The sequence below is a fragment of the Lactuca sativa genome, chromosome 8 (genome assembly GCF_002870075.4).
Source record: "Lactuca sativa cultivar Salinas chromosome 8, Lsat_Salinas_v11, whole genome shotgun sequence".
Lineage (NCBI taxonomy): Eukaryota > Viridiplantae > Streptophyta > Magnoliopsida > Asterales > Asteraceae > Lactuca > Lactuca sativa.
The window spans coordinates 159,425,114-159,497,202 of NC_056630.2; the positions used below are offsets into that span (position 1 = coordinate 159,425,114).

The 72,089-nt window shown below is 37.4% G+C and overlaps 2 protein-coding genes across 6 annotated transcripts; both read left to right on the top strand.

Moving 5' to 3' along the window:
* Window positions 1–1,097: 1,097 nt before the first annotated feature.
* LOC111908637 (uncharacterized) lies at window positions 1,098–8,046 on the top strand. 4 transcript variants are annotated; one of them, XM_023904450.2, is made up of 25 exons: window positions 1,098–1,307; window positions 1,422–1,583; window positions 1,913–2,022; window positions 2,252–2,324; window positions 2,497–2,558; window positions 2,653–2,794; window positions 2,877–3,095; window positions 3,181–3,247; window positions 3,346–3,745; window positions 3,999–4,146; window positions 4,213–4,373; window positions 4,498–4,597; window positions 4,873–4,947; window positions 5,038–5,172; window positions 5,273–5,362; window positions 5,458–5,634; window positions 5,727–5,831; window positions 5,919–6,077; window positions 6,194–6,238; window positions 6,309–6,527; window positions 6,655–6,761; window positions 6,844–6,900; window positions 6,991–7,051; window positions 7,156–7,481; window positions 7,654–8,046. In XM_023904450.2, the coding sequence occupies exons 2-24, from the start codon at window positions 1,443–1,445 to the stop codon at window positions 7,318–7,320; spliced, it is 3,018 nt and encodes a 1,005-aa protein (XP_023760218.1). In that variant the 5' UTR covers window positions 1,098–1,307; window positions 1,422–1,442; the 3' UTR covers window positions 7,321–7,481; window positions 7,654–8,046. The 4 variants fall into 4 exon arrangements, with proteins under 4 accessions (XP_023760218.1, XP_023760220.1, XP_023760222.1 ...); XM_023904452.2 differs by having other exon boundaries at window positions 6,994–7,051; XM_023904454.2 differs by having other exon boundaries at window positions 6,994–7,051; window positions 7,159–7,481.
* A 14,977-nt stretch (window positions 8,047–23,023) lies between these two features.
* LOC122195670 (uncharacterized) lies at window positions 23,024–28,572 on the top strand. 2 transcript variants are annotated; one of them, XM_042897716.2, is made up of 2 exons: window positions 23,024–23,239; window positions 26,589–28,572. In XM_042897716.2, the coding sequence occupies exon 2, from the start codon at window positions 26,642–26,644 to the stop codon at window positions 27,998–28,000; it is 1,359 nt and encodes a 452-aa protein (XP_042753650.1). In that variant the 5' UTR covers window positions 23,024–23,239; window positions 26,589–26,641; the 3' UTR covers window positions 28,001–28,572. The 2 variants fall into 2 exon arrangements, with proteins under 2 accessions (XP_042753650.1, XP_042753651.1); XM_042897717.2 differs by having other exon boundaries at window positions 26,600–28,572.
* Window positions 28,573–72,089: the final 43,517 nt, after the last annotated feature.

Sequence of the window (72,089 nt, forward strand, 5' to 3'; positions counted from 1 at the left end):
AAACAAAATCGAATCAAGATCAACAATAAATTCAATCTTTATATTAAACACACAGAGTAATGACAAGAGGGGTAGGCAGAGCACCAACAAATCAACAATCGATATCAACTAGGGAACGACATACCCATGTGTTATTGTATTCAAACAAAATTGAATCATGATCATTATAAATGACCAATAATTCGAAGGATGCTAAGAATCACATTGCAAATATTAGACACTTAACTAAATATATAAGCTCCAAACCCATATATAGACAAAGATAGGCCCCTTACGACTCTTTAATGATAATAATTTATGACGACACGTTTGCATGATTAAATGGTATTTTAGAAATGACCAAAATAGTCATAACCATGAGGAAAAAAGATATCTTACGAATCCTTGTTGAGTTCTATTAAATGACGACCAATAATCTATCTAAATAAAGTTCTCGAAGAGTAAATTGAGCTTACTAGTGTTTATCATCATGCTTTATGTCAAATTAAGGTTTCTTGTGACTTGTAAGTCCGCATTTATATTTTTGAAACACGTGTAGTTTACCGGTTAAAAGTCTTGAAAAATATGATTTGACTAATATACTACCTCATGATATTCTAATGAATGATTTTTTTATATATTTTTTACCATTAAAATAACTATATAAGATACTTATATACATTATCTAGCATATTAAGTCTTTAATAATCTTATCATAGCATAAATGGAAGAATAAGAACAATGCACAAAATAAACAAACTTAAAATTATAACATACAACTTTTTCTTGCCTTCCAATTTCATACAAAACTTTACATGGATATATAGTTTAATAGAAACATTTAATTGATAATTAATAGTTTTAAGTATCATATAACATTACAAAACTACGAAAAAACTACGAACCTAGATTAATAATCCTAAAATATTTTTCACTAATCGTGATTATGTAATTGGTAATTGGTAATTGGTAATTGGTAAATATGAATGAAAATACTTCCACAAGTAAAACATGTCATATCTTGATTGTTATATATTTTTAGATAGAAACAACATAATTATTGATGTTTTGTTTTTCGTAATTAATATTTCCTTTTAAATAAATGATATGTCATTAGATTCAAAGAAGAAGAGAAAATCAAAAACCTCTACAAATGGTGAGAAGGGCCAGAAACACAAAGATATCATCACATTATTCATATGCCCTCTCACACTCAAACCCCAAATTTTGCTGCTCGTAGTTGTCAGCAACAATTCACTCAAAATTATTCCCAATTGTTCCAACAAAATCGATTCTGTGTTTGTTAAAATCCAACATAAACCCTAGAGGTAATCATTTCTGTCCCTCAAAATCACCAGTGGTTTTTCTCCAATGAGCATCTTGTTCATTGATCTTTGTCGCGTCTAATGGATTCATCTTCTGTCTGTTTACTTTTTATCTAGAAATCTCTAAAATCTGCTGGGATGGCACTCTCAGTCTCCGACTTACCTGCGATGTATTCACTGCTTTCCAATTCACTTAGCGGCGATGTAGCCTTGCGGAAGCCTGCTGAATCGACGCTTGCGCAGTCCGAGAACATGCCGGGGTTCTGTTCTTGTCTAATGGTATGGTAAACGAATGTTTTATTTATTTATTTTTTAATTTCTAGGGTTTGAGATATCATTGATGGTTTACATTCTGTAAGTTTAATCAGCATTCTCTATTCTCGAAACTTTCTTATCAGAAATGTTATCAGGAAATGCGAGCATTACAGATTCTGTGGTCTAGAATAGCAGTTGTACTTGTACATATCAAAATCCAAATGCTAACTAGATTTAAGAACAATCATATGTTACAAATTAATTTATGCATTCCATACATGTCTGCTGAATATATCTTAACAATATCCAAATGCTCAAACATATGCCACTTCATGATATAATTTATGGTGCAGGAAGTGATAACTGCAAAGGACTTGGCATCTCAGACTGATGTTCGTTTAATGGCATCATTGTATTTCAAGAACAGTATCAACCGCTACTGGAGAAACAAGCGTGACTCATCGTAAGTTTATCTAGCTGTAGCTAAATTGTTTTGTGATTGATATTGATGATATGAAATTGTATGTAGTAGGCATTGATAGTTTGATACTTTGATAGTAATACATTGCTTGCATATGTCACTTTCTTGATTTACCAACATGATTTTCTCTTTTCCATTATTTACCAACATTCTTGGTTTTCTCTGAGGATTACTTCTGCTGTAAATCTTAATGTAGAACAAATAATTTCAGGGGTATTACCAATGAGGAGAAGTCACATTTGAGGCAAAAGTTGTTGTCTCACTTGAGAGAGGAGAACTATCAGGTGGGACCTACATTTGTCATTGACCAGTTTGCATCTTATTTTCAGCAACTTATCTAGTTGAATCACCTTTGATCACCTTTATGGATATTTTCAACTAATCTTACAAACCCTTTATTTTATTCTGACTTCTAAAATCTCTTCTCTGCATTCTCATTTAATCTCCAAAATACAGATTTCTCTTACCTTGGCTGTTCTAATCTCCAAAATAGCTCGCATTGACTATCCTAAAGAATGGTATGCTTTCTATATGATCCACAGTCACTTTTCCAACTATATTAAATTGATTTTATAGCCATAAATATTTGACTTCATATTTACTTGCTTTCAGGCCTGAGCTCTTTTCTGTTTTAGCCCAACAACTTCAATCATCAGATGTTCTTACTTCACACAGAATCTTTATGATTCTTTTCCGAACATTGAAGGAGTTATCCACCAAACGTCTTGCATCAGATCAAAAGAACTTTGCTGAGGTAAATTAATTGTGGAAAAGAAAAGTTAACAACTTTATATAACCTTTTAATGTGTAATCTTACATTAATTTTGTTTTGGCAGATAACATCCCAGTTTTTTGAGTACAGCTGGCATCTTTGGCAAACTGATATGAAGACCATACTAAATGGCTTCTCTTCCCTTACTCAAATCACAAACTCAAATGCTTCTGAAATCCATCAAGATGAACTTTATTTAACATGTGAAAGATGGTTTCTGTGCTCAAAGATAATCCGTCAGTTGATAGTTTCAGGGTTTCCAAGCGATGAAAAATCTTTACAGGTACAAAGGGTATTATCGTCTTTTCACATATTCCCTCTAGGAATTTATTTAACTTAACAATAACAATAACTTGTGTTTCTTGTAGGAGGTTCGGCCAGTCAAGGAGGTCTGTCCTTTGCTGTTAAAAGCAATCCAATCTCTCCTTCCATACTGTGAGTATCAATATCATTATTGACCAAAATGCCCTCCCACTAGTTCCATTTGGGAAACATAATTCCATAAGTTCTGATCCTATAATCTTATTTCACAGATTCATCTTTTGGGGAACACCATTTGAAACTTTTTGAATTTATAAAAAGGGCTTGCACGAAAGTGATGAAGATTTTAATTGCAATCCAGACAAGGCATCCGTATTCTTTTGGTGACCAAAATGTCCTCCCATTAGTCATGGATTTCTGTTTAAATAAAATAACAGATCCTGAACCAGAGATAATGTCATTTGATCAGTTTCTTATTCAATGCATGTCAATGGCAAAAATTGTTCTTGAATGCAAAGAATACAAACCAATCATGACTGGACGTGTGGTAGATGATACTGTAGTAACCCTTGAGCAAAGAAAGAAAAACATTTCTGGAGCTGTTGCAGGGGTACTTTCGTCTCTTTTGCCCAATGAAAGAGTTGTACTCTTGTGTAATGTATTGATAAGAAGGTAGTTGAAAATTTATCCTATTTACTGTTTTGTAGGATGGAATTGGAGAAGGAATGGAATGGTTCATTCATTCATTGACTTAATTCCATTGGAATGAAAGAGAAAGCTGTTTGTTTTGCATGATGGAATGGAATATCTCATTCCATTCCTTTTTCCTTCATCATTCCATTCTATCCAATTAAACATATCTTTATTGTCATCCATTTACTTCTATCAATGAAAATACATTGCTATTTCATGTTTTCTTTATCAGGTACTTTGTATTAACATCAAATGATTTGGAGGAGTGGCATCAAAACCCTGAGTCTTTCCACCATGAACAGGATGCAGTTCTTTGGTCTGAGAAACTAAGGCCATGTGCTGAAGCTTTATACATTGTTTTGTTTCACAATCATAGCCAAGTAGGTTTAAATTTTTAAATATTTACTTTTCTTTTTTCAATTTTTGATTTCTTTTTCTGTTTCCAGCTGTTAGGACCTGTTGTTGTTTCAATTCTTCAAGAGGCAATGAGTGGTTGTCCTCCTTCAGTAACTGATATGACTTCAGGCTTGCTTTTAAAAGATGCTGCTTATGGTGCAGCTGCATATATTTATTATGAGCTGTCTAATTATCTCAGCTTTAAGGATTGGTGTGACTTTTTTACCCTTCTAGACTTTCTATATCTGTTATCTATATGATACTAAGATCTTGTTTCCTTTTTTCCCATTAAATACTTTGTTTTTTCTTCACTTATTATCTAGAATTTTTCGTAGGTTTGACAATGCTTTATCATTGGAACTCACAAATGATCATCCCAACATGCGGATTATACATAGGAAAGTTGCACTTATTCTTGGTCAATGGGTTTCTGAGGTAATGCTATTGTGATCTTGATTTTTTTTTTTTATTATTATTTTTTTAAAATAATACAATTCCAGTTTTATTGATTTAAGTTATTCCTTACACATAACTTAAAACTAATGAAAGCTTATATTCTTTTTTCATGCAAACGACTACGTTTCTATAGACATAACTAAGTACAAACTCGCTTTAATGTCCACAAAAAAATACAAAGTTCTTTTTTGTTTGGTAATTCTTTGTCATATTATTTATTTTATTATTTTCTTTTTTGTATTTTGTTTTTGCAGATTAAAGATGACACCAAACGACCAGTCTATTGTGCTCTCATCAGGTTGCTACAGGACAGAGACTTGTGTGTCAGGGTATAAAATATAAATTATAGTTCAGTCTATAAAGCCCATTGCTATTTTTTTTTAATCATAAAAAGATTCCATTTTTTTTTAATATTTCAGCTGGCAGCATCTCGTTCATTATATTTCCATATTGAAGATGCTGCTTTTTCACAGCAAGAATTTTCTGATCTCCTCCCAGTTTGTTGGAAACTGTCTTTTAAATTGATTGAGGATGTTCAGGAGTTTGATTCCAAGGTAAACATTCCTTATAACTTTATAACTTTCTATATAATCTTTTATCATATACAAATTACATTTCTAACTTTTTGGTGTTATTTGTTGTTTCTCATTTCAGGTTCAAGTGTTGAACACAATCTCTGTGTTGATTGCTTATGTTGGTGACATCATCCCATACGCCCTTGAATTGGTTCAATTTTTTCAAAAGGTATTTAATCCAATTACTACATAACATTTCATTTAAATTGTAAAATTGTTGAATCAATTTGTCTAACTGGAAAACAATTCCTTTTTAATTTAAAGTCTTGGGAGGAATCTTCTGGTGAAAGCCTTCTACAGATTCAGCTTCTAAATGCTTTGAAGAACTTTGTAGTTGCACTTGGGTACAAATCTCCTATGTGCTACAATGTTCTACTCCCTGTTTTAGTTAGTGGACTTAATCTTAATAGCCCAGATGAACTTCTTGAAGACAGTATGCAGGTATTTCACTTTTCTCTTTAATTTAAAAAAAAAAATTCATTTTTTTTGTTAACTAATTTGTGACACATTACATTACTGATTACTCATGCAAGCTATGGGAAGCTACAATTTCCAATGCCCCTTCAATGGTCCCACAACTCCTGGCATACTTCCCATCTCTAGTGGATATACTGGAAAGAAGTTTTGATCACTTAAAGGTAACACTTTAAATAAAAAGATAAAAGACGTAAATGCCCCTGGAAAGGTTGTGATTAGTTACAATATTGGAATAATTTTTGTTTTAGGTTGCTGCATCTATCATCGAAGGCTACATAATTTTAGGTGGGACAGAATTTCTGAGTTTGCATGCTTCAAGTGTTGCTAAGCTTTTTGATCTTGTTGTTGGAAATGTGAATGATAAAGGCTTACTTTCTATACTACCTGTCATTGATGTTTTAATTCAGGTATATATATTTTAATTCAACAGTTTTTGTTTTTATATTTCATAACAAATATAAAAATTATAAAAAAAAAGAAGATTGGACATTGGATTGATGGTTAGAGGTGTTGGTATTGACAGTGTTCTCCTTCTGATGGGCCACAGCTGATCAGTAGTACCCTTCAGGTATTTGTTTTGTTTTGTGTAATATTATAAAAATTTATAAAAAATAAAATTTGTTTGGATGATTTGTTAGAAAATGATGGTGATATGCTTAACTGGAGATGATCGAGTGCCTACAAGTACAGCTGTAAAGGCATCTTCAGCTGCAATTCTTGCAAGAATTTTGGTGACAAATACAAATTTTGTAGGGCAATTAGGATCAGAGCCTTCACTTTTGATGTTGCTTCAGAATGCTGGTTTCCCTGTTGGGGAGAATATTCTTTTATGTCTTGTTGATGTATGGCTTGACAAGGTTAGTTCTGCTGCTGTATTTCAATTGATGGATGTAAAATTACCATTTTGCCCTTAACTTTTATACCATTACAATCGAGGGGAAAGCATCTTCCACTGAATCTGTTGTTTGTTTTGCATTATTACAGGTTGACAATGTAAATTATATTCAGAAAAAGACATTTGGATTTGCGCTTTCTATAATTCTAACATTAAGGTTGCCTCAAGTACTTGATAAATTAGATCAAATACTAAGGTACTTATATTATCACATAACTCATAACTTGTGGATTTTTTTTAAAAAAAAAAAAAAAAACTGAATACATTTTCACTGGCAGTGTATGTACAAGTGTCATATTGGGTGGAAGTGAAGACACAGCTGAAGATGAATCCAGGTTACAACCTTACAACTTACAACTCTTGTTTCTGCAAAAGACACAAATGCCCTTCTGATCATCATTTTCAATTTGTTTGTAAAATTGCAGCAGTGATAGTATGAGCTCTAGCAGACCTCAATTCCCAAGTAAAGAATTCAGGAGGAGACAAGTAAATACATCTATATTCTCTTTTCTTTTCATATATGTATTTATGAATTTAATTGAAGTACAAAAATGAAGCATGTTTTTTTTGTTTGTTTGTTGTTATGTTAGCAGATGAAAATTGCAGACCCTATAAATCAGTTGTCACTTGAGAATTCAGTGAGGGAGAATCTCCAAACATGTGCCAGTCTACATGGGGATGCCTTCAACACTGCCATGGCTAGAATGCATCCTGCAGCATTAGCCCAACTGAAACAAGCTCTTAAAATGACATAAAGGACATTTTCGTCTTTTTCTTCCTTTCTCTTGTGCGATATCCATTTTTTTTTTCCTTTCTTTCTTTCTTTTATTTTTTTACCAAGTAGGGCGGCGTTCCTACAATACCATGATGGAGATATATGCCCACACCTTTCTTCTCTACAAAAAAAAAGAATAGGGTAAGGTGTTGTTTCTTAATATTTTTTAAAATACTATTTTATTAATTTATTCTATAAATTGATATTGGTGGGACCCATAACTAAGCTTTACTATATCGGATTCCAAAACTTTGTATAAGCAAAGAGTTTGTTGCTGTGTTTTTAAAATTAATTATTTTTTATTGTTTGACAGGTGGTGATGGGTGTTGTTTGGACAATAGAGATTCTTGTGGGGTTTGATTTTTGGGGGTGGATTTGTTTGGGGTTTTTGTTTTTGAGTTAAAATTGAAGAGTGCTGCTCATGGGACACATGACATGACATGGCAATAGTGTAAATAGTGTGGTCTTTTATGTCTGTTTTTTTAAAAGGCATGAGGGTCTCTCACCATATTTACTTTTCGGGTTGGTGGGGTTACGTTTCACTAAAAAATTACTACTAATGAGTTGGTTGTGTAAGGATAGAGATCATGTTTGAGACATCATCATTGAATATTTGTAAAACTTTGTTTTGCTGTATTTTATATCGGAGAAATTTGGGATTGATGTGATTTTTTAAGGAAAATGTCACTAACACAATTAACTTTTATCATTTGTTCGATTTGGTCATTATTTTTTTTGCGTGTAATATACCATTTAAGTTGTTAGTTGCATGTCAATTAAGCCATTTTGGTCGATTTGAAACGATTACTAGGCGACCAAACCTATGTGAAAGTGTGACATGTTGAGGAAAGTTATGTGACAATGTTCCATATCATTGTTGCTCCACCCGCAATAATAATGAAGCCCTTATTTGGACCACTTCCCACTTCATTGTTACCTTCCTCAAGCAAAAGCAAATCTTGAAGCTTCTTTGGTTATTTCAAGACAATCTCTTCTGGCTTGTTAACTACACAATAAACTACCACTTGCTTGCTTCTGTGTGTATGTCATGGTGTGAGACTTTGTGATTGTGAGAGACTAGCTATGGAGTGAACATCTTGGCGCTTTGCAAATCCTAGGAGACATTTTTGGAATTGTCGAAAAAGTTTGGTGAGCTTTGATCTAGCTCTATTTACCATTTATTTGAAGATCATGCAAGAAAGTTATTGTTTCAATCTCTTATTTTGGTTTGAAAAACCCTTTTTTGTTCCAATAAAACCCTAACTTATTTGATCATGTTGGCGTGCTTCTGCTTCGTACATATATACATATGGTAGATGTTCGATCTTGATGATAACCTTTGCTGATTACATTTTTTGATAACATACATTTTTGATTTTCTTAGACTTTAGTGGTATACATTTTCTAGTTACATATCTTGTTATTGAATACTATTATGATTACATATTCTGATAAATCTATCTTGTTGGTAAATATGGTGGAAATGTGGATTGATTAATGTTATGTTGTTGATCTGATTACTTGACTAGCAAACTAGATGAAGGAATATGAAAACATTGGATGAAAAGATGATGACCAGGAGAAAGTGTAACGACCCGAATTTTCTAAACATATATGTAAGGAACTATCAGAGTTTTTCTTACAAAATGTAAAGTTCTACTAACTTGAAACAAGTTACATCCTTAGGTTAGTTTTAGGTTTACATTAATCTCAACCAAAAATGAACAACAATGAAATAAAAGCTACTTCTGGTCCAAGTCCTCGTGCTACTATCTTTTCACATAGAATGACTACTACCCGAACCTGCAAAACATGATAAATATCTATTACATCAGACCACATTTTTGGTGACTTATTCTATCTATTTTCACATTAATCTACTCTTTTTTTCCCTTACATACTCTATCCTTTTGTTCTATTCTTCTTGTACTCTGCTCTATTCTCGTTCTTTCTCATCATTTTTTTCTACTCTTGCTCTATCTCATCTTATGTCTTCTCATCTTTTCTCGTACTTATCTCATACTCTATTTTTGCCTATTCTCAAACTCATTTCTCTTTCTATCTTTACCTTTTTCATGCTCTTCTCAAATCTCATACTATTGACATGCTTTTCTCATACTATACTTACTTTTTACCTCTCTACCCTCAACCTTTCGTGCCTTAGCATTCTATTCTCATCTAGTCCTAACCAGTCCAATCACATATGATAGGTTCATTTATCATAAAGGGGGACAACATACCTCTAGTTCTACCGGGAACAACCATCCGGACATAACCTTGCATCTTAATCCCTCACAGATTCCTTACTTATAATCCCTCATGAATTATCTCTAAGTTCTTAAAGAGCTATCTTACCTTGTTCTACTCATGGAACCCTTTCTCCATCTTCTCTAACCACACACAATCTCATTCCTCCAGAAACTATCTGTCACATCCCCATTTTTACGACAAATTTAAAACTTTTTTATTTATTCTTATTTAATACAGAGTTTATTCATTAACGCAAATTTGGTCCCGTAAAATTATTTCTGAAGAAATGTTTCCGTTGATTTATTAAGGCTGGGGATGCCATAACTGATACAAGAAACATAAGCATATATGGAGACTTACCATGTCTCAATATACTAACGATCTATATCTCCTTGAATCTCTTAGCAGATACATACATCATTATCCAAGAATCTTTATTTAATTACCTACGATTCAAATAAACCGAGTGAGTTAGGTTAGGAAACCTGGTGAGCGCATAAGGTTTTCAACCCACAATATTATATTCTTTTAATCGTATAATCTTTAACATTTAAATATCCCAATTACCCCATTCCCGTTATCCTTACTTTCTAATCCTATTATTATGATCTAAAGGGATCATTTATAGGGACCTTTGTCCGCAACCATCTATATTTCCTAGATGGTTAGTCACGACGATATGATGGTATTTTGGGTATGCATGAAAGTGCAATAGTACTTTAGACAAACACGACATGCATGACAATACAATAGTACTTCGGACAAACATGACAAGGCACGACTTATTAATTCACACAGCTCTTACTAACCTATCACAACTATTATCCTACACAACCCTATCACATCCTCTCATTTTTATTTTTACACAACCTATTACTACCCAATTAAGTATGACATACGATTAGATCAAGTAGCAATCATATCATATAATATGAATATATTAAACACAACAAAAACAACGCACATAGCATTTAAGTATTTAAAATACTTGCATCTATGTGTAAGTTGAAAGTAACTATGTACTCACCTGACAGAAGTAGGCGACTCAAAGTTAGAGGCAGCGCTTCGCCTCAATACTTCTCAAAGACCTAAATGTATAAAGTACTAAGTCTTAGGCTAGTTTCATAATTCTGGCGACTACATATTAATAGTCTAGATTCCTTAACAATCTCAATTTCTACATCAAGATCTATCAAGTAAGGAATAACCATGTAGGATCATATTGGAGGTAAGGTTCGTTTGGTATACCGAGTGTACTGTTTGGAAAGCCCACTTTAAACACCTCACTAAATCTAGCCTATATATCATCCCCGTAAGTAGATCAATTAGTATAATGACTTGGAATCATTGATAAATCTTAATTATAGATTCATAATAACGAATATGACTATAATTATAAGTTACTATTGAATAAAATAAGTGTAACTCAACTTACAGAGTATTTTGATGAAAACCGGGGATTATGCGAGAAGAACTCTGATCTGGGGGCTTCTATTCACTGGCTATCTGAAACCGCATGGCTTCGCCGATGGGGTCGAGAAGTGAGGAGTAAAAACTAGAAAGAGATTCAGAAAGAATATGAAGGAGAGGTGTGAAGAAAATGAAAGAAATCGCAGCTATATATATATATATATATATATATATATATATATATATATATATATATATATATATATATATATATATATATATATATGTCACACCCCCGAACCAGATGGCGGAAACGTCCGAGGGCTCACGTGACTAAATTTGAATATCATCACAATGAATATACATGAATCATAACATAAACATCACTATGCATCAATATATTACAACTGACATTGTTCACATCAAGTACATTGTTTTAACATTACAAATCCATAACATAAATTGTTTGATAGTTTTCAAAAGCACAACACCCTAACATAATTGGTACTACTCCTCAGCTTACCTGTTACCTGAGAATACAAGTTATTTTGAAAACGGTCAACATATGGAATGTTGGTGAGTTCATAAGCAGTTTTGATATGAAAATGTGTTGTGTAGTTTGTAAGAAAACAACCCAGAAAATCCCTTATTTTCTGAAAAGACCATTGTTATTATATAAAAGTGTGAAGATCCGTAAATATATGCATGATGATTTCAAAACATGTATAGTTGAAAAACTTCATATTAAAAGTACCAGTGAAAAATGTTGAACTTCCCGGGAAAACCCAATGTTTTCCGAAAATAAAAGAATATCATATAACTGTTCGAATTGTTACCCATCCCGTGGATGATTTTGATTTACCTTGATTACTTGATTAATATTGGATTTATTTATGTGAGTCGTTATAACCATGCATGATAATGACTAGTTCGTCTGTCTTGGCACTCTGGTGAACGCCGGAATTAATCTTAAGATTTTGTCACCCTAGACTGGTCGAGTCTAACTGTAGCGAACAGCTGAGGTGTGGGGGAGTTACCCCCGTATAGATCTATACACAAACTCTCGCTCTCCCTCCAGGAGACTTTGATTATAACTACAGACTACGACCGACACACGTTGGTGTCACCCGTTATTACTCACTAAATCCCAATTGACTTTGATTACTATTGATTATCAACCCGTATTTGTTTACTTGGATTGACGATAGGCCTAATAAACGAGGAGAAGAGGATTACAAGATCCTACTATTCCCGCGTATTATTTATGACTACTGATTATACGAAGGACACGCTGGCCCATTTCGTATTTGATTTACTTGGACCTTACTAGCAATGCTAATGGGCCACTAAGGCCCAATAGCACTTAAAATCCATTGACGGTCCCTTAAATATGAAATTGGGTCATAGAAGGCCTAATAACATTTATAATCATCCCTTGGGCCCAAAAATCATGTTAATGGGTCACAAAGGCCCAATAAGCATGTTTGGAACTTTCAAGCCCAAATGATTTAATGTTTACTTGTTTTAGGTATAGTATAGATGTCGGAAATGTTTAATTGAACCATTGTTAAATTTGTATCGGTACGAGATCGGTCGGTCGTTTATAACGATATTTGGAAATTTATGTATATTCATCTTTTCATTTTTCATAAGTTGTGGTTTGGTAATTTTGACCCAAATATCTTAATAAAATAATTGACTCAAAATATTGGTTTGACCCTTTTCATCCCTTCTTTAATGAAAATGACAATTTTAGTCCCTTAAATATAAAAAAAGACATTTTAGGCCCTAAAAACCATTTTCTTGTCATTTTTGACCCATAGACTTTGTTTAGGTGATGATTTTAGCTCAAAATTTACTTTTATCAGTTTCAGCCCTTCCAGAAAGTGTTTCTCGGTTAAAGCCCAAACTTTTTGCAACTTTTACAATTTTGGCCCAAAATCCAAAAAGTTTACATTTTTTATCCTTGTTTGGAAAATACATCATTTTAACCCCTGAAATAGTTTTGATTACCCTTTTTACCCCCTGTTTTGAGAAGTTTATCATTTCACTCCCTTAAAAGTTGAATTTTTCGCAAGTTATGGCTTAATGGACCGAAAAGCCCAAAATTTGGCCCATTAAGCTACAATTTACACTTCTAGCTCTTAAAAGAGTATGATATCCATAAAAAACATTTATTTTTTCTGATTTGACTCTTTTATTCCTTAAGAAACCGTGAATGACAATCTTTCCCCAAAATTTTGCTTAGTTGACAAAAATAACCCAATAATGAGTCTTATGTTGTAACATGTTTATTTTAACCCTTATATGGTAGATTTTTATTAACTAGTTATGTGTAATACACCCTAGATCACATATTTTTCCCTTATGAACTATAGATCTCGAAATATCTTTCATTTTTGGCACATATTTATCACATATACACATGAAATCATACATAGCACACACATACACATAGATCTACACATTTTACTTGTATTCTCCCCCATAAAACATATGAAAACCGAAAATAAAGGGGTATGAACTCACCTTTTTTTGTTGATTTCGATTTGAAGAAGAAAGGGAAGAAGTTTGATGCTATTTTCGGCCCTAGCAACACCTTGTTGTAAATTTCGAGCTTAAGGAGTTTTCTAGGAGTATGATCACCAAAAGATTGTTTAGAAGAAGTGATATTACAAGAGAGAAGAGTTATGTGACTTAGACATGTAAAAACTTACCAAAGAATGTTGATTTTTGTGGAAGAACTTCCTTGAAATGCCCTAGATATCGAAAATTTTGATGTAGTATCAAGAGTGTTCCTTGAGAGTGTTTAGAGAGAATTTGTGAGGTGTGTGTGTGTTTTCCTCTTGCTCTCGGCCGAAGAAGAATAAGAGAGGAGAGAAGAGAAAGATAAGGATATGATGGATGCATGGGAACATGAGATGGTTGCATGGAAGACCAAAATACAATAAGGAGGTGGCTAACCCTCCTTATTTCATTAATTTCCATTTTTTTTGTTTTCCCACTTGGGCCGAGAATTAGAGAAAAGAAAAGAGAGTTTTGGGCCGTTTTGCTTAAATTCATATTGTAGGACCAATTTGATGATTTTTTTCGGCTCATTGGGCTCCTATGATGGTTTACGGCCCAATTTGTCAAAAATAATGGGCTTCATAGTCCATTAAAGTTAATTAGGTTAGTTATGGCCCAATAAGATCCATTAGGGTATTTTATTTCATTCTAGGCCCAATATGGCCCAAAATGTTAAAATAAATGGAAGTGGGTCCAATTAGAGCCCACTTAAGAGTTCTAAGCCCAAAATAGTCAAATTGGAAGCTTATTGGCCTATTAGGCCCAATAAGGAAATCCTAGTCCATAATGGACTTAAACCGGGATTTTTAGGGTTTCCAATTCTTTGTTGACTATTTGAAGTGCCTGCATAAAGCGTTGATGGAAAATTTGTTGTTATCGAATAAGCATCATACGTGCTTTCACATTTTTGGTTCACAAATGTTATCATTCTTGTTGTTACATGGTATAGAATTCCAAGTTGTGACAATATATATATATATATATATATATATATATATATGCACACACACACATACATACACACACAAGTAGGTTCATGCGAAAACATAAATAATTTGCCAAAATGTGAAAACATATTTTATCTTATAAAAATCAAACATATGTACTTTAGAAATTAAATTTATTAGCAATACGTTAAAGATAATAAGTTTACATGAGAGGGTGTTATGGTAATATAAATTTAAATGTGATTTTAACAACCATTTTTTTTTTCACGTCGTTAACCACTTTTAAATTCAAGCTTTCATAATAAAAAAGTCAAAAAACATGCTTTGCTAATATGAAACAGTTTCTCATGTATCATCGATTATTATCATGTAGTTCAAAAATCGGATGAATTTTTGTCCAAAATATAAGGTTGAGATGACACAATCTTATAGGTTTTCCTTGTTTTCATGTTTCGACAAATTCTTTGCATTTTTCGCATGAGCCCTCTTATATATATATATATATATATATATATATATATATATATATATATATATATATATATATATATATATATAGTCAGTTTGTGAATGCATGCCACACATACATCCCTTGCGCACCGTGCATGCTGTCGGCTAGGGTGACATGTCAATCATTTACTGGTGCCACGTGTGACATTATGTATGGTATGTCAGTACGCACCGCACCCTCTATCTGGGCGCGCGACTGCGGGCGGATTTTCCTGTTTTCTTGAAAAATTCGTAACTCTTTCTTTGAGCTTTGTTTTCGATGGGTTTTATACCTACCCATAGCTATTGACGAGATCTACAATTTCATTTAGACTCTGTCGGATAATTTTGACTTTATATTTAAAGTTATATTTTTACAGGCTTAGATTGTTAAATTCTGTGTAAAATTCATAAGTCTCTCATATGATATCCATTCTTGACTGACTTTATATTAACAGATAGGTATGGACGATATCTTCAACTCTCGTTTAAATTATTTTTCCTAACAACCGACCTAATTTAGATATAGTTTCTAATCCGTATACTGATGTGCTGAAACTTCGAAAAATCATAACTTCCTCTCACGATGTCAGATTTAGGTGTTCTCTATATGTTCAGAATCCTTGTCACATATACTACAAATTTGGTTAAGGTCATTTATCCTAAATATCCTTTTATCAAAATATCATTTTTATTGCTTATAGTACCTTAAGCATCTAACCCGAATCTGCAGGTGTTACAATTATCCCCCCTTAGTATGATTACGTCCTGAAATCATCAGTAAAAAAGGCTTGTATAATGACTCCACACGTTACCTTTCCATCCTAAGTAATAATCGTAACTCTTGGACGTATTGACTGTCGACGATGCTTGATCCCGCACTTGCTGTTCCTTCTAAATTCGATCTCTATTGGTGGCTCCTGTTCCTTCTAGAATAGACTTAATCTAAGATGAGATATTTACTTCGACTACCACAACAGACCGAACGGTGATGATTTAATGATCTTCCATCACATGATGTAATGTCTATACTCATGTCTCTTTGCGCCAGATTCAACCATAGATGATACATTCCTTTATGTTCTAATGTGATATAATCACATTCTAGCATGTAGCACTTCTAGCTACATGCTACTTAATTTTGATGGTGATCACGATACTTTTATTTATTGATTCAATTATCCTTTCCTTCAATCCAAAGTCGGACGCTACGTTGAACTTACTTCATAGATTAGTTGGACTTGATTCGATATGACCATTAAGGTCGGATAACATTCATCTTCTTAGTCATCACCAAAATGATGGTAACGATGGACACAAACAAAACGAATTTGACTACTAATGCCTTAATAACATTGTGCCACATCCTGATTCAAGTACTAATCCTGTGCTTCCGGTAGTACGGGCCCATACTACATTCCACACGTTCTCATACTTATACTAGGAATTTGTCTAGCAGTTCTTAATTTTCTATTCCTAAAAAGCACAACAACAATTTAACACATATAACTCCATTTGGATCTTCCTTTCCATTGAAAGATGATGGCTTGCAAGTCATGAAGTCCTTATACTTGCAGTGGCCTATGGGTTCAATATTCATTTGGACCGGTTCAATATTCATTTGGACCTTTGGTTGCTCTGGTCCTTGATAACTTTCCAAGTCATCATTATTTCCTTCTTGAACCATTGTTGAATGCGTAGGAACCGACCCATGGTTAATTTGCTCAACGACTATCGGTTCGTTGATCACTGGTATGCCACCCCTAGCGTTATCTATCCCTTGGGTTAGGAGTTCCATAAACCCACGCCTTTGTTGGTCTAGCATATTTTGCATCATTAATCAAACTTCATCCATCGGGAGCTGAGCAACTCCTGCTCCGACGTTCTGAGGTGCTAGACCTCCTTCGTTATTGACGACTTTCCCGCTCCTTGTGATCGTCATGTTTTATATTTACCGAAGCAGGCGTTTAAGGTACCGAGAGGCGAGTTTATTATGATAGGGAGGTTTTAGTTATGTTTTGACGTATACGTCCTCCCTATCACTCCCAAAATTATATGCCAGTTCTTAATATATTATATATACAATTAGAAATTTGAACACATAAAATTTCTAGATTTGGTCGGCAACATACAATAAATCCATTCATGTAATAGCATCCTAGGAAGGTATCCTAAATTATGCTATAACATAAGTCATTTAGCACATAATAGCAACTTAGGCATTTTTCCTAAAGTATTATAGTACTTGTGTCATTTCAGGTAAACTAGCTAAAATAAAAGAGACACTTACCTAACAATCACTGCTTAGCATTCTAAGTTTATGTCTAGAAATTCCCTAAAATTCTTAGTTTGCTTAAACTAATGCTCTGATACCAACAGTGACATCCCCATTTTTACAGTCATTTTAAAACTCTTTAGTTATGCTTATTTCATACATAGTTTATTCATTAACGCGGAATTTGGTTTTGTAAAAGTATTTCCTAAGAAATGTTTCCATTGATTTGTTAAGGCTAGGGATGCCATAATTGATACAAGAAACATAAGCATTAATGGAGACTTACCATGTCTCAATATACGAACGATCTACATCTCCTAAAATCTCTCAGCAGATACATACATCATTATCTAAGAATATTTAATTACCTGCAATTCAAATAAAATGAGTGGGTCAGGTTGGAAAACCTAGTAAGCACATAGGGTTTTTCAATCCATAATATTATATTCTTTTAATCATATAATCTTCAACATTTAAATATCCCAATTACCCTATTCCCGTTATCCTTACTTTCTAATCCTATTATGATGATCTCAAGGGATCATTCATAGGGATCTTCGTCCACAACCATCTATATTTCCTAGATAGTTAGACACGACGATATGTTGGTATATTGGGTAAGCACGGAAGTACAATAGTACATTCGACAAACATGACAATACAAATAGTACTTCAGACAAACACGGTCAAGCCACTGCTTATTAATTTACATAGCTCTTACTAACCATCACACCTGTTATCCTACACAACCCTATCACAACCTCTCATTTATTATTTTTACACAATCTATTACTACCCAATCATATTTTTAAGTATGACATACGATTAGATCAAATAACAATCATATCATATAGTATGAACATATAAAACATAGCAAAAACATAGCACAAAGCATTTAAACATTTAAAATAATTGCATCTATATGTTAGTTGAAAGTAACTATGTTGTAACGTCCCAAAATTCAAGACTAAAAATTTCTTTTAATAAGACATTACGTTAAGCAAATTCATCATTTCAAAACATAAACAAAGTATTAGTTTCCAAAATACATATTCTTGATCAGAGTAAACATTCCCAGGCTGTCCAAACTATGGTGTGTGCCATGCGATCACCCCGAGCTCTTTCCTCCGCTACTGGAAGTACCTGAAAACAAAACTGAAAACCGTAAGCACGAAGCTTAGTGAGTTCCCCACCCTACCACATACCACGCATAACCACATACTGCACATACTGGGCCACGCCCGCTATCCTGGGCCTCACCCCCTACCTCGTGCCTCGCCCGCTACAATGGCCCCGCCTGGCTTCGAGCCCCGCTCGGATACATATCTGTTTCACTTAGGCCTCGCCTGTCACAGGGCCCCGCCCACTAACATATAATAGCACGTAAGCATATCACATCACATCACATAATCTAAACACATACTAACGGATCCTGTTCTAAGGCCTCGCCTATCTCTGGGCCCCGCCCTTGTCCTGCTACTGATGAGTCATGGAACCCCGTCCATACTCTTGCTGATAGTGAGGTACGGGCCCAGCCCACCCTCACTCCTTCCCTAACCTGGGCCTCGCCCCTGCTCTGCTGCTACTGAGATGTGGAAATCCATCCACACCTTACTATTGGTGAGATACGGGACCTCGCCCACACCCACCTCCCTACCAGGAACATACAAGTATCACACAGACAACGAGTATAAACTATCACATAAACCATTCCTTGGGCACCCGCCCTCTATCATTGGACCTCGTCCCGAATATCATACTAGCATACTGTGCCTAGGGCTAACCCCCGGGTCTTCTACTCATAACTACATGGGCCGACATTGTGGCCGTAGACCCATTCATACAAAGGGAAACTCACCTGCACTGGCTGAAGTGGCTGATGAACCCACTAGCTGCTGCTCGGCAACTCTCTGAACTCCTGCTCCACTCGCTCCCCGAGCTACCAATGACAAGCAACACTGAGTCTAACTGACCCCCAAAAGACAACCAAGTCAATTATGGTCTAAGTCAAAGTCCTGGTCAAAGTCAACCTTTCCAGGTCAACCCTACTCGCCGAGTCCACTTACTGACTCGCCGAGTTCACATACTCAGGGTCCTTCCATTCGCGACATGACTCGCCGAGTCAGTCCATGACTCGCCGAGTCCAACGATTTCCGAGTCCTGACCTGACCAACTCGTTGAGTCTCCACCCGACTCACTGATTCGAGTCTCAACTCGAAGGGTTTGGGGGCTTCACGACCTGACTCACCGAGTCCAAGAACAGACTCGCCGGGTGCCAGGCAATCTTCATCCAACTCGCCGAGTTGTTCCTCTAACTCGCCGAGTTCATGCCCATCATCAACCGACTCGACGAGCTGTTCATCCCAGTCGTCGAGTTCCTTCTCATCTTCATGCTACTCGCCGAGTCCACTCGAAGGACTCGCCGAGTTCATTCAGATCTACATACATGCAGAGGACTTTTGAGTCATGCATGGACTCCAAACTGTAGATCTACCCTTCCCAAGCATATTCCCTACGTAAAGTTGCAAACTTTACGTGTAGAGATGGAGATCTAGGCAAAATGCACCATAAACTAGGGTTTAAGGCCAAGGGGCTTCAAAATCGACTCAAGGGCTGATACTTTATGCTTCTCCAGTCCATAACACACTTGGATCTGAAGTAGCAACTCCAGATCCGGCCTCTAACTCAAAATAATAACATTATGGCTAAAAGCCCCAACAACCACTCATAGATCTAGGTGCAAAAAGGGTCCAGGAACTAGTTTATACCTCCAAAAGCTCAGAAATGTCTTCCCAACCCCGGATCTACAGCCCCTTTCTTGCACTCTCAAGATTCTTCTTCTTTCTCCAAGCTTAATGCACCTTCCAAGGCAACAAATGGCTCAAAAAGAGGATATGACGGCTAGGGTTTGGTATCCAGGGCTAAAGAGGCAGTAAGGAACCCTAGGAAGAAGATTAAGACGTTTATATAGGCTCCAAGTCCCGAATTTAGGGATTTCCACGCACAGACCAGACTCGCCGAGTCACATTGGCCGACTTGCCGAGTCGGTCACTTACTCCTCGAACCGGATCCCGCTCTGACTCGCCGAGTCGCCCCTTAACATTAAGGTTTTCTTTCCTTTCTTGGCCTTCAAAACTTTGGGTGTTACATATGCACTCGACAGAAGATTTCCATTTCTTTTATTTTACATAAAGGGTCCTTAGGTTTTATTGAATCTGACTTTTTGGTCTATTTTTGTTTTTTTGATACATATTAAAGAATTTTTGTAGTGTTTCTTGTGAGAGAATTGACTTATTTTACATAAATGGTCTTTAGGTTTTGTTGAATTTGACATTTTTGGTCCATTTTTGTTTTTTATATATCTTAAAGATTTTTTTAGGGAAATGGCTTAATTTACATGAATGGCCTCTAGATTTTGTTGAACTTGACACTTTTGGTCCGTTTTTTGTTTTAAAAAAAAGGTTTTGGGCGAAGCCCGAATCACCTACTAGTTATATTTAAATTAATAATTTAACTATATAATTTTTGTACTTATTTAAAACATCAAACAATATTTTTGTTTTTAAAGGTAACAATATAACTTTTGTATATATAATGTTACTTTTAACTATTGTTGTTGTAAGTTATTTAAAATAACATATTTGGAAACTCTTAATTATTTTAATTTGGTTTCAGAAATTTAACTATTTAAAAAATTATTTGATGAATATTTTTATTTTCTTTGATTTTAATTATTTAAAACAACAAACATTTTTTTTTGTTTTAAAAGATATTATATTTTTTTTATATAATATTACTTTTAACTATTCTTATTGTAAATTATTTTTAAGCTGCTTATTTGAAAACTGTTAATGATTATAAATAAATAGTTTCATGATATTTTTTGTTAATATAGAATTACAATTAGGTCTAACACTATAATTTATAACCTTTAACTATTTATAAAATAGTATCTCGTTTTTTTTTTTCAAGTTTAACTGAACTAAATTGACTTAAGTTAACCGTTTAACATTATCTTGAAATTAATAATTTAACTATTTTGCATAATATAAAAAATTATACAAAAGTTGTAACTTTAGAATGACAATTGCTCACATACGACAATATATCTAAACTAATAGGTTAATTATAATATGTAAAAAGTTAAAATCATAATTTTATAAATAAAAGTAAAATATGATATTTTAATATTATAGTTTAGTTAATTTATGATCAGAATTTAGTTTTTATATTAATTTAACATTATTAACCAATTTATAATAATTATTAAAAAGAAATTGAAAAGTAATGAAGGTTTCAAATACATGTGATACAAGTAAACATGTCTCTTTTGTGAGTATATATAAATATAGATAGATAGTTTGATGACATGTTGTAACAAACTATTTAAAAGTACAATTTATTTAACTAATTTAGATTTATTTTATTAAATACCATAAATATCAATTAATTACTATACTTTAAAAAACCATTCAGTTATAATAATTTAACCATAATAACTTTTGAAAAGTTGTAATATTATGAAGGACTTTCAATTCAGTTAAATACATGGTTTAATTTAAATAATTATACTAACCAATATGGTATTAGCATGATGACAATGATTACAAATGATCAAACTTATAGTTTTTCTAATTATTTATCTATAACAATAGTTAAAATAATACTAAACAAAAAATAACATATGAAATTACTTATGTAAAATCTACCTGTAGAAATTACTGAAATAAAATTGTTCAGTATATATATATATATATATATATATATATATATATATATATATATATATATATATATATATATATATATATATATTTATTGAAGTCATAACAATTTGAATTTTATTTTATAAATTGCATTCAATAAAAAGAACTACTACAAATTTTCAATTTTGAACATTATAATAGATGTCTAATTTTTTTATATGGTTCAAAATAATAAAAATATTATATAGTAAAAGAAATTATTTTTCCACACTTAGTGACAATTAGTTTATTTATAACAATGTATATTTTCTAATTCAAATTTCAACAACATTACAACTAATTTATTGAAATTCAAATTAAAATTTCTGTACAACAATATACCAAGCGTTTATATATGTATTAGTTTGAATAACACATATTCTTTTAGTATTTTTTAACTATGTAATTTATTTGATGAACAACATGTTAGAATTCGTCTAGTTTTAAATATCCAAATGACTATCTAATAAAGCTTATTTATTTATTATTTATTGATTATATAAATTTTTAACAAATTCTGCATATAAAATTTGTTTTCTTTGTTTTATTAGACTTTTAGATATGTAAATATTAACGTAAACATATAATGTATTATTGTCTCGAGTTTTACCTACGCATGATGAGCTTTGGGGTGTGTTTGACGATGTAGGTGGGGTTCAATTATTGTACATACTAGAGGTGCACAAACACCAGTTTTAAATCAGTTCCGGTTAAAAAAACATTTTTCTTAGAAAACAGGTTATAGGTTTCGGTTTTGGAAGAGAAATTTTGTAAAGAATTGTTTTTTTCGGTTTGAAAACCGGTTCGGTTCGGTGTTTTTAGAAAAGCCAGTAAAAAACCGACAAAAAAACCGGTTTTCAGTTAATAAAAAGAAATCGGTCCCTTACCAGCAGTTCGGTTTTATAAAAACCGGTTCGTTTTTTTTCGATAGATTTAAAAAAAAAACAGTTCTGAATGTGAATCCTTAATTTAGTATAAACTTTGTATATAAGGTTCGGTGCAATAATTTAAAGACTATGTGCATCATAAAAATTTTCTATCACTTACTTTCTCTTCAATTATTGTACTACTCTCCTGCAGCTTCATGTAAATCCTATCAATTTTCTATCACTTTTTTTCTTTTTTTCTTTTTTCATTACCGCTCTTTACATTTTCATCTTCATTCATCAATTCGGATCACCACCAATCATCCTCAAAAGCTTCAAATCTGATCAGGTTAGTTTTGGTTTCTGTTCTACTCCTGTTATGGATGTGAATTACTGGATGTATTTCATTAAGAGATCTGCTTTTAATTAGTTATTATTTTTTTTTGTGGAAATTGATTTTTACTTTTTAGAGCAACTCAACTTCCGAAATCTGAAGTATTAAGCCTTGAGTTTTTGAGCGCTATATTTTGGGTTTTAGTTATTTTTTTTTATTGATTTATCAAGTCTACTTTACTTCCTTTATAAATGAAACCATATTTGAAATTTCCGTAGTTCTGATATTCTTGTAAAATTAGCACAACATGCTTTTAGAGTTTTGGTTCCAAAAAGCTTTTCGTAGTTTTATACGACTATAACTTTTAATCTGTATCCCAATATGGTTCTGATTAAAGTTTTAAATTCATGAAAAATGTTTTTCACTCACAAATCTACTGTGAACTCTTTGGGAGGAATAAAGTTATATGAATCCATGAAAAGCGTTTCTCGAATATGAACCTTTAACATATCCTCTTCCATTTTATTCCTATAATTTAACTTTAAGAACCAACGTCAGCGGTGGATGCGCTTAAAATGGATCTGCTGCTGTGTTAGAAAAGAGGGTAGAAACAAATAATGATTATCATTGGATTCTTCAAGGATTGTGTTAGTTCGCTTTCCCAATCGATATTTCTCTACTCTGGGTTACCAACTCGCCTAGGGTAGTCCTTAAAAGATCCATCGATTTTCTAGGCACATAATATCAATCAAGAACTAGAGAGAATTTAGTGTGTAAAATTCGTCTGTTTCAAAAACAATAGAGAAAACAATGTAACTCCACATTCGATCTTAACTGCATTTGGATAAGACAATTTAGGGTTGAAAACCATACATAATTACATTAGAACCCCGCATTTGATGTTAATGCATTTGGTACATCTGCCAAGGGGTGTTGCCCCTTGGATCCCCACAAGGGGAAGTCATTATATTACTTTTATTTCTCCTTGATAATATCATTTCGAGTTTTTACAAAATTTGAAATTTTATTAAAATAATACTTGTTCTTAATAATAATCAAATTAATCAAATTCATGCTTAAAATATATATTTATGTCTAATAAAATATTGATGAATTGTATTCCTAATAGAAATATTATTTTAAAAATACAACAAATCCATGAATCTATAAATAATTCTAAGCAAAATCTCAAAGATTCCTACAAACCTCAAAATCAAGGTACGGTTTTAAACAATAACTATATTCATGATGTTAGATATTTTATAAAAACTAGTATTAAAATTCGTTACAAGCAAATACGTCATCTAAAAACAAAATTATTTGTATTTTAAAACATATAACTTCTAAATATTAATAAGCATTCATTTGTACTATTATTTCTATCCTTAGTATGACCGTCTTTATTTGTCACCATAAACATTATATAAATAATCATCATTATAAGTTATTCAAGCTATAAGTATGAGTTTTTCAAGCCTAAACACAAATAAACAAGAATTAAAATTTTTTCGTAAAACATTAAAACAATCTAAAAAATTTCTTCTAAATTTAAAAATAGACTCTAACATATCAATAATAAATTGTATATCTAATATTGAAGCAATACATATAATAAATAATAGTATAAATTGGAAACAAGAACAAATAAAAAACCTTGAAGATAAGATAACAAAATTAATTTGTTCAATAAGTTTTTTTAAAAAAAAAGCGTTAATAATAACTAATTCACTAAGAAAATGAAACTAAAATTTTTATTATATATGGAAACTTTACAAGAAAAAGTAGAAACACTAACTAAATTATTTGCAGCATTAGAAATTCCGTCTGAAATTTAAGAAAATAATATAATAGAAAATAATTCAGATAATGATGACGCAGAAGTAATATATGATTTTTCTTCAGATGATGAAAACCCTTATTTAAATCCATATAGAGATTCACAACACAATTTTGGATTAAAACGAAAACAATCATATGTTGAAGATGATTATCAAAGTCAATATATATATGGACCACCTTCGTTAGAAGAAAATTTTTTATATAGACAAGGAATGGTCAAAAATAAACAAAATAAATGGGAAAAAATACCTCCACAATATATACCTAAACTATTTACTTTTCCAACAAATTCAGATATTCTTTTTATTGATTGTGAGCAAAATCCCGAAGCAAAAATTCAAGAATGGAGTAATAAAATGGGAATTCAAATTCAACTAACTGAAGAATTAAGAAATCTACATCCAAAAAACTTTCTTAATTATATTATACATAAAACACAGGGCAATACATATCGTTTCCTTTCATCTCTCGATGAAACAGAGACGATGATGATAGCTACCACTGACGCCATGGAAACATTTAAAAATGTATTAAATCGGCTTATTCAAGAATTCATAGGAAAACAAATAGAAGATAAAACATCTCAAGAAGCTTTTCAATTAGAATCATTATTGCATCTAACTAATTTACGAATTTGTAACATGTGTTATTTAGACCCATTTATATGCGAATATTCTGAACATTATTATAATCTGGATTTTACTAGAAAAAAGATATCATTAGACATGTTTTACCAAAAATTACCATCATTAGTAAGTCAAAGTGTAATAAAAGATTTCCAAGAAGCATTACAACAAAATAAAATTGCAGATACCTTAGGAGCAAGGATAAGTATATTAAAGCATGGATGCAAAAAAAATGTTTATAACAAAAAACAACACAAGATGCAAGAATTGATTTATGTTGTGATACCCTATCTAATAAAGTTAATCAATATGGTTGTAAAGATAATAAGAAACAAAAATATAAAAAGAAAATTTGGAAAAAACAAACTTATAAACCTAAATATAAACAATATTATAAACAAGGTGAAAGAAAATATTTTCGAGACAGAAAACAATATAAGAAACAAATATCAATCTAACACAAATTACTGTCCATCTAATAAAAAAGATTGTAAATGTTGGATATGTCAAGAAGACGGACACAAAGCCTACGATGTCCAAAAAAGACTAAAAAAGAGAAAGAAACAAACTTACTAAAAATTGCATATGATCTCGGTTATGAACCTATAGAAGATTCAGGGATAGATTCAGATATAGATATTTATGCATATACAACTGATACTGATTCTGATTCAGGTAAATAGTCCTATGAAGAAAGCATTATTGGGTTTAGAACATGAGGGAAACCTCATATCTAACCTATCCAAAGTATACATTGCTAAAGCATATATTGGTATGAAAATACCATCCAAAGTAAACAATGATAAAGTATACAGTGATATGAAAATATCACCAAAGCATACATTGATATGAAAATTCTCATATCATCATTTAAAATATTAAAAGCAAGCATCATTTAGCAATCATTCAGGTACCCAAAAGGCGCAAATATTCACTCAGCAAAAATATTGAAATGGAAGCCATCATGAAGCAAGTCAAACACCCGCTCAAACAAAAAGAGGAGCAAGAGGCATCATTAATCAGACAGCTTGAAGTAGTCAAACGTGAAAAAGAGCAACTACAACAAACAATACAAATTCTATCATCTTGTTCAGCATCTAAAGAAGAAGCAGCCAACAGCTCAACAACAAAGCAACCTAAAGAAGAAATTCAAGAAATATCATCCGATGAAAGTCAACAAACCATGACGCCAAACCATGAGGAATATCCACCACTACAAGCAGATCATAAAAATATAAAGAAATGGTACGTAATTTTCAACGGAGAAAACAAAGGAGTATATGACGATTGGGGAATCGCTAGTTCATATATTCTTGGAAAAAATATCATTCACAAAAGCTACAGAACGAAAAATGAAGCAGAAACCGCATACAACGAAGCATACAAAGCAGTAATAACAGATAACGTCAAATGTTCAAAAACAGTTCTCCTAACACCACAAAAATCTACATCCAGCTTCACACCACAAAAACCCGTATCCATCCCAAGATCCCTTAACCAATTAAATGCAAAAATTGCTCTTGAATCCATTCTATCAACAAAAGAAAAAGAAGCCATGAAAAAACCATCTGCCAAAAAATTTGCCGAATTATGGGACAGCCTCATTTCATACACCGAGGTCCATTCTTTGATGGGCTTTTACCCAGTAGCCAGACGCCCAGGTCCTAAAGCAGTCTTCTTAGCCGACCTATCAGATCCTATGACTTTATGGGATTATTTTATTCATGGATTCATCGACACCATCTATCTAGAAGGCACCAATTTACATTGCGTCAGCGAGTTCCCTTCTGCTGTGCAAACTATCATCAGAAATTATAAAATACGATTTGCAAAACAGGAAAGAGGATTATTCATTAAAATGCATTCTAGCTACCCAATTTTTGATGAAGACTCTCAACTAATTGTCCCAAGTATTACTTTCGCAAACATGGGAATAAGCAATGGCTCAAAACCAACAAAAGATGATCTACCACGAGAATCACCAACACAGGATCACCTAATCTTTGCACTCGCCGGTGTCTATTTAGCATCATCACGCATAGGCAACGGTAAAGATCAGAAATCAAGAATCAGAGTGAACTACGCCAGTAAAACTTTCATTATCTATTCGTTAACAGACAGTGAAATCACTCCGGAAGCAATGAAAGCAATTGAAACTTTCGAACAACCTTTCGAAAAGTTTTCTCATCAATTAGCTGAATTACCTGCTGATAGCAAAAAACAACTTTGCAAACATATTATGCATGCATCAAGACACAATTGCAGTCACTGTTTAGAAAACACAGAAGAAACACCATTCATGGAAGATTAACGATGAAAGAAAAAATTATTCAAAAATATGTCTTTTCGGAGGCGGGAGGAATGACGTAAGCAATAACGTAAAAAGCCATAATTGAAGACACCTGTCCTTTCATGAAAGGGATTATTATATTTTTCATTATGTAAAGTGTCGGTAGAAGGATTGTTATGTAATTAAATAAGTGTCGGTAGAATAATTATTAAGTGTCGGTTGATGTAACATAAAGTGTATAACCCTCAATAGTCTAGGGGGCTATAATGTAAATATATATGTCGTATTGTAATCAAACGATTGCAACAATAATTGTAACCGACTCTCTTGAGCCTATAAATAGGGCCTTTTCCCAAATGAAATAACAAGCTAAGTTTGAGTGTTTAAGACTTGAGTTGATCTCAATTGTCTTCTCTGTTGAAATAGTTGTTCTATTTCTGAATAGCAGAGTTCTATCCAAATTATCCACATAATTATCTAATCATTCAACACAATCCATCATCAATATAATCCAACGCATCATTCAGGTATAATCTTCTCTTAATCTTTATTAATTCATACCAAATTTAATAACATGACGAAATTAATAAAGATTAAGAGAAGATTATACCTGAATGATGCGTTGGATTATATTGATGATGGATTGTGTTGAATGATTAGATAATTATGTGGATAATTTGGATAAAACTCTGCTATTCAGAAATAGAACAACTATTTCAACAGAGAAGACAATTGAGATCAACTCAATTCTTAAACACTCAAACTTAGCTTGTTATTTCATTTGGGCAAAGGCCCTATTTATAGGCTCAAGAGAGCCGGTTACAATTATTGTTGCAATCGTTTGATTACAATACGACATATATATTTACATTATAGCCCCCTAGACTATTGAGAGTTATACACTTTATGTTACATCAACCGACACTTAATAATTATTCTACCGACACTTATTTAATTACATAACAATCCTTCTACCGACACTTTACATAATGAAAAATATAATAATCCCTTTCATGAAAGGACATGTGTCTTCAATTATGGCTTTTTACGTTATTGCTTACATCATTCCTCCCGCCTCCGAAAAGACATATTTTTGAATAATTTTTTCTTTCATCGTTAATCTTCCATGAATGGTGTTTCTTCTGTGTTTTCTGAACAGTGACTGCAATTGTGTCTTGATGCATGCATAATATGTTTGCAAAGTTGTTTTTTGCTATCAGCAGGTAATTCAGCTAATTGATGAGAAAACTTTTCGAAAGGTTGTTCGAAAGTTTCAATTGCTTTCATTGCTTCCGGAGTGATTTCACTGTCTGTTAACGAATAGATAATGAAAGTTTTACTGGCGTAGTTCACTCTGATTCTTGATTTCTGATCTTTACCGTTGCCTATGCGTGATGATGCTAAATAGACACCGGCGAGTGCAAAGATTAGGTGATCCTGTGTTGGTGATTCTCGTGGTAGATCATCTTTTGTTGGTTTTGAGCCATTGCTTATTCCCATGTTTGCGAAAGTAATACTTGGGACAATTAGTTGAGAGTCTTCATCAAAAATTGGGTAGCTAGAATGCATTTTAATGAATAATCCTCTTTCCTGTTTTGCAAATCGTATTTTATAATTTCTGATGATAGTTTGCACAGCAGAAGGGAACTCGCTGACGCAATGTAAATTGGTGCCTTCTAGATAGATGGTGTCGATGAATCCATGAATAAAATAATCCCATAAAGTCATAGGATCTGATAGGTCGGCTAAGAAGACTGCTTTAGGACCTGGGCGTCTGGCTACTGGGTAAAAGCCCATCAAAGAATGGACCTCGGTGTATGAAATGAGGCTGTCCCATAATTCGGCAAATTTTTTGGCAGATGGTTTTTTCATGGCTTCTTTTTCTTTTGTTGATAGAATGGATTCAAGAGCAATTTTTGCATTTAATTGGTTAAGGGATCTTGGGATGGATACGGGTTTTTGTGGTGTGAAGCTGGATGTAGATTTTTGTGGTGTTAGGAGAACTGTTTTTGAACATTTGACGTTATCTGTTATTACTGCTTTGTATGCTTCGTTGTATGCGGTTTCTGCTTCATTTTTCGTTCTGTAGCTTTTGTGAATGATATTTTTTCCAAGAATATATGAACTAGCGATTCCCCAATCGTCATATACTCCTTTGTTTTCTCCGTTGAAAATTACGTACCATTTCTTTATATTTTTATGATCTGCTTGTAGTGGTGGATATTCCTCATGGTTTGGCGTCATGGTTTGTTGACTTTCATCGGATGATATTTCTTGAATTTCTTCTTTAGGTTGCTTTGTTGTTGAGCTGTTGGCTGCTTCTTCTTTAGATGCTGAACAAGATGATAGAATTTGTATTGTTTGTTGTAGTTGCTCTTTTTCACGTTTGACTACTTCAAGCTGTCTGATTAATGATGCCTCTTGCTCCTCTTTTTGTTTGAGCGGGTGTTTGACTTGCTTCATGATGGCTTCCATTTCAATATTTTTGCTGAGTGAATATTTGCGCCTTTTGGGTACCTGAATGATTGCTAAATGATGCTTGCTTTTAATATTTTAAATGATGATATGAGAATTTTCATATCAATGTATGCTTTGGTGATATTTTCATATCACTGTATACTTTATCATTGTTTACTTTGGATGGTATTTTCATACCAATATATGCTTTAGCAATGTATACTTTGGATAGGTTAGATATGAGGTTTCCCTCATGTTCTAAACCCAATAATGCTTTCTTCATAGGACTATTTACCTGAATCAGAATCAGTATCAGTTGTATATGCATAAATATCTATATCTGAATCTATCCCTGAATCTTCTATAGGTTCATAACCGAGATCATATGCAATTTTTAGTAAGTTTGTTTCTTTCTCCTTTTTAGTCTTTTTTGGACATTCGTAGGCTTTGTGTCCGTCTTCTTGACATATCCAACATTTACAATCTTTTTTATTAGATGGACAGTAATTTGTGTTAGATTGATATTTGTTTCTTATATTGTTTTCTGTCTCGAAAATATTTTCTTTCACCTTGTTTATAATATTGTTTATATTTAGGTTTATAAGTTTGTTTTTTCCAAATTTTCTTTTTATATTTTTGTTTCTTATTATCTTTACAACCATATTGATTAACTTTATTAGATAGGGTATCACAACATAAATCAATTCTTGCATCTTGTGTTGTTTTTTGTTGTAAACATTTTTTCTGCATCCATGCTTTTAATATACTTATCCTTGCTCCTAAGGTATCTGCAATTTTATTTTGTTGTAATGCTTCTTGGAAATCTTTTATTACACTTTGACTTACTAATGATGGTAATTTTTGGTAAAACATGTCTAATGCTATCTTTTTTCTAGTAAAATCCAGATTATAATAATGTTCAGAATATTCGCATATAAATGGGTCTAAATAACACATGTTACAAATTCGTAAATTAGTTAGATGCAATAATGATTCTAATTGAAAAGCTTCTTGAGATGTTTTATCTTCTATTTGTTTTCCTATGAATTCTTGAATAAGCCGATTTAATACATTTTTAAATGTTTCCATGGCGTCAGTGGTAGCTATCATCATCGTCTCTGTTTCATCGAGAGATGAAAGGAAACGATATGTATTGCCCTGTGTTTTATGTATAATATAATTAAGAAAGTTTTTTGGATGTAGATTTCTTAATTCTTCAGTTAGTTGAATTTGAATTCCCATTTTATTACTCCATTCTTGAATTTTTGCTTCGGGATTTTGCTCACAATCAATAAAAAGAATATCTGAATTTGTTGGAAAAGTAAATAGTTTAGGTATATATTGTGGAGGTATTTTTTCCCATTTATTTTGTTTATTTTTGACCATTCCTTGTCTATATAAAAAATTTTCTTCTAACGAAGGTGGTCCATATATATATTGACTTTGATAATCATCTTCAACATATGATTGTTTTCGTTTTAATCCAAAATTGTGTTGTGAATCTCTATATGGATTTAAATAAGGGTTTTCATCATCTGAAGAAAAATCATATATTACTTCTGCGTCATCATTATCTGAATTATTTTCTATTATATTATTTTCTTAAATTTCAGACGGAATTTCTAATGCTGCAAATAATTTAGTTAGTGTTTCTACTTTTTTTTGTAAAGTTTTCATATATAATAAAAATTTTAGTTTCTTTTTCTTAGTGAATTAGTTATTATTAACGCTTTTTTTTTTTTAAAACTTATTGAACAAATTAATTTTGTTATCTTATCTTCAAGGTTTTTTATTTGTTCTTGTTTCCAATTTATACTATTATTTATTATATGTATTGCTTCAATATTAGATATACAATTTATTATTGATATGTTAGAGTCTATTTTTAAATTTAGAAGAAATTTTTTAGACTGTTTTAATGTTTTACGAAAAAAATTTAATTCTTGTTTATCTGTGTTTAGGCTTGAAAAACTCATACTTATAGCTTGAATAACTTATAATGATGATTATTTATATAATGTTTATGGTGACAAATAAAGACGGTCATACTAAGGATAGAAATAATAGTACAAATGAATGCTTATTAATATTTAGAAGTTATATGTTTTAAAATACAAATAATTTTGTTTTTAGATGACGTATTTGCTTGTAACGAATTTTAATACTAGTTTTTATAAAATATCTAACATCATGAATATAGTTATTGTTTAAAACCGTACCTTGATTTTGAGGTTTGTAGGAATCTTTGAGATTTTGCTTAGAATTATTTATAGATTCATGGATTTGTTGTATTTTTAAAATAATATTTCTATTAGGAATACAATTCATCAATATTTTATTAGACATAAATATATATTTTAAGCATGAATTTGATTAATTTGATTATTATTAAGAACGAGTATTATTTTAATAAAATTTCAAATTTTGTAAAAACTCGAAATGATATTATCATGGAGAAATAAAAGTAATATAATGATTGAAAATATCTTTAGACATATTTATGATATTAAATCTTCTTATGATAAATATCTTAGTTGTTGGTGATGACTTTTTAAATATGAGTATTTAAAAACAATGATCTTTCATTATTATGTTTACGATGTTGCATATGTTTATTTTCTTATTGACGATAGATTGAATATGTAAAATAATAAGAACGTTACTTAGCTCTATACCAAATTTAATAACATGACGGAATTAATAAAGATTAAGAGAAGATTATACCTGAATGATGCGTTGGATTATATTGATGATGGATTGTGTTGAATGATTAGATAATTATGTGGATAATTTGGATAGAACTCTGCTATTCAGAAATAGAACAACTATTTCAACAGAGAAGACAATTGAGATCAACTCAAGTCTTAAACACTCAAACTTAGCTTGTTATTTCATTTGGGCAAAGGCCCTATTTATAGGCTCAAGAGAGCCGGTTACAATTATTGTTGCAATCGTTTGATTGCAATACGACATATATATTTACATTATAGCCCCCTAGACTATTGAGGGTTATACACTTTATGTTACATTAACCGACACTTAATAATTATTCTACCGACACTTATTTAATTACATAACAATCCTTCTATCGACACTTTACATAATGAAAAATATAATAATCTCTTTCACATTGAAATGACAGGTGTCTTCAATAATGTCTTCAATTATGGCTTTTTACGTTATTGCTTACGTCATTGTGTTATTATTTGTCCGTAGAATGTGACGTAAATATTGTGTAGGTAAAATTAAAATAAAGTGTGTAACCCTCAGTAGTCTAGGGAGTTATATTGTAAATATGTATGTCGTTTTGCAATCAAACGATTGTAACTCAATTATGTAATCGACTCTCTTGAGCCTATAAATAGGGTCTTTGCCCGTATGAAATAAACAAGCGAAGTTTGAGTATCTAAGACTTGAGTTGAATCTCAAAGTTCTTCTTCTGTTGAAATAATTGTTCTATTTCTGAATAGCAGAACCCTATCCAAACATACCCAAGATTATCCATATAATCATTCTTATAATTTAAACAACGCATCCCGACGCATCATTCATGTATAATCCTATCCTAACTTTTTCTATTAATTCCGTTATGTTTTTAAAATTGGTATCAGAGCTAAGTTTCATTCTTATCATTATGAATATTCATACGTTCGTTCATAAGAAAAAATATTCATTATGCATCATTATAAATGTTATTACATTCATGCATATCATTTGTCATAATTATCATAAAAATTATAATAGTCATAATACACTCTACTATCATTATCATTTTTAAAACTATAAATTTTTATCATAACTTTAATAAAAAACGTAGTTAAATTATTGTTTTTATAGAATTATAATCACGAGTTTTTCAAGTTTAAATATTAATAAACAAGAATTAATTTTTTTTTCGTAAAACACTGAAACAATCTAAGAAATTTCTTTTAAAATTAAAAACAAATTCTAAGATATCAATAATCAATTGCATATATAATATTGAAGCGATACATATAATAGATAATAGTATAAATTGGAAACAAGAACAAATAAAAATCTTGAAGATAAGATAACGAGATTAATTTGTTAAATATGTCTTAAGAAATAGAAAGATCACTAATAGTAACTACTTCGTTAGTAAAAAGAAACTAAATATTTCATTTACAAAATAAACACAACTTATTAATATGGAAAGTTTACATGAAAAACTAGAAACATTAAATAAATTATTTGCAGCATTAGAAATTCCATCCGAAATTCAAGAAAATAATACAGAAATAGAAAATAATTCAGATAATAATGACGCAAAAGTAATATATGATTTTTCATCCGATGATGAACATCCTTATTCAAATCCAAATAGAAATTCACAAAATAATTTTGGATTAAAACGAAAACAATCATATGTTGAAGATGATTATCAAAGTCAATATATTTATGGACCCCCTTCATTAGAAGAATATTTTCTATATAGACAAGGAATGGTTAAAAATAAACAAAACAAATGGGAAAAATACCTCCACAATACATACCAAAATTATTTACTTTTCCAACAAATTCAGATATTCTTTTAATTGACTGTGATCAAAATCCCGAAGCAAAAATTCAAGAATGGAGTAATAAAATGGGAGTACAAATTCAGTTAACTGAAGAATTAAGAAATTTACACCCAACACATTTTCTTAATTATATCATTCATAAAACACAAGGTAATGCATATCATTTTCTCTCATCTCTTGATGAAACCGAAACAATGATGATAACTACTACTGATGCTTTGGAAACATTTAAAAATATATTAAGTCGTCTTATTCAGGAATTCATAGGAAAACAAATTGAAGATAAAGTATCACAGGAAGCTTTTCAATTAGAATCATTATGACATTTAACAAAACTACGAACTGTAATATGTGTTATCTAGACCCATTTATATGCGAATATTCTGAACATTATTATAATTTATATTCCACTATAAAAAAGGTAGCATTAGATATGTTTTATAAAAAATTACCATCGTTAGTAAGTCAAAGTGTAATAAAAGATTTTCAAGAAGCCTTACAACAAAATAAAATTGCAGACACATTAGGAGCACGGATAAGTAGACTAAAAGCATGGATGCAAAAAAGATGTTTAGAACAAAAAACAACACAATATGCAAAAATTGATTTATGTTGTGAAGCCCTTTCTAATAAAGTTAATCAATATAGTTGTAAAGATAATAAAAGACAACGATATAAAAATAAAATCTGGAAAAAACAAACTTATAAACCTAAATATAAACAAGGAGAAAGAAAATATTTTCGAAATAGAAAACAATATAAACAGAAATATCAATCTAAAACAAATAATTTTCCATCGAATAAAAAAGATTGTAAATGTTTGATATGTCAAGAAGACGGACACAAAACTTATGAATGCCCAAAAAAGACAAAAAAGGAAAAAATAAACAAATCTATTAAAAATTGCATATGATCTGGGATATGAACCTATAGAAGATTCAGATATAGATTCAGACATAGATATTTATGCATATACAAATGATTCTGATTCAAATGCAGATAAATCATTCTATGGAGAAAGTATTATTGAAATTAAAACGTAAGGGAAACCTTATATCTAACCCATCCTAAGTATACATTGAAAAAGCATACAGTGGTATGAAAACACCATCAAAAAGCATACAATAATAAAGTATACAGTGATATAAATATATCACCAAAGCATACATTGATATGAAAATTCTCATATCATCATTTGAAATATTAAAAGCAAACAAATATGAGCACACATTCAGGTACTCAAGAAGCGTAAGTATTCAAACATCAGGCATATTTACATGGAAGCAATTATGAAGCAAATACAACACCAGCTCAAACAAAAGCAGGAGCAAAAAGCATCATTAATTAGACAGTTTGAAGCAGCCAATCGTGAAGAAGAGCAACTACAACAGACACTACAAATTCTATCATCTTATTCAGCACCTAAAGAAGAAGGAGCTAGCAGCTCAACAACAAAGCAACCAAAAGAAGACATTCAAGAAATATCATCCGATGATAGTCAGTCACAAACAATACATAAAACAGAAAAACAACCTATGACATCAAACAAAGAAGAATACCCACCACTTCAAGCCGATCATAAAAACATAAAGAAATGGTATGTAATTTTCAATGGAGAAAACAAAAGGAATATATGACGATTGGGGAATTGCTAACTCATATATTCTTGGAAAAAATGTCATTCACAAAAGTTACAAAAGAAAGAATGAAGCAGAAGCCGCATACAACGAAGCATACAAATCAGTCATAAAAGATAATGTTGAATGTTCAAAAACAGTTCTCCTTACACCACAAAAACCCATATCTAGTTTTACCCCACAAAAACCTGTATCCATCCCAAAGTCTCTTAGCCAATTAAACGCAAAAATTGCCCTTGAAGCCATTCCATCAACCAAAGAAAAAGAAGTCATGAAAAAACCAACTACTCAAAAATTTGCTCAACTATGAAATAGTATCATTAAATACTCTGAAGTCCATTCTTAGATGGGCTTTTATCCAACAGCCAGGCGTCCAGGCCCCAAAGCAGTTTTTCTAGCTGACTCGCCGAGTCCCGAATATGGACTCGCCGAGTCGCCGGCTAACACGTGCTCGAAATCCCGTCCCTACTCGGCGAGTCAGGCTATGAACTCGCTGAGTCCCTCTTGCAAATTTCAAAATAAAAACCATGGAATTATCATACCGGAGACGGGTTGTTACAACTCTCCCGCACTTATCTCAGACTTCGTCCTCGAAGTCTGCTACGGCTGAATCTGCAAATATCTCTGGGTAGTGCTCTCTCATCTCCTCCTCAGCCTCCCACGTCCACTCAGACCCCTTCCGGTGCTGCCACTGCACCTTCACTAACTGAATTTCCTAGTTCCTCAAGGTCTTGGTCTTCCGGTCCAGAATCGCGACCGGCCTCTCTATATAGTTCAGGCTGCTATCAACCTGAATATCCTCTAGGGGAACGACTGCTGACTCATCCACCAAGCACTTCCTCAACTGAGACACATGGAAAGTGTTGTGGATCTGACTAAGCTCCTCAGGAAGATCCAACCGATAAGCAACCCGACCCACCCGGGTCAAAACCCTGAAAGGACCAATAAACCTGGGACCCAACTTGCCCCTCTTCCGGAACCTGATGACACCCTTCCAAGGTGAGACTTTCAGAAGGACCATATCTCCCACCCGGAACTCCAAGTCTGAACGCCTCCTGTCGGCGTAGCTCTTCTGCCGACTCTGCGCAGTCTGCAGCCTGCTACGGACCTGCTGGATCAACTCGGTCGTCTTGAGCACCACCTCTGTGCTCCCGATGACTCGCTGACCGACCTCGCCCCAACAAATCGGGGTCCTACACTTCCTCCCATAAAGCATCTCAAAGGGAGGTCGATCAATGCTCGCATGATAACTGTTGTTATACGAAAATTCCGCTAACGGAAGGTACGTATCGCAACTGCCGCCGAAATCTAAAACACATGCCCTAAGCATGTCCTCGAGAGTCTGAATCGTCCTCTCGCTCTGCCCGTCCGTCTGAGGGTGGAAAGCGGTGCTGAAATGGAGACGAGTACCCATCTCGTCGTGGAACCGCTTCCAGAATCTGGATGTAAAACGGACATCTCGGTCTGACACCACCGATACCGGCACTCCATGACGTGCCACAATCTCTCGCACATAGATATCAGCTAACTTCTCTGCTGATATACTCTCCTGAATCGGGATAAAATGAGCACTCTTCGTGCGGTCCTCGGGAGCTTAGTGACAAAATCCATGGTAACGTCCTCCCATTTCCACACGGGAATGTCTAATGGCTGCATCTTGCCATGAGGTCTCTGGTGCTCCGCCTTGACCTTCCTGCAGGTCAGACATCTCTCAACATACCAGGCGACATCCCGCTTCATGCAGGGCTAACAATAATCGGGTCGAAGATCTCGATACATCTTCGTCGCCCCTGGGTGGATAGAAAATCGAGACTTATGAGCCTCGTCCATCAACACCTGCCGTACTCCACCCCAGTACGGTACCCACACCCTCCCGTGAAGCGTCAGCAATCCCCGACTGTCATAATCAAACGAGGCTACTCGACCCACTATCCTCTCACACTTCTGCCTCTCCTCCTTGAGGCCCTCCACCTGAGCCTCCTTGATCCGCTCCAACAATGGAGTGATCACTGTCATCCTCAAACACAGATCCCTGATAGGGGCTGCCGACACTTTGCGGCTTAGGGCGTCGGCCACCACGTTGGCCTTGCCTGGATGGTAAAGGTTCTCACAATCATAATCCTTTAGCACATCCAACCATCTCCTCTGCCTCATGTTCAGACTCGGCTGATCCATAAGGTACCTCAAACTCTTGTGATCCGTGTAAATAGTACAACGGACCCCATAAAGATAATGCCTCCAAATCTTGAGGGCAAACACAACCGCCCCCAGCTCTAAATCATGAGTAGGATAATTAGCCTCGTGAGGCTTCAACTGTCTCGAGGCGTAAGCTATCACATGGCCTCGCTGCATAAATACTGCTCCCATACCTGTGATCGAGGCATCACAGTAGACTACAAAGTCCTCTACTCCCTCTGGCAAGGTAAGGATCGGAGCCTCGCACAATCTCTGTCTGAGGGTCTCGAACGCTGCCTGCTGCTCAGGCCCCCAACGAAATACCACCGACTTCTTGGTCAGTCGGGTGAGCGGCACTGCTATCTTGGAGAAATCCTGAATAAATCTCCGATAATACCCTGCCAACCCTAGGAAGCTCCGAATCTCAGATGGAGACTTCGGGACCTCCCACTGCATCACGGCCTCTATCTTGGCCGGATCTACCAAAATAGCCTTCTGGTTGACGAGGTGGCCAAGGAACTGCACCTCGCGCAACTAGAACTCGCATTTGGAGAACTTTGCGAAAAGTCTCTCCCTCCTCAAAACCTCCAGCACCTCTCGCAGGTGCTCCTCATGCTGCTCCTGCGTCTTGGAATACACCAAGATATCATCTATAAATACTATCACTGACCGATCCAGCATCGGCCTGCACACGCGATTCATTAGATCCATGAACGCGGCTGGAGCATTGGTGAGCCCAAATGGCATCACCACAAACTCATAATGACCATACCTGGTCCTGAAAGCAGTCTTCTGTATATCCTCATCTCTAACCCGCATCTGATGATAACCGGAGTGTAGATCGATCTTGGAGAACCAAGACGCTCCCTGAAGCTGATCAAACAAATCATCTATCCTCGGAAGTGGGTAACGGTTCTTCACCGTCACCTTATTCAACTCCCGATAATCTATACACATACGATGCGACCCATCCTTCTTCCTCACAAACAGGACCGACGCTCCCCAAGGCGAACTGCTCGGCCGAATGAAACCCTTGTCTAACAGCTCCTGCAGCTGCGTAGACAACTCCTGCATCTCAGGGGGAGCTAGTCGATACGGTGCCTTGGCTATCGGAGCCGCACCAGGAATTAGGTCGATCCTGAACTCGACCTGCCTCTCAGGAGGTATCCCCGGCAAATCCTCGGGAAACACATCCGGGTAGTCTTGCACTACAGGAACATCATCAACTGTCGTCTTGCCCTTCTCCCGGGCATCTAAGACGTAAGCTACAAAACCGGCGCAACCCTGCTGAACATAGCGCCTCGCCCTTGCGGCGGAACAAAAGGTCGGTCCACGCTGTGGCCTCTCACCCTGAATCACTAACTCTCCCCCACTGGGAGTGCGAATCCTCACTAGCTGAAGCTCACAATCAATCACCGCCCCATTGGGGCTTAGCCAATCCATGCCCACAATAACCTTATTCCCTTGCGGGGGAATAGGTACCAGGTCCACTAAAAACTGCTCATCAAACAACTGAAGAGAACACCCTCTATGCACTCTGCCGACCCTCACGGTCCTATCATCTGCTATCTCAACCTCTGATGGACAATCCAGCTCCCCTGGAGCTCTACTAAATCTCTTGCTAAGCGCAAGCGATACAAATGATCGGGTAGCCCCCGAATCGAATAATACCATAGCAGAAATGCCGTTCACAGAGAACGACCCTAAATAAAACATACAATCATAAGCAATATTCAATCAATAATAATAAAGAGATGAAGGGAAGATACATACCCGTCACCACGTCAGGAGTCGCTCGCGCCTCCTCTGCTGTCATCTGAAACGCCCTGCTCTTCGCCACTGGCGTCTCAGCTCGGCCCTGCCGGCCATCTGTAATCCTCAAGGTAGCAGGGGCAGGTGCAGCCACCTTCCCTGCTGTGACTAAACTCGGACACTGGGACTTTTTATGTCCCCTCTGATTGCACTGAAAGCAAATCAGATCTGATGCTGCAACGGCGGTAGCAGGGGCCGTACAATCCCTACTCAAATGCCCAATCCGGCCGCACTTGAAGCAGTCGGAACTCCCTGCCTTGCACACCCCATCGTGCATCTTCCCACACCTGCCACATCGACTGTGGCTCGGCTGACTCCTAGACCTGTGATCTGAAACCTTGGGCTTTTTGCCCGAACTACCTGTACCCGAAACCGCCTCCGGTTTCCTCTTCTTCTCCATATCGAGATCAATCTCCCTCTCCCGAGCCCTAGCAATCATGTCATCCAACGTTTTACAGCTGGATCGGCTCACAAACTGGCGGATATCGCTCCGCAACATCTCATGATATCGGGCCTTCTTCATCTCCTCATCGGCTACGTACTGAGGAACGAGAAGAGCCCTCTCCCTGAACTTGGCGGTGATCTCCGCCACTGTCTCTGTAGTCTGGGTGAGGTCCTGAAATTCCCTAGCTAACTGTTGCACCTCAATAACCGGTGCAAACTCCGCCCTGAACCTGGTAGAGAAGTCAGCCCAGGTCATGGCGTCCAATGCTGCATCATCTCCAATGGTATGTCCGACCTCCTCCCACCAATCCCGTGCCCTGTCCTTCAGAAGACAGGATGCCAATCTGACCTTGTCCCCCTCGGGACACCTGCTAGTGCGGAAATCGTTGGCCACATCCGCCAACCATCTAGTACTCGTTATGGGGTCCCGCGCCCCATGATAGTCCGGAGCTCCATATGCCCTGAACTCCCTGAATGTAAGGGTGCGCGACCCCATCATGGCCGCCACCTCGACACGGAAGGTGCCCAATCTCTCATCCATCAACTCTAGAATTCCCTCCTTGATCGAACCGAAGATCACAGGAGTCTGCTCTATAATGATGCGCGTAATCTCCGAAGAAAGAAACTCTCGGGTCTGCTCATCCATGCGCTCGTCCCCCGAGCCTGAACCTGATCCCTCCCCGGCACCTCCACTGCCGGCTGCTGGTCTCGAACGCAAAACCACCATTCTGAAACACATCACAACTACATCAGAAAACTGAAATATCTCAAGGGATCATTGATACTACAACTAGCTTCCTGGTCTTGTCTCATCCTTTCTTGATTCGAGTACGGATCCTCTGCTTTCAGTAGTACGGGCCCATACTACCTTCCACATCTATCCGTACTTTCTTCAAGAACTGCCTTGACTCCACCAAGTCACTTCTACTACTACTGATCTCTGCTACTCTCATCCTAGGCTTGCCTTAGGGAAACCTCAGACTCAACTCAACTAGTCCTCAGCTGCTGAAGGCCTCCTTATGATGCTAATTAGCCACCACCTGAACACCATCACATGTGACGAGGCCCAGATAATCCTTCAAGTAAAAGACTCGTCCCTATAACAGTTGGACTCAAACAAGAGCTGCGAAATAGAGCCAATTCCAGCACTCTGGGATTATTCAACCCTGATCACATGTGGTGTGACGCGTTCACTTAATGGCTAACTCCCATCACTCAGAATCCCACAAAGCACGAAGCAAGCAGCATTCGAACACAAGAACCACTCAAGCAATCCTATCCTCATAATAGGGAAACTGTACTAGCATACAATGCTAAGCTCATACTATCAGGCATAACCTAAACAGGCTATCCTACTGCTGTCTACTCAATACTAGCATGCAATACACATAAAGCAGGCACATAAGGCATTCTCCTAGATCCTTAGTCCTATACTAGCATGCTGTTCTACTGGAACTGAAACTGAACAAATAACTTGTATGGGTAATTTGGGAGTACTTACTTGAGCTCGGTTGATCGCATGCACCACACCCTTATCTCGTTTAAAAAAAAATTTCTTTCTTTCTAAGTGCTTTCAAAATTCTTTAGAAAACATTTTCCTTTTAAAAAAAATCTTTCTATCTTCCCCTTAGTTTGATTTCAGATACACCCGAAAGTGTATCCGAATCCCTCAAACCAAGGCTCTGATACCAACTTGAAACGACCCAAAATTTTCATTTTTCAATATAACCAAAAGCCATAATCTGAGTGTCATATCATAAAACCATACGTGATGTATCTCAAACATAATAAAAACACTGTGAGGAAAACTGTATCATATTTATATCATATCAAAATCAAAAACTGAATCAACTCCCAGGATTTAAAAAAAAAAAAAAAAAAAAAAAAAAAAAAAAAAAAAAAAAACTGAAGCTGTGGTGTGTGCGATGCCATCATCCCGAGCTCTTCCCTCTGCTTGCGGAAGTACCTGAAACCAAAACTGAAACTGTAAGCACGAAGCTTAGTGAGCTCCCCCAAACTACCGCATACCATACAAGAACGAATAAAGCACATACTGGGGCCTTGCCCCCTCCATCGGACCGAAGTCCGAAGCTGACTGACTGGGACCTTGTCCCCTCCATCGGACCGATGTCCGAAGCTGACTAACTGGGACCTTGTCCCCTCCATCGGACCGAAGTCCGAAGCTGACTGACCGGGACCTTGTCCCCTCCATCGGACCGAAGTCCGAAGCTGACTGACTGGGACCTTGTCCCCTCCATCGGACTGAAGTCCGAAGCTAACTGACTAAACATAGCATAACATGTCAACGAGCATAAACACATATATCCTGTTTGAGCCACGAAGGCGTCAAACATACTAACTACTGCATTGGACCGAAGTCCCGAAACTACTACTAACTGAACGGGCCGGCATTGTGGCCTTAGACCCGGATCCTACTGGAAGGAAACTCACCTCGTGAACTGACTGCTGTGTGAATGGCTCTGAAAGCTAACTGTTGCTGCTCCGGTATCTCCCCTGCTACAAGTCCATAAACACACTCAATCAAATACTAAACACTGCACTGGGGTAAAATGACTCTTTTACCCTTGGTCAAAGTCAACTCTCGGTCAAAGTCAACCCACAGTTGACCTGACTCGCCGAGTTGGGCCGCCAACTCGCCGAGTCTCTAGTCTCACTTCTCAGCCCTACTCGTGGCTACTCGTCGAGTATGACATCGACTCGACGAGTACCGTCTCGATCCAAGAACTCAGACAATCTTCATCCGACTCGCCGAGTCATATGAACAACTCGACGAGTTGTTCTTGAGCTTAAGAAGATTGCCTTGGACTCGCCGAGTTGTATGAACAACTCGCTGAGTCCCTCCATTACTGAGTCTGACCTCGAAATCGCTGAGTCCACTCCACTACTCACTGGTCCCACTCGGCATCGCTCAAAAAGGAAGAAATCGGGGACTCGCGACTCGACTCGCCGAGTCGTTCTTCCGACTCGCCGAGTCACAACCATGCAACTATTCTAAACTCGATTCTGCCTGAATCTATTACATACAAATGATAGATCTGAGTCCAATAAGCTGATTTACCACGTAAAGTTTCCAACTTTACGTGTACAAACACATGAAAAAGGGGATAAAGGCTAAAAAGGCACTTAAAAGGGTAGATCTAGGGTTATTATGCAAAATAGCTCCATAAAGGCAATAGATTTGGGCTCTACAACTCCTAAATGAACATATCTAAGGATATCTCGACATAATAGGGCTTCCATATCATCATAAGGCTTGAGAAAAGCATCAACTAGATCTAGAAGAGTTCTAATGGGGTTTTAAAGCATAAAAGGGAAGGAAATCCGAATAATACCTCAAAGAACTCTGGTTTTCCCTTGAATCTTTGCTCTACAACTCTTCTCCTTGTTCCTTTCTTCTTTTCCTTCTTCAAGCCTTCAAAATTTAACACAAGAGCACTTAGATCACTCAAGAATAGATTAGGGTTTTCTCACAGCTCTCTGAGGGTGAAGGAGGCGAGAATGGAGGCTATAAGGTGGCTTAAATAGTGAGCAACCTGGGGATTTAGGGTTTCTTCCAGACAGGCAGACTCGTCGAGTCCCGAATATGGACTCGCCGAGTCGCCGGCTAACACGTGCTCGAAATCCCGTCCCTACTCGGCGAGTCAGGCTATGAACTCGCTGAGTCCCTTTTGCAAATTTCAAAATAAAAACCATGGAATTATCATACCGGAGACGGGTCGTTACACCAAATCTACCCTCCTAAAGCTCGAATAGCACGTAAGCTGCAAGCTTTAAGTTCATGCGTGGCATATAAGGCTCATAATGCTAAAACATGCTCCAACAAGGGCTAAATGCACAAGAGCTTGCTTCCAACTCAATAAAGCTCGGGTCTCTAAACTTACAAGGCCACTCATAGTCCAGATCTGAGGTTCTAACCTCAATCCTTACACAAATCACTCCATGACACAAGATAAATGGAAGAAAGCCCTAAAAGTTCCCTAAGCAAAATCTCATAAGGAAATGATCAAGCTAGCATATTTTACCACCAACTTGAAGCAAAAATCTGAAGAATCTCTAGATCCAAAAGTCTTCTCTTGATCCAAGCCAAGATGCTCTCCAAATCCCCTCTCAAAGTTGCACAAGAACACTCAAATTAGCCTCTTTCTCTCTCAAAATGGATGGAACTGATCTAGGGTTTCCCACAGGGATCTCTGGAGATAAGGGAGGCGGAAATGAGGGCTTAAGGCCCTTTAAATAGGACACAAACCGGGAAAATTAGGGTTTCTCTGCCCAGCACTTACTCGGCGAGTCGGCTCTCTGATTCGTCGAGTCCATTCATTAAAGCCACACGGACAACTCGACTCTACTCGACGAGTTGGACTCACAACTCGTCGAGTCACTCCATAAACCTCAAAAATTAAACACAGAATGATATACCTGAAAGTCCGGATGTTACAATTCTCCCCAACTTGAATTAGATTTTGCCCTCAAAATCGCTTCTCTACGTCACATAGATGGAAACCAACAACAAAAATAGCATCATCGAATGATCTCATGCCACACAACTAACTTCCTCCATCGACATCTGAAACCAAACAGGAACTCCCAAACCCGGAGGAGGACATACCCTCCTGCCGCTATGATACCCCTTCTGACTCGCCAGAATCTGAAAACTCTAGTGTCTTGTCTCACTACCAAGCCGCCCTCTCCAGCTATCACCATGTTAGTCGCCCCTCGAATAACGGACCCTTAAAACTCATTGCTCCTTCTGATTCTCTCATAGCGACTGATGGAAACAAGTCAAAGCCCAAAAATTTGCCACCGATCACTCACATCAAACATACTAAGCGCTCCATACCATACTCCAAGGAGCGAAAGGGTCACATTACACTAGGGACCCATGCACTGTACTGCAATCGAATTCCCATCTGCACCAAGAACTCTCAACACCCTGCCCTCAAACACAATAAAATGATCATGCTTTCTTAGAAGCATTCTCTGACATCTAGCAATCATAAGCCTCAGTTCCCTCTCAGATATCCCTTTCCACACTGAACACCAGGTCAACTCTCGTCCCCACAGTTAAACCTCCAAAAGTTACCCTTTGCATACCCCAAAACGTCTCACTGACTTCCTTCTCATTCTAAAGATTTCGGCTCAGTGTGACACACAAGTCACGAAGTTCGCTTTACCACAAGCGAATACTACAATCCCAACTGAAATCATCTCACCCTCGACCTCTGTCGTCTAATACCCATTAGCTCCATACGTCTCACGGTCCTTTCCATACAAGCAAACTGGCCCACTCAGGTCTAAGACATCAGATGACACACAACACCCCTCAAAATGTAACCCATCTCTGAAACCGGAATCTCATTCGCCTACTCAATACACCACCAAAACCAAATTCAAACTCGAGAGTCTAGTCTGGAACAGAATTGGAACAACTCGTCCCAATGAAGCACTCAACTCGTGACCCATGAACCGCAACCCACGCGTGCATCACTTCTCCAATTCCTTTCGGTTGCGATAACCATAACTTAATCCAGAATAGAACGATTCCAGAAAAATATGGAGACCCCAGTATCGCTCCTAGTCCGAACACTAGGTTCCCGAAACTCAAAGAATAAGCCTACCCAAGCCCAAAACACTTATGCATCCTGCTCTGGCTAGCGAATACTATGGCTCCCGGCAGTATTACAATACTCTCTCCCAGACTGGTGAATATTATGGCTCCCCGCAATATCACAACACTCTCTCTCACGGACTCACCATGGGCTCACTCCATGGTTTTCCCCTGATAATCTGAAGTGACTACTCACATTCGGATCCACTCACTCTCTTATCACCCTATAATCTCATCCTCGAGTCATCACCCTTCTGAGTTCATTATCGAATACTCCACGATCCAACATAGATAAGTACACATACCCACCCAGGTTAACCATCACCACTACTGACGACAACCATCGTGACCAAACATTTTTTTTGTTGCTGCAATTCACATTCTTAGATAATCGCGCTTGATGTCAAACAGCCGAAGGGCTCCCACTGGAACCATAGATACTAGATACACCACTTGCCATCTCAAACTTAAGGCTCAAAATACTCCGGAATTTAGAACATCATACCCGGATACCTTGGTACACCATCACAGATTCTCACAATATCTTGCCTCAACCACAGATCTAATAATCACGACATCATACTCAGATACCACGATGTACCCTCTCAGAATCTCACAAACGATCTTCTCCTATCAAAACTTATAACTTCGGAAAATTCCCAACTCACAAATTGAAACACATAGGAATCGTCAATGACTGAAAACACGTTGATGAAATCTGATGCTTCACCCTCTATTGATCACCGCCCGCACGAACTACTCACACCGACTCTGTAATTGGTTAATAAATCAACTGCTACCCTACCTGGAGTATAGATCACATTCTATACCTATCCCCACAAATCCCAACCATTGCACCCTGAACTCAGCGACCCAACCGCCTCGAACTCAATGATTGCAAATCTGGAGAAATTACCTAGCCATAATAAACTCTCTGGCCAACGGCCATATATCGTGGATTCATTCATCCTCCCTTAGGCACATACCCATACATCGAATCAGAAATTCTCAACCGTCGGAACTATCCTTATAGGCCAACCACCTCAAATTTACCATTACAACCTCGAAGAATTCCTAACCACCAAAAGGTCTCCAACCAACGGCCACCTGTTGTGGAGACTCTCATCCTTTCCTGAACACGTACAACATTCATTATCTCGCTCTGCACCTCACCTCGACCACCAATAACCCTGGTCTCATGTATCTGTACCGTAGGTCTCTATATCCAGTTCTCTAACCATTCTTTGAACAAATCTCTGATACTCTCAATAAAATACCCGATTCTCCCCCACTCAGGGTTCAAACCATCACCATTTGGCACACCAACAATCCATTCCATAAACTGTTTTACCAGGTACATCACACATACTCTTGGAAAGTACCACATAACACTCAATGATCATTCCGATGGAAATCAAGAAACTCCGGATATCCCGTAATCCAGACAAAATCTCATAATCCTCCCAACGTGACTGCCTCTAGTCATCTTGAATGCCTCAGTCCGACACATCATCGGATACTCTGACTGTCTCGACATAGTCCTAACTATCAATCTGGAAATAATGCACTATTACACACCTCGTCTCTGATTCCTCAACCAACCTCCCACTACAAGAATCATCCAAAAATCAAGAGACCTCACTCTCACAGTAGATACACAACATAGACAACGAGGGCCACCGCCCCGATATACTCCTCTTTATCACCTGGAACTGCTACTAAAAGTATGCCTCCCTCAATAAGACACCTCCTTGTTTCCTTCCACATTGGTACCACTAATAACTCTCTCATGGTATAAAAATACCTTGCCGCAAACACGCTGCCCAAATTCTCTGGTGAAAGTTTGCAACCAATGCTACCCCACAGGGTTAACCTCCAAGCATAGAAACCGGGAGCTCAATATCTCTTCTGCTTCCCACGGGAAACGGAAATAGCACAACTCTGATCACAAAAGGTGATGTCTCATATATCGGTCAATTGCTCAAGTCAGACCATAATCCTCCATAAAGCACCATCTCTACTCATCTCTGAGTCTTGCGACTCCAACTAGCATCTCACCAAAAATCTCTCGGAAACTGACTCGATTTCCCTCTCACGGTATGCTCCATTGAAACTCGATCGACATGGCCCTCTGGCCCCACACTCTATCACATCTGATCCCAATCTAATTAATCACATTGGATAACTGGTAAAACCCAAAGCACTAACCGCCACAAATCATGGTACTCAAACCATGTTATCTCCTCTCAATCTACTACGAATCTTGGTACCCGAACCATGTTATCCCCTCTCAATATGCTACAATTCATGGTACCCGGACCATGTTATCTCCTCTTAATTTGCTACTTAGAACCTCTACTTTCAGTAGTACGGGCCCATACTACCTGCCACATCTATCCATACTTTCCACACAGATCATCCCAGATTTCCTAAGTAGCTACTCAACTTCTCGATCACCAATATCGTTACACATGCTCGCCCTCCAGCGCATACTCTTCCCCAACAGCATACTCATAAGACTCAAATTACTTACTAGGCTCCCCCAGGTTCTCATACTTCTCTACCATCAGCTGCTGAAGAACACCTTATAATGCCATCCATCTAGCTCCTGAATATCTTCATATTCACTCGGTAGATGACTCCCATTGTCAAGAGTTCCACAAAGCACAAAGCAAGCAGCATTCAGGCATCGAATAACCTCCACCGATACTAACACACCACTCGAGCACACAACTCCACTTGCCCTAATCATGACTCAAAGGCATCACTGAACTCAGGATGTCTCACCTCTCATGGTATCTAATTACTCTTCTCAATACACTCCTCAAATGCTCATCTAGGTATCTCTCCTAGATTATCCCTCGACTCGGAACTCCCTCACTAAATGATTCCTGCTAGATACTCTTACTCAGCACATACTCGGGGCACATGACAGATAGCAACAATACCTAGACTAAGGCATCACAAATCAGGCATCTCAAGCCCTAAACATGATGTACCTAGCCTGTCCTCTAGCATGCATAATGATATCTCATAACATCTCATCAATATATTATAAAGTCAACAATTTTTGTTATTTTGGGAAATCACCGTTCGGGCTCTGGCTGATTGTACACGCTGCTCCTTCTCGTTTTTCTCTTAGAAACTCTTACTCGTTTTTATAAAAATCTTTTCTTTTGAAAACTTTTCTCAGATCCTCAGTTTGAGTCCAAACATATCCAAAGGTGTATCCTAATCCCTCAAACCAAGGCTCTGATACCAACTTGTAACACCGTAACTTTTCGACTAAAATTTTCATTTAAAATCGCATAATTCTCATAACATTTCACAAAAATCTCATTTATTTAATTTACAAATCAAAACTCCATAATTGTTAGATTAAAATCCAGGATCTTCAAAACATAACTCTTTCTCTAGTGTGTACAATCAAGCCAGTGCCTTCCCGCGATTCGGAGAATAACCTGAAACACATAACACAGTAAGCACGAAGCTTAGTGAGTTCCCCAAGATACCACACACACAGCTCATTATCTATTCGAGGCTATATCACTATAGGACCGTCCGGTCAATGCGTCTCAGTGGGACCCTCCAGTCCCACGGTTCGTTGGACCCTCTGGTCTGGTCTGTAAAGCTCTGCATAGCATAATTCGCAAAGACATAATACACAGCATACAACATAGAGCAGGATAACATAATACTCAAATGTAAGCACATAAGACCCTCCGTTCACACATAAGTACCACTCTATGTAAAGTATAGTGAGAAGACTCACCTTGCTAACTGCAAGCAATTATCCTCGAGCTCGAATCTCGAACCAGCCACCGCTTAACACATAAGGTAGTTATCTCTAATCAATACTCAAATTCTCAACTCTAAGTAAACTAAAGGTTACTCTTTCTCTCTCTCTCTCTCTCTAACTCTTGAAATGGGTAAAAGACCATTTTACCCATCCATGATCTCCATTACTCATTTATGCCCAAACCCAAAACTCAACAGAGGTCAAAATCGAGTTAAGAGTCCTTGTTTGACCTGACTCATCGAGTGAACGCATGCAACTGGTCAAGTCCACTTGTATCCTCTGAAGTCTCGTGAAGTTTCCAGACAGCTCGTCGAGTTGACCCCCAACTCGACGAGTTATCGCTTGGTCGTGAATACCGGGATGGACCCGAACCGACTCGTCGAGTCAGCTCATGGACTCGACGAGTTCATACAAACTCAATACTCATTCAAACTATTCTAAGCAGATCTACAACCCCACACTCCAAATATACCCTCCTAAGGCTCGAATAGAATGTAAAGTTGCAAGCTTTACGTTCATACATGGCATATAAGGCTCATAATGCCAAAACATGCTCCAACAACGGCTAAATGCAGAAGAGCTTGCTTCCAGCCTAATAAAGCTTGGGTCTCTGGACTCAAAATGCCACTCATAGTCCAAATATGAGGTTCTAACCTCAATCCTTACACAAATCACTCCATGACACAAGATAAATAGAAGAAAACCCTAAAAGTTCCCTTAACAAAATCTCATAAGGAAATGATCAAGCTAGCATATTTACCTAAAACTTGAAGCAAAACTCTGAAGAATCTCTTGATCCAAGCCAAGATGCTCTCCAAATCCCCTCTCAAAGTTGCACAAGAACACCCAAATTAACCTCTTTCTCTCTCAAAATGGATGGAACAGATCTAGGGTTTCCTACAGGGCTCTCTGGAGATAAGGGAGGCGGAAATAAGGGCTTAAGTCCCTTTAAATAGGACACAAACCCGGAAAATTAGGGTTTCTCTGCCCAACACCTACTCGGCGAGTCGGCTCTCTGACTCGTCGAGTCCATTCATTAGAGCCACACGTACAACTCAACTATACTCGACGAGTTGGACTCACAACTCGTCGAGTCACTCCATAAACCTCAAAAATTAAACACACAATGATATGCCTGAAAGTCGGTATGTTACATCCACCATGAAAGAACCAACAACGTTGGTAAATTGGCTCTAAAAGATAACAGTGTTGGTGCTTAATAACCAAGAAAAATGACCAACATGTAACGACCAAGGAAACAAGATCAACTCGAAACGGACAACGTCGATACCACTTGTTATAAAATAAATTAGCTCTAATAGCACTTGTTATAAAATAAACGAGCTTGGATACCACTTTTTATAAAAAGGTCAATTATTAATACGGAAAAACGTAATAGAACAACCACACAAACACCATGATATAAAGTGGAAAATCAAAATCGGGAAAAACCACTATGAAAATGATACTCTTATTAAAGGTGTAACATCCCAATATTTGTCGTTTATAGTCTCTGGGGATGGAAGGGTAAAGCCACGAAAATTTTGGATTAGTGTCTAAGTTCTTAACTATTTTGGTATGTACTTGACCCGATGGTACATGGTCCTTTTGGGTTGCGTTCACCAAAGCAACTTGATAGGATGAATTATGGAGAGAGAGAGGATTGAGTATGATTTATTAATATATTATGAGAATAATATATTAAAGGAGAAATCATATTGTTTAATTAATATTAGTCAAGAATTAATAAGAATTAATTTTGTGGCTAAAAGATATTAATTAAATAAAGGGGACGAGAAATGTCAATTGTGTGATAGTTGGATATTAGGCTAATGGACTCCATAAAGGATGGAGTGGACGAATTTTATGGGGAAACCCATTTGAAATCGTCCAAGGCCTCTAAGGAGGGAGTCCATGGGTTTCTTAGGGCCTAAGCAGTCAAATTAGGGTTTCCTTGTTAGATAACCCTAATAGCCTCACTATTTAAGGATCCCTAGGGCACCAAAAACGTGGACAACTTATTCCTTAGGGTTTCTACATGTTTTTTGGGTGCCTCCTCTCTTATCATTCTTCATCCTCTTGCTCTTGGTGTTTATGAGCCATTAGAGGAGTGACACTTGTGACTCTAAGCTTTCTAAAGCCATTACAAAGGAGGATTTGAGATTGTTATTGCTACATAACAATCAAGGTAAGATCTAAACCCCAATCCTATGTTAATATGATTAATTGTATGCTAGATCTAGGGTTTATAGATTGGATATTCAATTTCATGTTCATTAGACAAACTAGATCCAAAAGCTATTAGGGTTTGCATGTACACCATAGGAATGATGTTTTGCTCAAAACCCATCAGTGGTATCAGAGCCATGGCTGTTTGTTTGATGTATTTGATGCTATTATGAATTATCCTTGCTTAAAAATCAAAATTTAGGGTTTCTGGGGGCTGAACTCGCCGAGTCCATGCCTGACTCGACGAGTTAGCTGGTCAGAAAGAGGGAAAATCGGGATTTTGTGCTCTTTTGGCTGTGGGATAGTTACCAAAACGTTTTTTATTGATATAAATCAGATTTTTATGATATTGGGTGATTATCTTTGCGAAAATTAAAGATAAATTCATATTAGTTAGATAATTATTTCCTTATATGGTTAGATTTAATTATTTGAATTATTTGGTGAATTATCTTGCAAGAATTTGGACTAGGTCAAATTAGATAACCACCAATTAATTGTTAATTGTCTTATTTGAATTTTGTGATTTAGAATATTCTTAACAAAGTTTGGAAAAGTTTCAAATTAATCTCTTTAGGTTTTATAGTTTAAATTTGAACTTAAAAGTTTTGTTTTTGAAATTTAAATAAGTTAAACCCTAAATGTTTTGAAATGTTTCAAAACTTGCCCTCAAGTTTTGGAATTTAAAAGTTGATTAAAAGTTTAATTTAGAAATGTTAAATTCTAAAACCCTATTATTGCTTTGAAAAGTTCAAATCACACCCTTATGGTTTTAATAATTAATTAAGGTATATAATTAAAAGAGATTTAATAAACCCATAAAGTTTTGATTTACATTTAATTAAATTAAAAGTATAATTTATTAAACTAGACCACCTAGTATTTTAAAAGTGTAAAATACACCCTATACTATATATAACATTAAAAGTCTATTATTTTATATATGTATGAGTAAACAGTCAGTCTTACCGTTAGTATGTCTCATTCACGAAGATAGTCTATAAGGGGTGTTTAAGGAAATTGCCTATAAAATGGCGATTGAATGGGTATCACTCTTACCCACCGCACTCTTGACTAGTGGAGGGTCGTTAGCCGAACGGGTAGGATAGGACAGAAACCTTCCATTATAAGTATAATGAAGTACAAAAGTAACTAAATGTTTTTTACAAATTCCCAATCTTAGTTACTTTAGGCAAAAGTGAATTGATGCAATTCCATGAAATTACACTTTGTGCCCTTGCAAAGACGTTAGTGGAGCGTGTGTGGTTAACCGACATACTAAATGGTTCTAAGCAAAGGTAGCAAAGGGTGACTCATTGTTTGTCATAGTTCGGTGGAGCGTGTGTAGTTAACCAACACATTGAATAGGTGACTATAACATTGGGGGCACCATGTTAGTTTGCATGGTTATTCACACCCTGTTTTGTGATCCTCGGCATCCCAGTCACAAATCGAGGGGCATATCGAGATTTAAACATGTCATTGAAAAGTTCAATGAATCTCAAAAGATCTAGGAATTTTCAATAGATTTAAAACTTAAATTTCTTTTTCGTTTTTCATGGTGGAAATTGGTAAATCGTCCTTTGCCTACCTTCAAATATTCTGCAACTAGATTACGACATCCCTCTTCTAGGTTGTAGAGTATTGTGTTGGATCCTAGCCTCGATGTTTCATTTGGGTGTCACATCGAGGATTCTAATCAACTTAACTTGAATTTTCTCCTGTTTTGTATATGTCAAAGTATGACAACTATGGTCTTCGCAAATCCCATGGAACAAGCTTTCTACATGAAGATGATATTCCACGATTCGATCGGGGAACAAGAGATCATGCTTCACTTCCTCCACCTCCTCCAATTATTCTCCCTAACCCACAAGTTCGAAGGCTTGAAAAGTTCAAGCTCACCCAAGCCCTTTTGGCAAGTAAACATGGAAAACCTGTGTGTGTACACATCTTAGAGATAAAGTCACACATTGATAGGTTAAGGATCTTGGGTGTCGAGATTTTAGGTAAGTTGGCTGTTGACTGGGTTCTTCATTCGCTTCCTGAATCATATAGTGAGTTCGTTAGAGAGTACTATATGATGGATCATGACGTGACCCTCATTGATTTGACCTATTTGCTTATAGCTGCTGAATCAGCAATGATTTGGCGAGCTGGTCGAGCAAATTTGTCTGGTGAATCAAACTCCTAAACTTCAATGGATATTGAAAATGGTGACATTGGAGATCTAGAAAAGGTAAATTCTGATATAGTTCCTTGTGCCATTCCAAAAGAGTCCACTTGCTTCTATTGCCAAGAGAAGGGGCATTGGAGACGAAGCTGCCCTATTTACCTAAGAGATCTAAGAGATGGGAGAGTCAAAACGTATGGCTCTACTTTAGGTAAAATCCATTAACCAACTCTTTTAAGTTCCTATTCTAGATTCCTGATACATTATGTGATAAGATTACATTTTGATGTTTTGTAGGATCGAAGAAAAGAAAGCAAGCTTAAGGGAAGAATTGAGCTGAATCTAATCGTGAAGAAATGGATTTCGATCGCATTGCTTGAAGATTAGATTCTTAAGCTACTACTTGGAGTTAGAATAGATTGCTTAGGAATATGTAACAACATAGTTTTTCAGTTGAATTGCATTGTAAGGACAAATTTATCCGCAATAAAATAAATTTTGATTTTATATTATTTATTTATCCTTGCAATGGCGTGTATGAAAAATTGATGTTTGTAAGTTTCTATTATTAGCAATAATGGATTTGATTCTTAATTATGTTATTTGTGGAAAGGTCAAGAATTTACCAAATAGGAAAAGTTTCTCATCACCCAAGTTTCAATTGGACAGAAACTTGGAATCATACAACTTGGTTGCATGATGAATGAGAAATTTCATATTTGGAAATTAGACTAATTCGTTGACAAAGTGTCAAGTGAAGGACTAGGAGATCGAGTACACAAGGTTGTGTGTTGATCAAGTCCACCACAAGAGTGACAAAGATATTCGTCATGATTTACTAAGGTTAAGTAAATATGATTATACTTATAAGATTAAGTGTAATTCTGAGTTGATTGAGAGAGTTTCAATCAATAGCAGAACAAATAAGAAGAATCAAGTAGGCAGATAGATAAAAGTTTCTCTATTCTAAGAAGAAGGGAGAGTACCTTTTATTATGTTTTATGATAGGTCTTAATGATTAAGAACCATATCTCAATTGATCCTCTAAGTGAGTCTTAGTGCAATTGTATGTCTAAGAAGAGGAATCAAGAATTGAAGAAATGGTTAAATCAAGAAGTCAATCATACTTCGTTCCAAAACAAGTCTTAGAGCTAAGATTGTAACATTGAGTGACAAGTCTTAAGAAGGTTTCTAACATTCATCAAATGTGGAATTTGAAAAGGTTATCTTATTTTTGCACATTTGAAATTGGAAATTTGTGATGTCTTGGATAAGACAAAGACCAACTAGGACCAATTTTGTGAATTGTTTTGTCTTGATAAAAGCTACACTAACTCTTGAATATTTGTTTGTCAAGAAATGTTTATTGACAAGAGAATCTTATATGTCAAGGAGTCAGTGGGAGTCTCAATGGTCTTGAAAGGTTTCAAGAACAAATCAAGAATAAACCTTATCAATCATCACTAGCACACGACTTGAGGTTTATGACCTATCGTGCTAACATTATTTTGTTTCTGTGCTATTCCAATTGAGTTAATTATGCATGTGAGTTCTATGAGTTCTCATTTGAACGCATAAAAGGCAAGCACCTTGATCAATGAAAAGTACATTGATATGAAAGGGTGAGCTGCTTAACTACTTGGAAGACATGGTGGGCACTCGTGTTACCATAAGGTAAGAAATCAAGATTGAGAAAGTTCAGTCCATATGAGTTTGGATTTGTCGCAAACTTTGGTTTTGACAAATTCACATGGATAGGAACACATACACCATAAAATCTAAATGTCATAAGATTCCCTCCTTCATGAAAATGACTGTGAGGAAATGCTTTCACTAAGAGAGATTTTAAGAAGATAGTGATTGTGAAAATTGTATTCTCGAATTCGATTATGGTAACGGTATCCCTTTCCATAATTCGAATTGTGAGATTTGGAAATTAGTCTAAATTGATTAGACACACATATGAGCTATCTAAGGCAAATGTGTATAAGTTTAAAAAGCTTAGATAAAGGATTATCAAAGCATTAGGTAATAGAAATATGAACTTCAGAAATTCAATAAGTATTGTTTTCTTGAAGTTCAGTTGTTTTCTAAAACATGTCAAAGCTAGTGGGAGCATAAGTGTTATGTTTATATGATAATAATCATCATGATAGTGGGAGCATAAATGTTGTGCTTGTATGATTATTAAGGCTAGGATTGCAAGTTAGCAATATTAATTATAGAAAACAAGAGTTATACTTTGCAAAGTCGTAAGGGTTGAAAAGTTGTTTTGCTATAATTAAGGGAGAGAATATTGTACTTCGTTTCAAAATCTAAAGCTTAGATTGAGAAATTTTAATAAATTTAGTCAAAGGATACATAGTGTGTTGTTAAATTTCGATTATGATTACGGTATCCCTCTTCATAGTTCGAATTGTAAGAACACGACACATAAAATATTATGGCAGAAGATTTATAAAGTATCATATCTTTATGTAAGACATTATGCATCGTGTCCTATACGCTTCGGGTATAGGATTGATTTCCAGTGCTATTATATTTGACCATTCTAAAATTTTCCAAATGTCTAGCGCATTTAGAGGGAAAAAGGACTAGAATCGGTTTTGACTAAAATAATTAAACAACTATCAAAGGACGATCCAAAGCTCGCTGAGGATTGGTCGCTTGTGAGTAGTTGGAAGTATGGTATTGGATGACATTATTATGAATAGATAAGATTCTATTAAGAATGAATTTACAAATATCGAAATGTTTCCATATTGGGAGTTAGATATTGAGAATCTATATCTAGATTAGAAACTTTTATGCAAGAAGGATGTTCAAAGGAATGTACTTTGAGTGAGAGACATCATATCTATAAAATTGTTTCTGATATAGATTGGCCAAGTCTTGATGATTTTGAGCTATGACTTTATGAAAGAATCATTGCATAAAATGTTAGAATCTAGCATAAATAACAAGAATTTGATATTCTTATACTTATGATAAGGATTGGGAGTTGTGAAATGAGTATGATTGGAAATGTGTTCATTTGATCTATTTCACAAAGTAAGGACCGTAGGTAAACAATTTCTGCATGCTGAGAGCATGGGACAAGTGTAGTAATAATTCAAGTAAGAAGTTGATTATCCGAAACAACAAATAATGAGTAATCAATATGGTGATTAAATAAAATGTTTTATTTATACCCAGAGTTTGGGGCCATATGGGATTAGTATTATTCTTGAGTTTCACTTTGCATGTTTTGACTTCCTGAATAATTAAATTGGTTCAGAACAATCAAAATTATTCGAATGGACCACAGCCGTTCATATGTGGGAAGTAGGTATGAATGAAGACTGTCGTGAATTGGTGTGTGGATTGTCTAAAGTGTATTAGACATAAGCAAATGTTTGATGCAACGTTCATGAGTGCTTATGAATATGATTTGAGCATTGGATTAAACCCACACTCACTTGGATCACTTCATGGATTTTATCACGAGTGATTGGTGAGACGATAATATCTTATATTCTTGAAACCAAGATGTGTGAGTTGTATCTTACGAGTCGGTTACACATTGATAATATGTAAACGCACCAGTAACTTGGTGTCATAAAACATATTGTTGTGTGTGATTCAGTAAGTGAGTGCAAGCAAGCATTAAATCAAAGTTTATCCGTTGCTTTTATCCAAAGTGGGATGAAAGCGATATATGTGGGCCCCTCGATGATTTAGTGATGACACATAAGCGCTTGGCCAAGCCGGGACTAATTTGATGTGTTCAATTGTAGTCTGTTGTCAGTCGTCATAAATCAGAAATCGGGAAAACAGTATAGAGAGAATGATTTCAATCCATGTCTCACGTCTATGCGATATCTAGAATGGAGGAATATATGATCCCTTATCTAAAGGACACGCTTCTGATAGGATCAGAGTTGACAACAGCTTTTGGAAGCTACGATTGTAGATCAGGATCTGAAGTCATACGTAGAGTAGTTATTAGACTTATCCAATTGGGAGATTGTTGGATTAGTGTCTAAGTTCATAAATATTTTGGTATGTACTTAACCCGATGGTGCATGATCCTTTTGGGTTGCCTTCACCAAAGTAACTTGATAGGATGAATTATGGAGAGAGAGAGAGGGAGGATTAATTATGATTTATTAAAATATTATAAGAATAATATATTAAAGGAGAAATCATATTGTTTAATTAATATTAGTCAAGAATTAATAAGAATTAATTTTGTGGCTAAAAGATATTAATTAAATAAAGGGGACTAGAACTGTCAATTGTGTGATAGTTGGATATTGGGCTAATGGACTCCATAAAGGATGGAGTGGACGAATTCTATGGGGAAACCCATTAGAAATCGTCCAAGGCCTCTAAGGAGGGACTCCATGGGTTGCTTAGGGCCTAAGCAGTCAAATTAGGGTTTCCTTGTTAGATAACCCTAATAGCCTCACTATTTAAGGATCCCTAGGGCACCAAAAACGTGGCCAACTTATTCCTTAGGGTTTCTACATGTTTTTTGGGTGCCTCCTCTCTTATCATTCTACATCCTCTTGCTCTTGGTGTTTGCGAGCCATTAGAGGAGTGACACTTGTGACTCTAAGCTTTCGAAAGCGATTACAAAGGAGGATTTGAGATTGTTATTGCTACATAACAATCAAGGTAAGATCTAAACCCCAATCTTATGTTAATATGATTAATTGTATGCTATATCTAGGGTTTATAGATTCGGATATTCAATTGCATGTTCATTAGACAAACTAGATCCAAAAGCTATTAGGGTTTGCATGTACACCATAGGAATGATGTTTTGCTCAAAACCCATCAGAAAAGCCTAAGGGCTAAGTTGTAATTTTGGGACTACGAGGAGTACGTTGGACGTACATAAGGGTACGATGAGCGTACTAGGTGCGCCCTAGTACGTTGGGCATACACTCGTGTACGTTGGGCTTACTCATGTCAGAAGGAAACCCTAATATTTAGGGTTGGGGGCTATATAAACATCCTAATGGCTCATTTCCCCCACTACTTTCAACCTCCATACCCTAGAAACGTCCCAAACCCTAATTTTGTGTATGAGTGTGAGTTGGTGTATATTTTGAGCTCTTGAAGGTGAATACATTGCATCAAATAGTTGGATAAGGAAGGCTAGCTTGTAGATCTGAAGTTGTGTTGTGCCCTAGAAGCTCCACAAGGTAAAAAGCTTCAAACTTTATGTTTGTATGACATAGATCTATCCATTCTAGCTTTATGGAACAATTTCTTGTCCCAAAAATTCTAATATGGTGCATGATGCATTTTGGACAAGAGAAGTTGTCGTTTCATACCCTTGAAGAGGTATGAGGTGGTAAAAATGAGGTCCCAATGGCTTAAGACGTCTCATGTGTGTAGTAATAAGGTCTTAATGGATTAAGACCTTGGATTAAGAGCTTTCTGGACGACCAACATGATAAAGTTCGAGGCTTTATGGTTCCCATACATTTTTGGACGATGGATCTGAAATATGGGCTTAAGTGCTTAAGCCATTAAGCACTTAGGAGAGTTTTGGTACAGATGCATGTACGCCCCACGTAAATCCAGTACGCCTAGCGTACTGGGTCAACAATCCTGATGGTGGTCAACATCTGCAAGAGTACGCCCAGCGTACCAGAGGAGTACGCCCCGCGTACTTCCTCTATTGGGCTCTTGTCATTTGGGCTTCATGAGTTGGGTTGTTTATGGACTAGCTGGACTCTCTGATTATTTGGATTTGGGCCAAGTTTTGATAATGGATCTTGCATTTAGGCCTAATTAGGGATTTGGGCCCAATTTGGTAAATTGGGCCAATAATGGGCTTTGCATATGTGGACCTTTGGATCATGGTTTTAGTTTTGGGCCTTGGCCCAAATTAAAGAAAAGACAAAATGGACGATATGGACCCTTAATCAAGATTGATAACCCATATGTTGACTCAGCATTTGTTATTTTGGATAGTTCGGGATTTTTGGCATGACATCACTTTGGCGGCGGTTGGTACTTCAGTTCAGACCGGCAATGCGATGTGAGTTATCCTCACTATATCAATAGGATCTAAGGCACCAAGGTTGACCCTTTATTGGAGTTGTATCCGGGTATTTGCTTGATATGTTTATTGATCTGCTAAATTTGTATCCTGTTATATAGGATGATGCTATGTTAGTGACCTGGTTTAGTTCGGTATCCTGGTATATAGGATGATGCTATGTTAGTGACCGGTTAGGTCGGTATCTTGGTTATAGGATGGTTGTCGTGCTAGTGATCTGTCGGTATGATTATCTATTATATACATGTTAGTGTATGATATTTATGTGCACATGATTGATTGATTGGTATGGGGTTGGGTTGAGGCAGGTCCTGCTTCGTGTTGTAGCCTATAGGCCAACATACCCAGGGCGGACCGAATAGATTGCAAGCCCAAGAGGGCACATAGTTAGGCCGAAGGCCCGGCGAGCGATCCGGATAGGCTGAAGGCCACGAGAGGGCAATCAATAGGTGCCAAGGCTCAGAAAGTGGGCCAGATAGACTGAAGGCCCGGTGCGGGCGGTCCAGTCATATTATAGACTCAGAGAGTGGACCACGTGGATTGAAGGCACAGTGCGGGCGGACCAGTCACACTATAGACTCGAGATGCATGGTTGTTCTGTGTTTGTTTATATGATATGATTATGGTTATATGAGGTTGGTATTATGGGGGTAACTCACTAAGCCTTCGAGCTTACATTTATCGATTATTGTTTCAAGTACAGCGGATGACCGCGGGAAGGCGAAGGCGTGACCGTACACTTCCTCATATTTGGATTTGGATTTTTGGGATACTTTTATATGAAACTATTTTGGAAACCTTTTAGTAATAACTATTGGTATTTGAATTGTTTTTAAAAGTTTAAATTTAGCATGAATTTTATGGGTGTTACATGTTGGTATCAGAGCCTTGGTTTGAGTGGATTAGAGTAACACTTGTGTGAATCCAGTCTCAAATCAAGGAAAATATTTTAAATGATTTTAAACCCACAAGGCTATCTTCATCGAACTCGCCGAGTTGACCATGCAACTCGTCGATTCCCTTCATTCATTTCTCCATTCAGATGATTTTAAGCCATCCCCAAAGCTCCATATTGCAGATCTAAGCTCCTAAGGCATACTTACTATGTAAAGTTGCAAACTTTACGTACATGCAAGGTGCTAATGGCCAAAATCAAGCTAAAGAAGAGGTTCTAGGTAAGCTAAAGGCATTATCTTGCTAAAGGCTGAATCTTTATGATTATAAGGACCAAGATGAGCCTAGATCTGAAGTTGCAGATTCTGATCATGGCCCAACACCCGAAATGAAACACCAACATGCTAAAATGGCCCCAAATATCAATATAGAAATATCTAGCTAGAAAGAGATCAAGGTAACAACCACTTACCTTCAGGTGATTCTAAAGTGGAGTAGAATTCATATCCACAACCGTTCCTTGCCTCAAACTTCTTGATCTTCAAGCTCCTTTCACCAAGATCTTCCTTCCAAGCTTAACAACACACAAATATGGAGAGAAAACACGATTTAGGGTTTCTGAGCTCAAAGGGGATGTAAGGGAGGCTAGTGACCCTTTAAATAGGGTGCAAAACCCTGGAAATTAGGGTTTCATCCTCCTGCTCCAACTCGTCGAGTCGTGTCCTCCGAGTCATCGAGTTGGTCACTTAAAACACGCGACCAAATTCGTTCCTACTCGATGAGTCAGGGCATCCAACTCGTCGAGTAGACCTTTAAAAATGGAAATAAAAGTGTAAAGTTCATACCTGGGAGTCGGGGTGTTACAATTCTCCCCCACTTAAACTAGACTCGTCCTTGAAGTCCGCTGCGGTGAACAACTTCGAATAATGCTATCGCATCTTAGCCTCCGGATCCCATTTCCACTTGGATCCTCTCATATGCTCCCATTGTACCTTTACTAGAGGTACTCCCTTGTTCCGTAGAACATATACCTTCCTCTCAAGAATGGCTATCGGCCTCTCCATGTAATTCAGACGCTCTTCGACCTGTATGTCATCCAAGGACACCACCACCTCCTCATCTAATACACACTTTCGCAAATGTGACATGTGGAAAGTGTTGTGGATCTGACTATGCTCCTCCGGTAGCTCTAGTCTATATGCCACCTTGCCAACCCTAGCAATGATCATGAACGGCCCGATGTATCAGAGACCTAGTTTCCCTCTCTTTCTGAAGCAGAACACACCTTTCCAGGGCGAGACCTACAGGAGTACCATGTCACCGACCTGAAACTGTAACTCAGATCAGCGTCGGTCGGCATAGATCTTCTGTCGAATCTGAGCAGTCTGCAATCATTGTCTAATTTGCTGAATCTTTTTGGTAGTTTGCAAGACTACCTCTGTCCATCCCATCACTCTGTGACCAACCTCACCCCCATAGAGCGAGGTGCGACATCTCCGCCCGTACAACAGCTCAAAATGTGGGGGGATAATGTTGGAATGATAGATTTCGTTGTAGGCGAACTCTGCGTGGGGTAGGTGGGAATCCCAGCTCCTACCAAAGTCAATGACACAAGCCCTCAACATGTACTCAAGGGTCTGTATGATCCGTTCACTCTGGCCATCGGTCAGTGGATGATAAGTTGTACTAAAGTGCATCCGCGTGCCCAAATCCTCGCGGAACTTCTGCCAGAAGCGGGAGGTGAATCTAACATCATGGTCGAAAACAATAGAGACCGAAACTCCGTGGTGAGAAACGATCTCACGGACATACACGTCGGACAGCTTCTCGGTCGATGAGCTCTCCTGTATGGCAAGGAAATGGGCACTCTTGGTCAATCGATCTACGATGACCCATATAGCATCAAATCCCTTCGTCGTCCTCGACAACTTGGTAATGAAGTCCATCGTGATCTGTTCCCATTTCCACATGAGAATCTCTAGAGGCCGCAACTTTCCATGCGGCCTCTAATGCTCAGCCTTGAGCATCCTGCATGTCAAGCACCTCTCGACGTACCAAGCGATTTCTCGCTTCATGCACGGCCACCAGTAGCTCAAACTCAAATCCCGATACATCTTAGTGGCTCCCAGTTGAATAGAGAAGTGAGACTTATGAGCCTCCTCCATAACCATATGCCTGACCCCACCAGACATCAGAACCCATAACCAACAGCATCGGGTCAACAATCCCTGACCATCCTCCACAAATCGGTCATTATTTCCCCTGATCCTCTCCGGTTTCTAGATCTCTGGTCGCATGCCCTCAGCGGCTGAAGACTGGTTTGGTTTGAGTCAAAGGTTTCCCTAGGGCAACCCTAGGATGAGGTAGTGCTGGGAGCAGTAGCGGTGGAAAAGGGACCTGATGGAGTCGAAGCAGTTCTTGAGGAAAGTACGGATAGATGTGGAAGGTAGTATGGGCCCGTACTACTGAAAGCAGAGGATCCGTACTCGATTCGGGAAAGGCCGAGACGAGACCGGGAAACTGGTAGTGCGTGTGTTTGGTCTCGCAGCAGTGATAAGTATTTTGATAGGTGGATGTATTATATTTTTAGCATGGTGACGTTGCGAGAGAGACCAGTGGGCGGATCGGGCGTCGGAGAGGGATCAGGCTCGGGTTCAGGAGGCGAGCAACTCGAGGAGCGAATGAGGGAGCTGATATCAGTTCAGGTTACGCGCAGCATACTAGACCAAACTCCTGTGATCTTTGGCACGATCAAGGAGGGTATACTGGAGATCTTGGATGAGAGGTTGGGAGCCTTCCGTACCAAGATGATGGCTTCGATGGGAGCGCGTACTTTGACATTCTGAGAGTTCAGGGATTGCGGGGCAACAGATTATCATGGGGCTAGGGACCCCATTGCTAGCAGCAGATTGTTGGCTGATGTTGCCAACGCTTTCCGTACGAGCCGGTGTCCTGAGGGGGACAAGGTCAGACTCGCCTCCTGTCTACTGAAGGACAGAGCGAGGGATTGGTGGGAAGAGATTGGTCATGCTTTGGGGGATGATGCCGCGTTGGACGCGATGACATGGAGTGATTTTTCAGCCAGATTCAGGGCTGAGTTTTCACCGATTATTGAGGTGCAGCAGTTGGCACGCGAGTTTCAGGATTTGACACAGACCACTGAGACTGTAGCGGAGATCACCGCCAAGTTCAGGGAGAGGGCTCTTCTTGTACCGCAGTATGTCGCGGATGAGGAGATGAAGAAGGCCCGATATAACGAGATGTTGAGGGCTGACATCAGGGAGTTCGTGAGCAGGTCCAGCTGTAAGACGCTGGAAGATATGATTTCTCAGGCCAGAGGGAGGGAAATCGATTTGGAGCAGATCCGGAAGAGGAAGTCGGATGAGGTTCAGGTAGCCACAGGCTCGGGCAAAAGGCCCAAGGAATCGGATTCAAGATCGAAGGATTATCAGGACCGCAGTCGGTGCGGGAAGTGTGGCAAGGCGCACGGGGGCGCGTGCAGGAGTGGTAGCGGTGGTGAGTCTGGCTGCTTCAAGTGCGGTCAGACTGGTCATTTTAGCAGGGATTGTACTGTTACCACCACACAGGGATTAGACTTGATATGTTTTCACTGCAATCAGCAGGGCCATAAGAAGTCCCAGTGCCCCAGTTTGCTTCTGGCAAGACGGGTGATGGCACCTGCCCCTGCAACTTTAAGGATCAAAGACGGCCGTCAGGGCCGCGCAGAGGCGCCTACGGTAGGAGGCAGGGCGTTTCAGATGACTACCTTGGAGACACGATCAGCGTCGGACGTTGCAGGTATGCGACTTCCGTTTTCAGTTCTTTTATTTGTGCATGATTATATTGTTATGGTTCTACATCATTATCGGTATGAGTATTTTAATTTTTTGCGGCTTGCTTGTGATCGAGTTATATGCCATCTGCATACCTTGGATATTTGAATGGTAGTTAAGGAATGGGCTCTATTGGAGAAGGCTACTTAGGATGCAGTAACTGTAGCATGTCTGGGAGGGACTTGGTATGTCTCGCTAGTTCGGAGTTGTATAGTTTTAGAAATGGACTGGTTAGATCCCTAGCTATGGTAAGCTTGGGGTTCCTCAGCAGATTGATTATGGAATGGTAGCAAGGATTGGGATTTCTTTTCGAGCATTGAGCAGTGAGGTGTAAGCAGGATCGAAGTGGGGGAGAATCCTCTGAGTGTACAAGGGTAAGAACACGCAGATCCAGAATGAGTACGCGATCTCTGAGAAGGAAAATAAGTAGTACAGTGTTTGATGGATTGAGGAGTTCAGGGTTGGTAGTTTGAGAAACTCCCCATCAGTTAGTGCGTGTAATGGTGATGGTTAGTATGTGGTTGGGAATTCAGGTTGGAGGATCGCTTGTAGGACTCGAGTGAGTCGGAATGAAGATCTTGAGGACAGATAGCATGGGATGCTTTCGTGTTAGTAGACAGTGGCAGAGGCAGCATGTAGAGTATGGTAGAGCGGCGGGAGAGCCGCAGCTTTCTCCAGCAACGGTCAGTGGTGGAAGGTGTTGTAAGACTACGGGGCAGCCGTAGCATTCACTAGCAGTCAGAGATGGAAGGTGTTATAAGACTATGGGGGCAGCCGTAGCATTCACTAGCAGTCAGAGATGGAAGGTGTTGTAAGACTATGGGTAAGTCGTAGCATTCCATAGTAGCTTCATTAGCGGAGTTGGGGCGAGGCCCTTATCTCCTAGTGATCAGATAGGGATCAGGAATGGGTAGTGGATGAGAATAGTAGGGAGCTTGCATGTATACCCCTAGAGAGGTGAAACCTTGGGAGAGGCCGCTCCAGGATGTAGTTGGGTGAGACCCGTGGGCGAGGCCCGTATGAGAGTAGCAGTATAGGTGAGACCTGAGAGAAGGGTTGCTCAGTAGTATGGTTGGGTGAGACCTGTGGGCTAGGCCCGTGCGAGAGTGGTTATACAAGTGAGACTAGAAGGATAGAGGCGGGTGAGACCCATGGGTGAGGCCCGTGAGTTTTAGTAGCACAGGTGGGACCTGGTAAGGACCTTAGTGTCAAGATAAGGGATCGAGGATCCCAGGATTGCAATGCCAGAATGGCAGAATAGATTGAGCAGTTATAGGTAGTCGAAGTTTCTTCGAAAGTCGCTGGGAGCGACTAGGAGTTGTGTTGGGGCTAGCGACCGGTGGGAGCCGGTAATCCAGATATTGATAGATTGGTAGGGACCAGGGTGGTCTCGGTTCATCCGGAAGGCAGATAAGGAATAGCAAAAATTTTCAGTCAGTAGCAGTGCTGGTAAGCAGTCTATGATGGAATTCAGTTAGTTGATTGTGGGGTGCTCGGCACCAAATTATAGTAGAGAGAAATGCCCAGTGGATACTGGCGGTAATGACCCATACTGGATGTAGCGGGAGTAATGGATTTGGTGAAGGATAGGACCTTCATAGTGACAAAGGAAATAGTTGGTTATGGAACATTTCCTTGGGAAGGCAAGAAAACACACAAGGAAGGGAGGGGGTGAGCCCCTATGGGTCTAGTTGAAGTACTCGGAGAGTACCAGAAGGATTGTTAGTTGAGTAAGTTGTGTTTCCAGAATGTTCAGGGTCAGGATTGACCCGAGATTATTATCCGCAAGGATTAATGTTAGTCCAAATGACTGGGCGGAAGGCCAACGAAGGTAGTCAGCGGATGTTAGGTCTACCAAACAGAGTGTTGAAAGCAAATTGTAGTGCGTTTGGCCGTCGAGAAACTTCGAGGACGAAGTTTAGTTTAAGTAGGGGAGAGTTGTAACACCCATAATCAGAAAGACCAAGAAAGGAAAGGAAAACCCTAAGTTAACGAGCCAACTCGTCGAGTCATGAGCCTCCTCCATAACCAAGCGATTTCTCGCTTCATGCACGGCCACCAATAGCTCAAACTCAAATCCCGGTACATCTTAGTGGCTCCCAGGTGAATAGAGAAGTGAGCCTTATGAGCCTCCTCCATAACCATGTGCCTGACGCCACCAGACATCAGAACCCATAACCAACCGCATCGGGTCAACAGTCCCTGACCATCCTCCACAAATCGGGCATTATTTCCCTTGATCCTCTCCAGTTTCTAGATCTCTGGTCGCATGCCCTCAGCCTGAGCCTCTCTAATTAAGCCCACAATTGGAGAATCCACAAATATCCTCATACATATTGCCGAAGTGGAAGATCCAGTTGACTTGCGGCTCAAAGCATCTGCCACCACGTTCGATTTACCTGGGTGGTGAAGGATCTCACAGTCGTAGTCCTTGACTACATCTAGCCACATGTGTTGTGTCATGTTCAGGTTCGGCTGATCCATGATGTGTATCAGGCTCTTGTGATCCGTGTATATGGTACAACGGGCCCCGTAGAGATAATGTCTTCAAATCTTGAGAACGAATACCAACGCTCCCAACTCCAGATCATCAGTAGGGTATCTCTTCTCATGCGGCTTCAGCTACCAAGATGCATAGGCTATCACTCGTCCTCTCTGCATGAGGACCGTTCCCAATCCCGTGATGGATGCATCACAGAACACCACAAAATCCTCGACTCCTTCCGAAAGAGTCAATACTGGAGCCTCGCATAAACGCTATCGGAGGGTCTCAAACGCCCTCTGCTGCTCGGGGACCAACCGGAAATCCACTCCCTTCGTCGTCAGACAAGTGAGGAGTACTGCGATCTTGTAGAAATATTGTATGAATCTGTAACACCCATAATCAGAAAGACCAAGAAAGGAAAGGAAAACCCTAAGTTAAAGGGCCAACTCATCGAGTCCAAGGAGGAACTCGGCGAGTCCGAGCGGGATCCGGGTCGAGGAGTAAGTGACCGACTCGGCGAGTCCGGTCTGAAGAGGGAAACCCTAAATCTGGGACGTTGGGGGAACTCACTAAGCTTCGTGCTTACGGTTTTCAGTTTTGGTTTCAGGTACTTCCGGTAGCGGAGGGAAGAGCTCGGGGTGATCGCATGGCACACACCATAGATTAGACAGCCTGGGATGTTTTCCTATGATACTGAGCATATGTTTTGAAAATTAATACTCTGAATTGTGTTATGGTTTATGATATCCCTAGGGGTTGTGACTTCCTTGCTACGCGTATGGGTCCCGTGATTTCAGTAGTACGGGCCCGTACTACCTTCCATACCAACCCATAGTTGTCTCAAGTATCATCACAACACCCTAACAATATACATCTGCATGGTGGTCGCTCCATCCTCACTCCTAGAAGAAAGCTAACTATCTCATAACTGACCTACCATCCTCAAACAACCCACCCATGAAACTTCCACCATCCCTTCAGCACTCGTGTATGCTAGCCATACATAACGTTGGACCCTATAGACTTTCGAATACATGATCTTACCCTAAGCCCTTCATCAAACAAGAACAGGAAATAAGGCCAAACATGTGACAACCCGAAATTTCTTCCATTATTTTTAACCCACCTCTGTTAATAAAATTTAATTTTTATTAAAATTTCCGTCAACTTCTTGGGTTAAGTAAATTAACTAAGGTTATAGTTATAATTACATACGAGTCGGAAAACCAAAAATCACGCGAAAAACTCACGATTCCTTTAAAAACAACGAGTTCACGGCCAAGACGAGTTTACGGCCGTAAACTCGTGTACGGCCGTAAACCCGTTTACGGTCGGTGACAGGTGGACCCCACCACAGACCATACCCCTGGCCTATAAATATTGGACCCCCACCATCATTTGAACTTTCTTGGCCGGAAACACCCAATTTCTCTCTCTAAACCTCTTGACCGTAAACACCAAAAAGCCATTCTTTCACCCGAAAAACGTCGAAAATCATCATTTAGGGCCGTTTGGGAGCATCTGGATCACTTTTTCATTGAAAACAAACACCCTTGTTCTTGAGTTTATGGTCGAAATCCTTCAGATCTTCAAAAGCCGCAAACTCAGTTTACGGCCGTAAACCCTGTTCACGGTCGTAAACCCAGTTCTCGGTCGTAAACTCTATTCACGGCCGCAAACCCAGTTCACGGCCGTAAGCCCCATATACGGCCGTAAACAGTTCTTTAGTGGTGAAAAGCTTGCTTCGTCCCTCGATTCAACTAAGTCCCGGTAACATTCAGTAACTGTAACCAAGTGTTTACCTGACACTTTATCTAACGAAATCACTAATTTAGATACGTATATGTATTTATTGATATTAGGATTCCATTAAGTTCCACATGCGTCGATTCAAGGATCTTCCAGTTCAATCCTTTGCAACCAACCAACTGTGAGTTCATACCCCTACGCTTTTATAGTTTTTAAAACGTTTTCAAGGGGGATACAAGCCAAACATAAAGGTTTTCACAAGTTAAAAACTAATGCAATTCCAACAATTTTACATCAAACATTTAGATTCTTTAACCCCTTTGTAATATGTGGAGCATAAGGGACGTTATCTAAACATAAATGCATACTTTTCAGAACAGTACATGAACACAACTTACAAATCAAACTATAATAGGTATAGTTTAGGAAATTCATTATCGATTTTACAGATTCAAACACATAAACTATGACAGATTTAGTTTATCCATTACTACATACAGAAAACAAGAGTATTTGCTAAATAATTATCTTTGCGTATAATTATTTATACTCCACATCGTATACAAACGATTTCAAACACGATAACAACAGAACAACATGTAAACTAGTTAATACAGGATTGTCAGACCTTCTTCATAGTACCCTTCGGGGTGCTGGTAAATCATCTACATTTAGTATAACCAGATTCTCCTGGAGGGAGAGCATGAGATTTGTGAATAGACCCATTCGGGACCGACAATCTCACACCTGAACTGTTAGCTACAGTTAGGCAGGCATGCCTGGGGTGACAAATTTTGTAACATACGACGCCTGAAGAAAACGTCATGGAGGTCATCAGTCACATTAGCATGGTTATACGAACTCACAATAGTATCAACTAACTTTTTTTACGAGATTTCCTTCTTCAATAGTTTTATTCTAATTAATAAGACTACCTACTTACCTACACTGGAGGGCAATTCCAGGGATACAAGCTTTGGTTTTATTTTAAGTAATAAAACTACCCTACATAATGGTTGTAGCCAGGGTTTTCAAACGGAACATATTTTCATACTGGCGGAAGCCAGGGTTTTCGAACAGAACGTACTTCACATACTGGTGGTAGCCAGCGTTTTCAAACATAACACACTTTACTTATTGGTGATTGACCAGGGTTTCGATACAAACGATATTTTACTTATAATGAAAAGAAATCATTTGTACAAATTTAGTGACTAGTTTCCAATACAAAAACATGCTTATGAACTCACCAGCTTTATGCTAATACGTTTTCAAAACCGCTTGTATTCTCAGGACAACGATAGACAGGTACCCGTGCCAGCTTTTGGAGAAGACAGAGCTTTTGGAGTCTCATCTCTTACTTTTGTTATATACTGATGTGTACAAACTATGTTTTCAAACAGATGTAGATATTCATATTGTAATGTAATGGTTGTGTTTACTTTGATTGATATTATACGACTTTTGTGATGCTACGCATGACGTCACCCGCCCCCGGACGTTTCCGCCGTCTGTTCTGACGGTTCGGGGGTTTGAAAAAACCAAACATTCTCATGCTAAAATATCTTAATTATGTATAGTGTGATGCGTACACTAAGCAGCTACAATAATGATGTCAATTTCATATAAGGAAAACTCTAGGCTATCAGACATCATATAATAAGGCAATTCTATCATGCAATTCTTGAAGATCCCTAGCCTAGTACTAGTATATTGTTCTAACATATCACAATATCAAATAACAGTATAGTATTTTGGGGTCTACTTACTGGCTCCGGCTGATCGTACACCCTCATCCTCCTTTAACTATTTTGAAAACCTTTTTAAAAAATCATTTTGAAAATCTTTTCCTTAGTTTGAGACTGGATTCACACAAGTGTTCCTCCAATTCACTCAACCCAAGGCTATGATACCAACTTGTAACATCCATAAAATCATGCCGAATTTAAACTTTTTAAAAACATTTAGAAACCAACAGTTATTACAAATTTGTTTTCAAAATAGTTCTATATTAGAGTATCCCATAAACATAGTGATAAAATGTGAGGAGTTGTATGATCACGCCTTTGCCTTCTCGCGATCATCCGAAGTACCTGGAACCAAAACTAAAACTGTAAGCCCGAAGCTTAGTGAGTTCCCCCAAAATACCGATACACAACAAATAGCACATATACAAATAACAGCATGTAATGGGTCCA

Excerpts from the sequence above, each read along its gene's own strand:
- LOC111908637 (XM_023904450.2), top strand. The coding sequence starts at position 1,443 with ATGGCACTCTCAGTCTCCGACTTACCTGCGATGTATTCACTGCTTTCC. Across the intron at positions 3,746-3,998 it reads TGTAATGTATTGATAAGAAG|GTACTTTGTATTAACATCAA; the intron begins GTAGTTGAAAAT and ends TTTCTTTATCAG. Across the intron at positions 5,363-5,457 it reads TGGTTCAATTTTTTCAAAAG|TCTTGGGAGGAATCTTCTGG; the intron begins GTATTTAATCCA and ends TTTAATTTAAAG.
- LOC122195670 (XM_042897716.2), top strand. The coding sequence starts at position 26,642 with ATGGAAGCCATCATGAAGCAAGTCAAACACCCGCTCAAACAAAAAGAG.